The following is a 72,089-nucleotide window of genomic DNA, read 5'->3' as shown; positions in this document are numbered from 1 at the left end:
ATTACAGGATCTTCTAGCTTTCAGAGTCTGTGTTGAAAGATCAACTGTTATCCTGATTGGTTTACCCCTAAATGTAATCTGCTTCCTTTCTCTTGTAGCTTTTAAAATTCTCTCCTTATTCTGTATGTTGGGCATCTTCATTATAATGTGTCTAGGTGTGGATCTCTTATGATTTTGCATATTCAGCATCCTATAGGCATCTAGGATTTGGGATTCTCTCTCATTCTTCAAGTCTGGGAAGTTTTCTCGTATTATTTCATTGAACAGATTGCTCATTCCTTTGGTTTGGACCTCTATACCTTCCTGTATCCCAATGACTCTTAAGTTTGGTCTCTTGATGTTATCCCATATTTCTTGGATGTTCTGCTCATGGTTTCTTAACAGTCTTGCTGAGCTGTCTATGTTCTTTTCAAGTTGAAATACTTTATCTTCATTGTCTGATATTCTATCTTCTAAGTGTTCTACTGTGCTGGTAGTATTCTCCATTGAGTTTTTAAGTTGGTTTATTGCTTCCTGCATTTCTAGGATTTCTGTTTGTTTGTTTTTTATAACCTCTATCTCCCTGTATAGTTGATCTTTTGCTTCTTGGATTTGTTTATGTAATTCATTGTTGAAGTGATCTTTCATTGTCTGATTTTGCTGTCTGATGTCTTCCTTGAGACTCCAGATCATCTGAAGCACGTATATCCTCAATTCTTTATCTGAAATTCCATCTGCTGCAGCTATTACCTCTTCTAACGTTGAGTTGACCTGCATTGCTTGCGGTCCTTTCTTTCCTTGTCTCTTCATACTGTTCGCGTTTCTTTCTGCTTGGTGAAACTTTGTGCTATTGAATTTTCCCCCTATATATTTATATGGTCTTGTATAGTTGCAAAGTCTCCCTCGCAGGCGTGGGCAGCAGCTCTGCCCCCCCTCCAATTGGGGCAATGTGCCTACCACGCCGGCAGGCCACTGGGCCTGTTCTGCTGGTCAGTAGCAGGTCCGCCTACCTTGCAGGCGCGGGCGGCGGCTCTGTCCCTCTGGGGGCCGCTAGGCTTGTTCTGTTGGTGGTCACAGTTCTGCCTACTTTGCAGGCGCAGGCAGCGGCACTGCCCCTCTGCAGGCCTCTGGGGCTGTTCTGCCGGTGGGTCGCAGGCCCGCCTACCTTGCAGGAGTGGTTGGCAGCTCTGCCCCTGTGCGGGCCACTGGGCCTTTTCTGTCGGTGGTCACAGTTCTGCCTACCTGGCAGGCCTGTTCCGCTGGTTGGTCGCAGGTCTGCCTACCTTGCGGGCATGGGTGGCGGCTCTGCTCTGCCCCTACTCCAATTGGGGTGATGTGACTACCACACCGGAGGGCCGCTTGGCCTGTTCCGGGCGCGGGCGGTGGCTCTGCTCTGCCCCTCTGGCTTGATGACAAAGTGAGAGAGTCTCGGGTGTTTGTGACTCACTTTCTTTACCAGGAGACCCACTGTTTCTGTCACCACTGGTATTGATGAAGTTCTCTCCTCTGCCGCTTTCTGATGACATCAGATCTCTGCCATGTTGGTATCCCATGCGAATGGCAGCATTTCGTTCCCTTTGCCGGGTGACCAAAGCAACGGGTGAGTCCTGACCGGCCCTCACAAGCCCCGTCTCAATCCTGTTGCCACTGCTTATGAAGGCTCGGTTGGTATTTACCTCCACAGTATTCAGCAGGACCCGGACCGAGAAGCAGTTTCCTTGGGTTCTTTATCCCTGGGCCAGAGCAGTTCCAGGAGCCGGAATTTGGCCGCTCCGGGCTCGTTGTATGTTCTGATACGAGCAGGCTCCAAGAAGCAGTTTCTGCGGGTTCTTTAGCACTGAGCCTGAGTAATTTGTCTGCGAGACGCAGGCGAATGGCAGCCTGAAATTACCTGTTCTATGGCTGAATGAGCTGCGATCAGTCGAAAACAGGGATGGTGACGTCAGCTCTCCAAGATGGTGGCCGCTGGCTTCCTCTGTGGTCTGACCGGTGTGGAGAACTGAATTGGACCGCTTCCTTCCCCTATCTCAAACCCAGAATTCAGCTCTGAGCACGGTAATTGCAGAGCTGGCAGAAGCCCACAGAATCCGCAGCGCTGTATCTTTGCATTGCTATCTCGTCTTTTCCCAGCGCGCGCCGCAGACTCTAGCCACGGGGCGATTTACTGATTAAGCAGCGTGACCCTCCATGCAAACAAATCTCTTTTTTGAGCCCCCGTAGCTGATCCAAGTGCGATGGAAATACTTCCTCTAGGTTTTGGAGCACCCCAATTTTGCTGGAAATTCCTAACAAGATAGCTTTTAGCCATTCTAACTCGTCATTCTCCCGCACAGTGACGCGGTACACGGGGATGATGCACTCCCTTCGCCTCCATCTTCCCACCCCCTCCAGATATCTTTTTAAAAATTTATTCCTACCCCAACTGGTTCCATTTTCCATAGAAACAACCACAAATGCACAAAATATGACAATCCTTAAAAATCATTTCCTAATCAGTGCTGTGACTGTGGTGAGGACAGAAGCCAGAGATCATGAACTGAGGTGCAGGCTGCCCAGGCTCAGGTCTGAGCAGTGTGTTCTTGTCCTGTCTTCCATTCCATGTACAGTATCCTGCTCTGCTTATGCACACCCAATTTAGTGTATTTTACAGTAAACAACAACAACAACAACAACAACAACAAAACCCCCAAAACACCATTGTATTTATGCAATTCACTTATGTTAAATGGGATAAGAGAGCAGCCTGTTTGTGTTGGGCTGTGTGACCATGGACACAGGGCATCCCAGAAGGATCCTGGCAGGCTGTCACATGGGCAAGCCAATCAGCCATTTCACTCCCTGTCATTGCAGAAACAGAGCCTTGCCCACGGTGCTCTTCCTTGTGGGATTCCTGGGGATAAGGGCAGAAAAATAGGGGCACCTGTTACATGCACCATGGAAGAATAGTCACAAGTCACAGAAGACGTCACAGTAGGGGAGGCTCACAATCATGCAGCACAGGTCATACTTTGGGCCCCCTCCAGGACCTCCTTGGAGCTCACCACATGCTCCTCCATGCTTGAAAACAGCCCTCTCACTCTCAAAGCAAACCTAAGGTCAGGTGTTGTTTTCATTCCTACTCATGAAACTGGAAATATTTGAAAGATGTACCTGTATTAAGCCCTGTCGACCTGTGCTGAAAACTATCCAGTGGGAACAAATAAGCTACTTATTTCATATTATATTATTTTTGGAGAAAAAACAAATCCACAACAGAAGCAAATGAGAAGATCAAGAATGATGAGAAATCTTGCAGAAAATTGGAACATAATGCATTCTGGTTATGCTGCATTAACTTTAATTTAGTGGCCATTAAAAGCAGTCCTTACACAGTATTCAATATATTCTCAAAGGTTTTTGGCCAAACGCCTTAGAACAAAATGAGGTATATCAAACTTCTTCTTAATTTTCCTTATAGAACAGTCATTACTTATTATCTGATTTTTTTTCTTAAACAGTAAGCTAAATTTCATTGTGATCATGAACTTCTTCTCTCCTTTGCTCCTGGATTTCTAATATTGTACAGTTCAGTATCTCCAAGGTGAGTATAGAAAGAGGGTGAACAATGGAGGAATTAATGATAAAGGAGACTGGGTGAAGACTGGGTATTTCACTGCCAAACATTATTATTGAGGATGTATGGATCTAAAGTGTGAGAATCTTGCTGATTCCTATTTGAATTATATTGTTTATAGAGTGTGTGGTACCTGTTTTGTTTTTCTGTTTCAAAACTTCTTTGTTTGTTTCAAAAGGTGCCCAAGAAATATGCAAGCAAAATATCTAACATGTCTCTCTAAATTCTATCTCATGGGACTCTCAGAGGATCCAGATATGCAGCCAATCCTCTTTGGACTGTTCCTGTCCATGTACCTGGTCACAGTGCTTGGGAACCTGCTCATCATCGTGACCATCAGCTCTGACCCCCATCTCCACACCCCCATGTACTTCTTCCTCTACAACCTGTCCTTGGCTGACATTGGTTTCATCTCCACCATGGTCCCAAAGATGCTGGTGAACATCCAAACTCACAGCAGAGTCATCTTCTATGGGGCTGCCTGACACAGATGTCCCTTTTTCTCCTTCTTGGTAATATGGATTATATGCTTCTGACTGTGATGGCCTATGACCGGTTTGTGGCCATCTGCCACACACTGCATTATCAGGTCATTATGAGCCCTCACATCTGTGGCTTCTGAGTTTGGGGGTCCTTTTTTCTGTGTCTCTTGGACTCTCAGCTGCACAATTTGATGATCTTACAAATTACCAGTTTCAAGCATGTGGAAATTTCTAGTTTCTTCTGTGACTCTTCTCAACTCCTGAATCTATATCTATCTTGTTCTGACACCTTCTCTAATAACATTGCCAAGTATTTTCTTGTAGCCATCTATGGCCTGTTTCCTCTCTCAGGGATCTTTTTCTCTTACTATAAAATTACTTCCTCCATTCTGAGGATCCCTTCTTCAGGATGGAAGTACAAAGCCTTCTCCACCTGTGGCTCTCCCCTTGCAGTTGTTGGCTTATTTTTAGGAATAGCCTCTGGAGTGTACCTTGGATCAGCTGCATCACATATTCCCCAAAAAAGATGTGCTGGCCTCAGTGATGTTCACTGTGGTCACCCCCATGCTGAACCCTTTCATCTACAGCCTGAGGAGCAGGGACATTAAAAGTGCCCTGAGGAGGCTGCAGAGTAGGGCACTCTGACCTCAGGACCTGTGGTCTCGGGTGTCAATGCATGCTGCAAATGCAGCAAAAGTTATATCCGGACCTGTCATTATGCCCTGTATGCTATTTTCTCATCAATTTTTATAGTAGAATGGTTGGATCCCATGTTGGGAAGGGATATTTAGTTGTTTTCACACCGAGAACAAGGTTTTACTTGGGTAATATAAGAATGATGGAGATAAATAACAGTGATTGTTTTACAACTATGTCTATTTTTAATGCCACTAAGCTATACATTTAACAATGATAATAGTGACAAGTTTTTATAATTTAAATTTACCATAATGAAAGTGACCTAAGAAGCTCCTGTTAAAAAAGGAAACAATTGAAAGAAATCTATAGTATAGATGAACTTCTTTTTTACTAAGAATTGCTGAAAAACATTAGTTGATATTCATCTTTCTTTCATGACACTGTGGAGCTTGTGATATGCTCTTCAGATGGGAAGTGCAAAGACTTCTCCACCTGTGGCTCTAAGGAATTTTATGCTTTTAACCTCCAAGTAAGACATTTTGTGCTTTTGACCTCCAAGGTCATACCACAGTCAATGGGCAGCCTGTGCCTCCAGCATTTAAGCTTGATGTCTCCAGTCAGGTGGGCCCCATCCTGTGTTTCTTCTCACCCTGGTTGTGTCTTAGGAAGCTCCTACCTGAGCGTGCACAGATGTCAACCCTAAAGATGAGGTGGGAGGCCCCTGGGTACCAGCCATGTGGAATTCACTCTCCTAAGTCATGACCACCTGAGCCAGTGTAAATAGGTAACTGCTGAGGGAGGTGAGGATGGAGGAAGGACCAACATGCAGTGTGGCTGCCCAGAGGGGCGAGCACTGCACAGTGTCAGTCATGGGGACTGAGAGTTGAGGAATGTGTGTGACATCCATGGTGGTGTTGAGCATGGTGCCAGTCTCACTACAGTTTTCCTTTCCTCCCTCACTGATCCTTCTTACCACACACTGTCATCCACATGGAGGGAATGTGCTCCTTCACACTGACCTTAGCACCTTTATGAAGGTGATGAGGAGGAGGTGGATGAGTACCGCATACAAACATATGATCCTTCCATGAGAGATCCCTGAGTGCCAGGCGCTGAACTGTGTGCTATTTGTAGATTCTTAAATTCTTCTGCAAAATCTTCACCAAGTTATCAGTGCCAGGTTATTGTATTTGACAGAGTAGAGAGGATCAGATACTTTTGTAAATTGGGCTAGCAATTTAAGTCAAATAAATGAAACTATGTGTGAAATGCACTGTGGATTTGTGACACATAGCATCGTGGCAGAACAGAGCTGGCAGATTGTCCCTTTCACAAGCAACCCTGTTTCATTTTTTTGTCCCTTCAGAATGGGAGTCTATTTTTCTATACCCTTTACTTAGGATTTCCAGTAGATCCCAGGACTAACACTTGCACTGATTCTGGAAAAGTGACTTAAATGAGACAAAGTTCTAAGGTTAAGAGGGCACAAATCAACCAGCCCAGAGTTCCCTCTGTCCCCCTCTGCAGGACACCCTTGCAGCTGCCACATCCTCCTGAATTCTGGGAATCAGCCCTCTTCTTGGGAGGAAGCAAAGCACGTCATGATTTCATGACTACTCAGGGACTTGGAAGAGATTAAGACTGTATTTGGCAGGTGCTTGCAGCTAAGACCTCTGGATTCAGCTTAAAATATTGTGATGGATGGAAAACAGTGAAAAGATTAGCATCTCACACTGAGATTCATGATTTGATTTCATTTTCTGTTGTCTCAGCTGGTTCTTTGTTAAACTTGGGGCAGGTTGTTAGTGTCTCTGTTACTCAGCAATGTCATCCAAGGTGATTTCTAGTTGATACAATGTCACTGAATCCAGATTAATGAGCAAACTTGTGCTCCCTACATGATTAATATAGAAGAAGGTATAAAATATGGGCAAATATGACCTAGATAGTTATTAATAATATGGAAATGCTAATCTTCATACTGTTAAAATATCTTGTGACCTAAATGTACTGGTTTCACATTTCCAAAATACCCCTCTGTAGTTATATGATGTATATTTGTGATAGAATGACCAACTCTTTCACTTCTGATATCAAAGAGCCCATACCATATTTGGCACAAGGAGTTAAAAAAAATACAAAAAAAGTTTTTGTTTTTGTTTTTTCTTTTTCTTTTCTTTTTTTAATTTTTTTATTATTAGTTTTTCAAAACATTACAAACCTCTTGACATATCATATTTCATACATTTGATTCAAGCAGATTATGAACTCCCATTTTTACCCTGTATACATATTGCAGATTCACATCGGTTCCACAAACACTTTTTTACATACTGCCATACTAGTGTCTGTTGTATTCTGCTGCCTTTCCTATCCTCTACTATCCCCCCTACCCTCCCCTACCCTCTCCTCCCATCTTCTCTCTCTACCCCATCTACTGTAATTCATTTCTCTCTCTTGTTTTTTTTCCCCTTTCCACTCACTTCCTCTTATATGTAATTTTGTATAATTGAATAGACCCTGCTCTGTGCACAGGTCCTGGCCATACTCAGTGGGGTTTCAACACACTGGTGCTCTCTCTGTACATTCATCCTACTCAGGAATGTCCCTCAGAGGCAATGCCAAGATTGAGTACCTCTTGTTTGTGTCTGTGTCATGGACACATGAGCCCCATACTTCCCCTTCACAGCATATACATCATTCAGTTGCTCATGAACAATGGCAGAGATGTTCACAAGCCTATGACAAACAAACTAGGTACAAAGGGGAGTAACAGGAGACACTTAGAGCTTGGTCTTAGACACACTTTAGAGTTTCACCTAATTCCAATGCTGCAGTGTCCATTGACAATTGGATTCTTCAATAGATTCACTATTTTCCTGATGACTGAATGCTAAAATTAAAAAAAAAAAAAGAAAAGAAAAAAAAAAACAGGGCCTGGGGCTTTGGCTCAGCAGTAGAACACTTGCCTAGTATGAGTGTGGCACTGGGTTCAATTCTTAGCACTGCATTTAAATAATTAAAATAAAGGTGTATCAAAAATTTCCCCAAAACTTTAAAAACAAGCACACAAAAAACCCCGTAGTGACAAAGTAAATGCCACTGAAGGGTATACTTAGTTTGGTTCTCATGGCAATTTTTGCTATTTGTATTCTACCCTAATAAGAATGGGTCTTGTACTGTCATGGGTAACTAATTAAAACAAATAAAAAATAAAAATTAAAAAAAGAATGGGCCTTGAAAACAGATGTACCTTTAAAATTATAGAAATGAAAGTAGTAAATTGAACACACAGCTGAGCTCATCATTAGTTTTGAGGTTTAAAATTCATGTGGAAGTGGATTTTCTTTGTCTTCCCCATTAACGATGGGAAGTCCTTGGAGATTGAGATATCATGGACCAATTAGTCTAATTATAATCTCTGTATTGATCTTGCAAGGTCATATAATAGTCCTCATTCAGCCTGTGCTTGTAGTCCTTCAGTTGATGGCATTGTTCAGTGACCTGTGTAGCTGTCTCTCCTCCTGAGGTGTCTGCATCAGGAAGCTCCTGAACACATGATCTGTTCCTGTGGACAGAGTTGCTCCTTCCCTGGGCTCCACACTTGGTAGGGTCTCAGGATCTGCACTTCTTGGTCATGACCCTGCATGGAAGCAGCATGACCCAGTAAGTGCAGAGGGGGCCTTGGATGTGGGAAGGACTGGGGAAGTAGTGTTACCTCAGCATGAGGACACTCACCACTGAGTATCCAGAAGGGAGGACACCACATGCAGCTTCAACTTGTGGTTGTGGTGTTCAAACTTTTGTTTCAGAGGGGAGATGAGAAATCTTATTCAAAATGTGCTCTCCACCCACACTGGTTCTAATTCACACAGAAATCTCACCCACAACTACACAAAATGGGTCCTCAAAAGTGTTTCCTAAGCTCTATGAAGGGCTAGAGTGGTGATGATGAAGATGATGATGAGGAGGACAGAAGCCAGAGCACCATGAACTGAGGTGCAGGGCTTCCCAGGCTCAGGGCTGAGCAATGTGCTCTGTGTCAATTGTTTCATTTCATGTGCACCATCTCACTTTAGTTATATGTGTCCACATTATTATTATTATTGTATAGAAAATGAAGAAATGTGTTTTACTTATGTAACTTAAACTCCTTTGTTAGTATGAAAGAGCGCAGCCTTGTTTGTGTTGGGCTGTCTGACCATGGACACAGGGCACCACAGGAGGATCCTGGAAGGCTGTTACATTAGCAAGCCAAACAGCCATTCCTCTTCCCTGTCACTGCAGAAAGAGAGCTTTGTCCTCTGTGCTCTTCCTTGTGGGATTCCTGGGGATCACAGGGCAGAGCAATGGGGGGCACCTGTTGTATGAACTATGGAAGAACAGCCACAGGTCACTGGAGAGGTCACAGTAGGGAGGCTGATGATCATTCAGCACAGATCCACTCTTGGGCCCCCTCCAGAACCTCCATGAGCTCACCACATGCCCCTCCATGCTGGAAAACAGCCCGCTGAATCTCAAAGCAGACCTAAGTTCAGGTCTTGTTTTCATCCCTGCTCATGCAGCTGGAAACATTTTTGTAATAGAACCATGGTTAAGAACTGTAGACCTATGCTGAAAACTGTCTGCTGGGAATGAATAAAAATATTTAATGTGTTAGTGTCAGTGTAAAAAGAGGTCACTAGTGTTACTAGTGTCTCTCAATTCAGCCTTGTCCTCTTGAGATGATTTCTAGTTGATGCAACTGCAGTGAGTCAGAATTAAGTAGATACTGTTGCTCTTATGTGAAAAATATGGCATGTATAAATGAATTTTGGGAAGAATAAAACCTGGATATTATTATTGCTGTTAGTAATGACTAGGTTAACCTGCATGCCACTGAACTCATACATCCTGTGACCTGGAGTGACAGTATTCCTATTTCTGAATGGGACATTTATTTCTGACCCTTCTATTAGAATTGTCTGTGGGAGTAGAGACAAATTAAACTAGTGTCTTTCTATGTCCATGCTTTGGACATAGAGACCCTTTTTTTCTTATTTTTTAAAGATTTTAAAATTTGTTTTAATTAGTTACACATGACTGTAGAATGCATTTCTGCAGTTTGATATATCATACATAGATGGGATATAATTTCTGAATTTTCTGAGTGTACATGTTGCAGAATCACATTGGTCATGCAGTCACTATATACACTCAGTAATAATGTCTGCTTCATTCCACTGTCTTTCCTATCCCCATATCCCTTCCCTCTGCCTACTCTAAGGTAACACTATTCTTCCCTAGTGCCCCCTGCCTTATTGAATTAGCATCCACATATTGTTTTTATTTCATACTATCCACAGTAGACAAATTTTGAGACATCATGGTGGAGAGTTTCATGGGTTTGAAGAAAGGCAATGAGGCAGAGCTGAAGGGGCACTTAATGCTGGAGCCTTCCACTGAGGCACAGAGTTTCACCTCCTTCCAGCCTCCAGTGCCCTTGACCATGGCTTTTTTCTGTAAGAATGGAATCTTATATTAAATCACAATTTTTATTGAGTGACCCAATATTTATTGGGTTTCAAATTTCTCTTTGATGCTGCACATGTTGGTGTTATAATCTGTGTTTCCCTTAAGCCGTGAGCAGGGAGAGGAGGAGAGATTCGCACACTGTGCACTCACTGGCAGGTGGGATGTGGGTCTGAAATGCTGCCTTCCTGACTCCAGCCCAGGCACCAGCTCTTCTGCTGCAGCCAGAGAAAATAGTATTTCCTATACAAGATGAAATTTCTTCTGGAGTCTTGAAGGACAAAATATTACTAGTTAGTGTTTAGCCTCATATTCATCATACATATTAAGATTGAGAAGATGTAGGTGATATTGACTGTCCTCATAGTGACATAAATGTTGGTCATTAATAGTATATTTGTACATTGGAAACCATTCAACTATTCCTGGCCAACATATTACACAGGCACTCTTACTTGTGTGACCTGGTGAGAGGCAAAAGTATTTTGAAATGTTTGACATATTAATAAACTTTCCCATTAAATGGTGTCCTTTCTTCAGGTAACACTTTCCATGAGATAGACTTTGAAGAAGAGGAATGTACTTCATAGATGGAATTAATGTAACCTAGTACATTGCAGGGGCAATAAGTATGGTGTTGCAGACTACTTAGATGAGCTTTGGATACTTTTAAGGCAATTTTGTAAAGGAAACTCGATGATAGATAATACTGACATGGAAACACCAACAGAAATTATACCTTCCCACTTCATGACACAAGATGTGTTTGGAGACAGGTTTGCAAGAAAATGGAATCAGGCAGAGATACTAAGCTTCATGTTTTGTAGGTAATGATTCAGTCTCTATCCAGTGTTAGTCCTGAGTCAAGTATTATTGAATTTGTTGGCTTTAACAGAGGTCATGAGTATTATTGACTATTATAATTTCCAACATTCAAAGAGCATGTTCTAAAAGCCAGGAGGTTTTTATTCAGTGGATTCCAATTCTGGTGTGAGGACAACTGAAGACTTCACATGCAGATATGCTGATTAAATTGGTGTTGGTCTGACATTGTGGAATCTGGATTATCTAAAATATCCCAAAGTGCATATATTAACAAATGAGACATAAGCACTAGGTATGCAATTGGAAAGATTTAAAAATAAATTTTCAAACAAGTATACAAGGTAGGTAATTATTTACAATTTGGAAATTACCAGGAGTATTTACTATTTCCTTGACTGTTTATTATCATTTTTTCATTGTTTTCCAATTTAATTACATTGAGAGCTTACAATGAATGAACCAGTTTCCCTCATGTGGCTGAAATAAAGGAATTGCAAGCCACATATCAGGAATGAACAGACAGTCCATGAAGAGGAAATAAAGTGGTTGCATGAAAGGCTGAGCTTTGGGGCTTTCTTTGGGATTAAATCTTAAAACTATAAACTTGATGTTTTGAGATCACAAATCCATGAAGCAGTTTTAGCAGGCCAGATGGAGTAGAGAGTCAAAGAAAGAAAAAGAGTGAAGAGCCATTTTACACAGCAGATATTTTATTGATATTATATGGGTTGATTCAAATAAGCCTGCAGCAAATTTAACTCTTCAGAGGAGTTGATGTTACATCATGTGTCCTCCAAGAGCTCATGTGTAAGACAATGCAAGAGAATTTAGAGATGAAATGTTTGAGTTATATGAGGCTTCACCTAATCAGTATATTAATTCCCTGATAGGAATTAACTGGGTGGTGACTGAAGGCAGATAGAGTGTGGCTGGAGGAGGTGGGTCCCCGGGGGCATGCCTTTGGAGTTTCTATTTTGTTCTTGCTGAGAAAACACTCTCTACACTTTCTGGGTGACCTATTCCAGCTGTACACACTTCTGCCATGATGTTCTGCCTCACCTCAGGCAGAACTAGGGAATGGACTAGGCCATCGATGTACTAAGACCATGAGCCCCAAATAAACTTTTCCTCCTCTAAATTGTTCTTGTCAGGTCTTTTGGTCACAGAAATGAAAAACCTGACTAAACAACTTCTTACAACTTATGATAATTATGACTCGTACAGGGCACACTATTGCCACATTTGTGGTCAGTGCTACTATTGATATTGTGCACTGAATCATTCATATTTATTCAAATTTTAAGTTTACAATGACAAGGATGTTTAGTTTATATTCTATCATTTTTAAAGAAAAAAATACAAATCCACACATGAGGCGAATGAGAAGTTGAAAGAATGATGAGACTCCTTGCAGTAAAAGGGCACATGCTGCTCTCTGGTCAGGATCCCTCACCCTTGCTCTAGTATTCAGGAAAATCAGTCCTTGCACAATTGTAAAAATCTTGTCAAAGAGCTTTGTCCAGAGGCCTAAAAATAAAATAAGGTATCAAAATGCTTCTTAATTTCCCTTAAAGGAAGGTCATTCCTCATTAACTATTTTTTTTCCTTAAAAAATAAGACATATTTCATTGTGATCATGAATTTCTCTCCTTGGCTCCTGGATTTCAAACATTGCTCAGTTCAATATCTCTAAGGTGAGGATGGAAAGAGGGTTGGATGAGGGATAAAGGGAAATGAAAGAGTGTGCAGAGGCTGGGTGTTTAACTACTGAGCATTATTATTGAAGGTACACAGACCTAAGTGTGAGCACCTTCCTTGTGCCTGCCTGAATCACAAGTATACAGAGTGACGGGTGATTATTTTGTTATTTTCCTTTTCTCACCCTCATTGCTTTTTCAAAAGGTGTCCAAGAAAACTAGACACACAAAATCTAACAGGTGTCTCTGAATTCCAACTCCTGAGCCTGTCCGAGGATGCAGACCTGCAGCCCGTCCTCTTTGGACTGTTCCTGTCCATGTACCTAGTCACAGTGCTTGGGAATCTGCTCATCATCCTGGCCGTCAGCTCTGACCCCCACCTCCATACCCCCATGTATTTCTTCCTCTCCAACTTGTCCTTGGCTGACATTGGTTTCATCTCGACTACAGTCCCAAAGATGCTGGTGAACATCCAGACCCACAGCAGAGCCATCTCCTACATGGGCTGCCTGACACAGATGTCTCTTTTTGCCATTTTTGTCTGTATGGATGACATGCTTCTGACTGTGATGGCCTATGACCGGTTTGTGGCCATCTGTCACCCCCTGCGGTATTCAGTTATTATGAGCCCTCACCTCTGTGGCTTCTTAGTTTTGGTGTCTTTCTTGCTGAGTCTTTTGGACTCCCTGCTGCACAGTTTAATGATTTTAAAAATTACCAGCTTCAAGGATGTGGAAATTTCTAGTTTCTTCTGTGACCCTTCTCAACTTCTGAATCTTTCCTGCTTGAACACCTTCTCTGATAACATTGTGAAATATTTACTTGCTGCCATATATAGCCTTTTCCCCATCTCAGGGATCCTTTTCTCTTACTACAAAATTATTTCCTCCATTCTGAGTATCCCATCCTCAGGTGGGAAGTATAAAGCCTTCTCCACCTGTGGCTCTCACCTGGCAATTGTTTGCTTATTTTTTGGAACAGCCTCAGGAGTGTACCTTGGATCAGCTGTGTCACATTCTCCCAGAAATGGTGCAGTGGCCTCAATGATGTACACTGTGGTCACCCCCATGCTGAATCCTTTTATCTACAGCCTGAGGAACAGGGACATTAAAAGGGCCCTGAAGAGGCTGCAAGCAGGATGATCTAATCTCACACCTTGTGGTGTCTAGTTGCAATATGTGTTGGAAAATGCGGAAAAGCTAAATACATGGTTCTGTCAATATGCCCCTGGGTCTAATTTTCTCACCAAGTTTTATAGTAGAATGGTTGGAACTCATGTTGGGAAAGGATGTTTGGATGTTTTCACATTGGGAACAAATTTTTAGTTTGGTGAGATAAAAAATATTGGAGATAGTTGATAGTGACTATTTCACAACTCTGTCAATATTTAATGCCCCTGAGATATGCAATTGACAATGGTAATTAATGATTGCAAGTATTTGTAACTTAAAATTTCCATAATGAAAGTGGACTTTATAAACCACTATGTTTAAAAAACAATTAAAGAAATCAATAGTACAAATGGACTTCTTTTTCTATTTAAAAAATGCTTAAATGACATTAGCTGATGTTCATTTTTACCCTTCTTCCTACCAAATCATTATTAGGACATCTTGGAGTCTGTAATATGCTCACCTCTTGGCTACTCAGAAGTTGTATGCATTGAGCCTCCAAGGTCACACCATAGTCAATGGGCAGCCTGTGAATCCAGCATTTCAGATTGATGACTCCAGTCAGGTGGGCCCCATCCTGTGTTTCTTCTCACCCTGGTTGTGTCTATTAGGAAGCCCCTACCTGATGTGCACAGATGTCAACCCTAAAGATGAGTTGGGAGGCGCCTGTGTACCAGCCATGTGGAATCCACTCTCCTTAGTCACGACCTCCTGAGCCAGTGTAAATAGGTAACTGCTGAGGGAGGTGAGGATGGAGGAAGGACCAACATGCAGTGTGGCTGCCCAGAGGGGAGAGCACTGCACAGTGTCAGTTATGGGGACTGAGAGTTGAGGTATGTGTGTGACATCCACGGTGGTGGTGAGCATGGTGGCAATGTCACTACAGTTTTCCTTTCCTCCCACTCTGGTCCTTACCACACACTGTTGTCCACATGGAGGGAATGTGCTCCTTCATGCTGTCCTTATCACCTTTATGGAGGTGATGAAGAGGAGGTGGACCTGGATGAGGATAGCACACAAATATATATGATCCTTCCATGAGAGATCCCTGAGTGCCAGGCACTGAACTGTGAACTATTTGTAGATTATTTCATTCATCTGCAAAATCTTCACCAAGGTATAAGTGTCATGATATTTTATTTGATAGAATAGAGAGGATCAGAGTTTTTAGTAACTGTGCTAGGAGTTTTGCTCAAATAACAAGGCATGTGTGAAATGCACTGAGGGTTTGACTCACATGACATCTGAGCAGGAAAGTGCTGGCAGGTTGTCCCCTCTACAATCATCACTGGGCTTCAATTTTGTGTGTTTGCAGGATGGGACAATTTTCCTCTGCACTTCCCTTTCAGATTTCTGGTAGATCCTAGGACAAAGCAGTGAGTAGAATCAGTTGCACCAGTTCAGTAAGAATGACTGAGAGGGGACAAAAGTCTATGGTCAAGTGGCCAAGTAATCCACCATATACCTCCCTTTCCCCCCACTCCAGCAGACCCATGAAGCTGCCTCAAGCTCTTGCATTCTGGTAAATAGTCCTCTTATCTGAATAGGAGATAAGCAGGTCATTACTCTTTAGGAATCTTGAAAGAGCTAGGATAACCAGAGAGGTGCCTGTAGCTAAGACCCTGGATTCAGCTTAAAATATTCTGATGGTTGGAAAACAGTGAAAAAGATTAGTGCATCACATCCAGGAATTCACAGGGTAATTTTTACTGCTGTTGGGTGAACTCCTCTTTCTGCAACAAAGGCAGGTTGTTACTGTCCTTGAAACCACCCGAGCTGGTTTGTAATTGATACAGTATGATGTGTCAAATGCATTCTACTATCAGGTGTAACTAATCAGAACAACATCAAACTACAAAACAAACCATCAGTGTGATGAAGATGTGATGCAGGTATAAATTATAGACCAAATTCAGATGGTTATAATTAATATGGAAAGTCTAAACTTGCAAGTATTCAACTGAAATATTTTTGAACTCAAGTTACTGTTTTCATATTTCTATAATTTTGCATTTTTATATATCCTTATTTAAATATATGATGTATATATGAATGCAATGACCATCTCTCTTTCATTTCTGCTTCTCTAGAGCTTGTACCATGTTAGGCACAGAGGAAATAAAAAATAAAAATGTGTTGACCACTAGCTGTGTGCACAGGTCCTGGCCTTCCTTGCTCAGTGGGGTTTCAACCCCCTGGTGCTCTCCTGTCTGTACCTTCCTCCTGCTGAGGAATGTCCCTTAGAGCCAGAGAATAGACTGAGCATCTCTTGTTTGGGTCTGTGTCATGGACACCAGAACCCCATACTTCCCTTAGCAGCATCTACAACCTTCAAATATTCACAAACAATGGCAGGAAATTCCATGAACCTAGGAGAAGAAAGTAGAAACAGAGGTAAGTGACAGGAGAACCTTAGAGCTTTGCCTGAGACACATCGTACTTTCACATTATTCCAATATGACAGTAGAATCCTTTGATAATTATTCTGAGCAGTGCACCCACTATTTTTTTAATGAGAGACTGCTTAATTAAAAAAAATTTAAAGACCAAATAAATGTTATTAAAATGTATACTTCAGATGTTTCAAGTAGTAATGTCTTGGGATTTATACTTTAACCTAATAAGAATGGATCTTAAAAGCTGGTGTAGCTGTTAAAAACTCAGAAGTGAAAGAAGTAATTGAGTACACAAGGATCTTTCAGTTACGGCTAGGGCCCAAATCTTAAGTGATCTTCATTTTCTTTTCTTCATTTTCCTGCATTAATGTTGGGAAGTCCTTAGAGATGGCATAACATGGACCAATTAGTCTAATTGTGAGCTCTGTGTATTGAGCTTCCAAGGTCCTATATTAGTCCACAGTCAGCCCGTGCCTGCAGCCCTTCAGTGGATAGTTCCTATCCAGTGAGGTGCTTGGCTGTGTCTCCTGCTGTGGTTTTGCATCATCTGAAGCTCCTAGCTGACAGCATATTCCTGGGAATGCTGGGCACAGAGATTGAGTCTTTGTTGGGCACCAGGTATGTGTGGGTATTGGGATGTACACTTCTTTTTTTTTTAAAAAAAATATTTTTTAGTTGTAGATGGACACAATATCTTTATTTATTTATTTTTTATGTGGTGCTGAGAATCGAACCCAGTGCCTCACACATACGAGGCAGGCACTATACCACTGAGCTACAACCCCAGCCCGGCACGTGCACTTCTTTGTCATGAGCCAGCAGAGAACCAGCACAACCCAGTAAGTGCAGAGGGAGCCTTGGGATACAGGAAGAAACTATTGTTTCTGTATCACAAGGACAAACATCACTTTGAGTATCCAGATAGGCAAATTCCAGCATGTCAATTTTCATGTCTGTTGCTTGTGAAGCTTATGATTTTATGTTAGGTAAGATATGATTTGCATCCCCCTCCCACTGGTTCTACTTCCCATAAAAATCTCACCCACAACAGCACAAAATGGGTTCTTCAAAAGGGTTCCCAAAGGTCTACAAAAGAACTATGGTGGTGGTGATAGGATGATGAGGAGGACGAGAGAAGCTAGAGCATCTTGATCAGAGGTGCAGGGCTTCCCAGGCTCAGGTGCTGAGCAACATGGTCTATGCAATCTGTTTCATTTCATGTATATCACCCTGCTCCAGTTATGCATGCCCAATTTATTATTGCTTTACAGTAATCAATGAAGAACATTATATTTATGCAACTTCCTCTTGTTTGTCAAGTAGGAAAGAGCAAAGCCTTGTGTGCACTGGGCTGTCTGGCCATGGACACAGGGCATCACAGGAGAACCCTGACAGGCTGTCCCATCAACAAGCCAAACAGCCTTTCCTCTTCCCTGTCACTGGAGAAAGAGAACTTTGTCCTCTGTGCTCTTCTTTGTGGGATTCCTGGGGATCACAGGGGAGAACAGTGGGGGCGCCTGCTGCATGCACTATGGAGGAACAGCCACAGGTCACAGGAGAGGTCACAGTAGGGGAGGCTGATGATCATTCAGCACAGATTGTGCTTGGGTCCCTCCAGAACCTTCATGAGCTCACCACATGCCCCTCCATGCTGGAAAATCATCCTCTTAAGGGAAAACCTAATATTGAGTCTTGATATTATTCTCACAAACCTGGAATGTCTTTAAATGTATACCCAAGATGTAACTGTAGTTAAGACCTCACAACATAAGTAGAAACCTCTGTTGGATAGGAAAGAATAAAAACATGTTGTCGATGGGTCTCAGATTTTGTCAGTCCTCTGTGAAGTAGGGCAGGTCACTAGTGTCTGGATTCAGAATTGTCATCTGGATTGATTTCCCATTGATGAAACTGTGGTAAGGGTTAAATAGATTCTAGGTGGTCTTTGGGTCAGAAGTGTCTACATTATTTCCTGTACTGTTCTTTTTGCATTGTCTTTCCAATTCAATCACAGTGAGAACTGAAAAGTAATGAACCCACAATTGGCATAAGTGAGAAAATTGGAATCCACATTTCAGAAATGACCAGACTGATCATGAAGTGGAAATGAGGTGGTTGGAAATGAGACCTGAGCTTTGGGGCTGTCCTTGGTGAGATAGTTCTAAACTATGAAACTTCGCGTTGAAATCACAAAACCATGAAGCAGTTTTTGTAAGCCAGGTGGTATACAGAATCAAGAAAAAGAAAAAGAAAAAGATTGAGGAGCCATTTGATACAGCAAATATGTCAATGATATTATACAGCTTGATACAAATAAAACTGCATAAGATTAAAGTATTCAAAGTGTTTCTTATCACTTAATTTTTTCATTATCATCTAATTGTGCCACTGTCGTGGTCAGTTTCACTATTGATTATATGCATTTAACTCAACCATATTTATTGATATTTGCACTTTTCTAAAGACAAGGCTACTTATTTTATATTATCTAATATTTGAACTGTAAACTTAAATCCACAGATGAGGGAAATGATGAAATCAAAGAATGATGGAACTGTTTGATGGTCTTATAGCCATTCTTTCTGACTGTGATTCATCACCCTCAGTTTATTTATCAGATATTGGAGTTCAGATGGAGTCTTAGAAGGAATAAGTCAACAATATTAACTCAGTACTTAGAATTTTAAAAAAAGTTAAATTGGATTGGTTCTTAATTAATTTTTACAAAGATACTTTTTTTCTTAATAGGAAAGCCATTATTTATTCTCTGTTTTCTTCATACAGTAGACTATATTTTACTGTGATCACAAATATTTTCTTTCTAGACCTGAGTTTCTATCATTGCTCAGTTCAATATCTACAAATAGGTAGAAAAGAGGGGTGAAAAAAAATTTGTCACAACTTCTTAGAAGAAAGCAAGGTAAATTAAACTGGTTTTTCAGTAACTTTTATGAAGATTATTTATTCTTCATAGGAAAATTATTACTTCTCCCCCACTTTTTTCTTAAACAGTAGACTATATTTTATTGTGATCATAAACTTCTTGCCTTTTCTCCTGGCTTTTTAACTTTGTTCAGGTCAATGTTTCCAAACAGGGTATGGAAAGAGGAGTGAATTATGGAGAGAGCTACAGCGATAGTGTGCAAGACTGTGTGTTTTCTACTGAGAACTATGTTGAGGGCATGTGGATCTCCAGTGTGAGAAGCTTCCTAGTGAATACCTTAATTCAAATGGACAGAGTGAGGGGGGACTAATGATGTTTTTGTTGTTGTTGTTGTTGTTGTTGTTAATACTCTTTGCCTTTCCCAAAGGTGTCCAGAAACACAAAATGTAATGGGCATATCAGAATTCCATCTCCTGGGCCTCTCAGAGGACCCAGACCTGCAGCCCATCCTCTTTGGACTGTTCCTGTCCATGTACCTGGTCACAGTGCTTGGTAACCTGCTCATCATCCTGGCCGTCAGCTCTGACTCCCACCTCCACACCCCCATGTACTTCTTCCTCTCTAACCTGTCCTTGGCTGACATCGGTTTCTCCTCCACCACCGTCCCAAAGATGATCATGAACATCCAAACTCACAGCACAGCCATCTCCTATGTGGGCTGCCTCAGATGTCCTTTTTTATCTTTTTTGGATGTATGGATGATCTGCTTCTGACTGTGATGGCCTATGACAGGTTTGTGGCCATCTGTCATCATCTGCATTATCTGGTCATTATGAGCCCTCCCCATTGTGGCTTCTTAACTTTGGTGTCTTTCTTGCTGTGTCTTTCAGGGGCTGGGGATGAGGTTCAAGCGGTGCGTGTTCGCCTGGCATGCATGCGGCCAGGGTTCCATCCTCAGCACCACATACAAACAAAGATATTGTGTCAGCCAATAACTAAAAAATCAATATTAAAATTCTCTCTCTCTCTCTTTCTTTAAAAAAAAAAAAAGACCACCCAGCTTGGTGGCACACACCTGTAATCCCAGTGGATTCTTAGTCCAAGGTAAAAGGATCTCAAGTTCAAAGGCAGCCTGAGCAGCTTAGCAAGGCCCTAAGTAACTTAGCAGGACCCTGTCTAAAAATAAAAAGTAAAAAGAACTGGGGATGTGGCTCACTCGTTAAACACCCCTGGGTTCCATCTCTTATTTTTTTTAATAAAGTGACCATCAAGAACTTCCTAGGTATATAGTCTGATTGAATTTGTTTTGATTTGATGCCAGGGAATCTGAATATTTTAATATTTATATATTTGAATATATAAATATATCAGATTGAGAAACATTAAAGAAGAAATTTAAAAGTTAAAACATATTCTTATGACAAACTGGTCATTAGGTAATTATTATCATGATTTTCAGCTTGAGGAATCTCCTCCTGTGTGCCACAGTCTGGCTGGGCACAATTCACGAGCCACTTGTCAAGCAGAAATGAACTCTATTTTTAGAACACACATGCCACACCACACGAGCTCTTCAGGAATTCCCTCAGAGCCCAACTGCCACCACCCGATTCCGGCGATCCTCTCAAACCCCCACTCCTCCTGCTCTTGAGACTGATTGGCTGGGTCACATGGGTGGAGCCAAAAGAGTCCCCCAATGAGCAGTTCTGTGGTCTGAAAGGCCGGGGAAGCAGCCCAATTAGCATCACTGCAGAGGAGCCAATCAGCTGGCATCTGGAAGTTTGCTGGGGCCATGGTGAGCCAATCAGCTGGAAGTTTGCTGGGGCCCCTTTGGCTGTGGCTCTCAACATCTCCCCCTCTCTGTTTAAACAACAAGCATGTGGCTTAGGGACCATGCCTGCCTTAGGTTGTCCAATACTATATATGGTCCTTACCTGTCATCAGATGAGCTGACCTCAAGGCGTCAGCCTCCTGTCTTAGGTTGGTACCATTGCAATTGGATCTTACCCGTCATTGACTACTGGTCCAGCATACAGCCACACCTGTGGATAGGCCTTTGTACAAGTGTTGGCGGGGTGAGGTTCTTTGCCTCATCTCTGTTGGCCCCCAAATTTTAGCTGAATGACCATCACAAGCAGAACGGTGGAGGATATACCAAGCCAATTCATGGCTCCTTTTGGAAAAATTGTACCACCGATGACACCATCAGCAAAAATACCCCAACACGACCACAAGTCGCTGCACCAACAGATAGTTCACAATGCATACAAGTGATACATAGTCCAGGCAAGTTCTGCAAGCAGTTCAGTGATAGCTATTGCAGAAGCTGTAGACTGATTTTATCTTTGTATTCACCGGCAATGGGATGCAGATAGGAATTCTGGCAATAATGGCTAAAGAAAAAATTATGTAACATTCCAGCAGGCACTAAAAGAAAACAATTTTCTGAACAATTTACATTATCCTGAACAGAATTATTAAATATAATGAAAAGGAAAGGTGAAAGGAAACAAACAGATCTGTTAACCTCCTTTTTTGTTCACATATTAAAACAATCCTCAACAGCTGTTTACCCAATTTAAATTAAACCATTTTAATCATGTGAATAAGAAAAAATATATTTGGATCCATTTTTTCATGAGCACTCATCATATAAAATATATGGACATATGCACATACAAACATACAACACAAAACACAAGTGTGCACACATAATATAATACATACAACACATAACATAATAGTAAAGGCCTTATAACTTTTTATAGGTGAAATCTCCATTGCAATGTTTAAAAACTCAAAAAATAGAACTGATAAGCAAAACATTAACATAGGTATGTATGAACTCAAAAACAAAATAGAACTTCATGATGTGGGAAAGGGTAATAATAAAATAGATATTGAGAAAAGCATCCAGGTTTCATTGGCTCCAGGTGTGGGACAACCACTGTTGCAGATGTAAAGATAGCCAAACTGGAATTCTAGATATCAGCTGTTATGGATTTGAGCCAAATTATCTTCTTTTTGGTCTATAGAAATCACTTTAGTTAATCTCTGTGGGATCCAAATCGGCTGCTGTTCTCCCTGTGGAAACACACAAACAGACCCCCGACTCCAGAAAATTACTGGGTCAGGACCTTTTCATTGTCCTGTTAGAATATCCTTCCAAAGTACCTTGGGCTTATGTACATTTTTGGGACACATATGCCTTTCCGCAGCACTAAGCCCTGATGAATCCAAATTTTAAAAGTTTAGAGTAAAAAGGGTTATTTTAAGTTTACCTTTGGGGGATATATACCCCTTCCCAATTCCTTCTTTTTGCTTTAATAAGAACATTTTAATAGTTGATGAGCTCTTTCAACTATGTCTTGTACTTGTGGATTGTATGGGATTCCTGTTATATGAGTAATGCCAAATGATGAGCAAAATTGTTTAAAAGAGGTAGAAGTATAGCCAGAACCATTATCTGTTTTTAATTGTTTTGGAATGCCATAGTGGCAAAATTTTGTAAGCAATGAGCTATATTATCTTTAAATTTTTTCTCCGGTATGAAGAAAGTCCATCAAAAATCCGGAAGAAGTATCAACTGTAACATGCAAATATTTTAATTTTCCAAATTCTGGCAAGTGTGTGACATCCATCTGCCAAATATGGTTAGGTATCAGTCCTCTAGGATTGACTCCAAGATTAACTTGTGGTAAAAAGGTCACACAATTTTGACATTGTTTTATTATTTGTCTAGCTTGTTCCTTGGTTATTTTAAAACACTTTTGTAAAGTATTAGCATTGACATGGAACTTTTTATGAAAATTTGTAACTTCTTCTAGTGTAGAGAAAATATGTATGTCATGTGTAGTTTTATCTGCTAAATCATTGCCTGAACTAAGGGCTCCAGGCAGTCTTGTATGTGCAATGTTATGTACTATAAAGAATGGATCTTTTCTGTCCCAGATTAGACTTTGTATAGTGGAAAGCAAAGAGAAAACAGTAGAGGAAGGGAAAATCCTACCAGCATCTTCAAGGGATACTATAGCATTAACTATATACTGACTATCGGAAAATAAATATAGAATCTTTAAACATCACAAAAGTTTGTAATACTGCATTAAGCTCTACCTTTTGAGCTGATTATTTGGGTACTAAAAATGTAAAATTTTGATCAGGTGTAACTACTGCTGCTGTACCATTATTTGACCCATCAGTGAATATATTTGGAGCATTCATGATAGGTGTTTTTCTTGTCATTTTTGGAAAAACTACAGGATGCAAAGACCAAAAAGACAACAAAGGATTAGATGGTGATTATCAAATGAAACATTAGATTTACACATGATTATTGCCCAAGTGTTTAACTCATTAGCTAACTCATCAATTTGATCCATAGTATATGGAGTAATAATTTTATTGGGAGAAATTCCAAACACTCCCTTTGCTGTTTTTATTCCTTTGAATATTAATTGTCCTACAGCCTCAGGATACCTAGTAAGAGTAGTTTTAGGAGAATAAGATAAATTATCCATAATAATAGACCTTCTTGCCAAAATACTCCTGTAGGAATATTTTTGTTGGTAGTATAATAAATAATAAAGGCAAACGTATATCAATTTTATACAAATGCATATTTTCCATATATGTTTCAATGATTTTTAATGTCTTTCTTGCTTTCAGGCATTAACATTTGGGGTGAATTTGGATCTGATGGACCTTTTGGAATATCAAATAAAGGTCCCAACTCTGCTGTTGGTATGCCTAGATAAGGCCTTATCCAACTTATGTCTCCTAATAACTTTTGAAAGTCGTTAAGTGATTTGAGTTGATCTACTCATATTTGGATTTTTGGCGGACGGACCATGGTTGAGGATAATAGAACTCCTAAATAATTAATTGGAAAATTTAATTATATTTTCTCTATTGCTATCTCTAGATTGTAGTTTTTTAATAAGTTTGTAAGTGTGGCATAACATTCTAGCAATGTGTTTTTATCTTTGTGTGCTAACAATACATCATCCATATAGTGAAATATTTGTAGTTCAGGATTTTGATTTCTAAGTGGCTGAATTGCTTTGTTAACATAAATTTGACACATAGTTGGGCTGTTAGCCGTCCCTTGAGGGAGTACTTTCCATTCATATCGCTGATCAGGACCTTCATGATTCAGTGCAGGGATAGTAAATGCAAAACGTGGACTATCCTCAGGATGAATTGGAATTGAAAAAAAAAAACAATCTTTAATATCTATAACTAAAACATACCAGGTTTTTGGCAAAGCAGACAATTGAGGAATCCCCGATTGAGCAGGTCCCATAATAACCACCTCATTATTAATGGCTCTGAAATCTTGCAATAATCTCCATTTACCAGATTTTTTTTTAATGACAAAAATGGAAGTACTATGGGGAGATACAGAAAGTTGTATATGTCCTTCCTCTAATTGTTGTTTGACCAGGTCATGGGCTTCTTGTATCTTTTCTTTAGTCAGGGGCCACTGAGGAACCCATACTGGTCTTTCTGATTTCCAAGTAATTATTATTGTCTCAGTGACCCCTCTTGAAAATCCAATCCATGTCTGTCTGTTCCTTGATCTATTTGTATTGTGCTGCTATACCTTGTTCTTGTTCTCCTATCTTTTTCCTTTCCTAAAACCTTGTCTAGCCATAATAGTGGGTGAATTTGGATTGATGTTATTTGTTAATGTTAGTCCTAATTGATCTAGGACATCTCGTCCCCATAAATTTATGGGAAGATGATCCAATACATATGGCTGTATAGTTTCTTCACATCCTTCAGGTTCCTTCCAGTCTAATACAATTGCACTTCTATGGGGATTAGTCACCACTCCTAGGCCTCGAAGCATTTGAGTGGCTTGTTGTAACGGCCAATGTTTTGGCCATTCTTGACGAGAGATGATGCTAAGATCTGCACCTGTATCCAGTAGCCCATCAAATTCATGTCCTTGAATATTTAGTTTTAGCATGGGGCGAGAATCTAAATTTAAAGACAGCATTGCCCAATCTACACCTGTTGAGCCTAATACCCTGGAACCTCTTTCTACAGTACTACTGGAAAATTTATCATGTAGGCTGAGTATTATTAATAACTGTGCTATTATATCTCCTGATGAAATTACTGATATACCCCTTGGAGAACTGGCTATAATTTTTATTTCACCTTCATAATTGGGATCAATTACCCCAGGACTTATCATAAGTCCTTTTAGAGTAGAAGAACTGCGTCCCAATAATAAGCCTACTGTTCCTTGGGGAAGAAGCCCTTTTACCCCTGTGTGAATGATTTGAACTCCCATCTCTGGAGTTAGTACTGTTCTGGCAGAGGCACAGATGTCCAGTCCTGCACTTGCTCTGGTTTCTCTAGTGAGTGATCTAATGGATAATGTGTCCTGGGCACCACCCTGATGGGGTTGCTAGGTTCCTCCACTGCCCTGTATATTTGTGGTCGTGGGCCCTGGAGCATTGGGCCCCACTGTCCGTTTTTTGGAAATGGAGCCTGATACCTTTCTCCACAATATCGTGAATAGACACCTGGTCCTTGTTCATTTTTTGATAACGGAGTACCTTCTATGGTGGTTTGAGAATGGCATTCATTAGCCCAATGTCTCCCTCTGTGGCATCTTGGGCAAATACCCAGTATTCTACCCCTTTGATACCTAGTTTTGTTAAACCCTCCTTCTATGGGGCAATTCCTTTTAAAATGTCCTGTTTGTTCACAATTGTAGCATGTTTTTGGCTTGTCATCTAAATCCTGTTGTACTGCAGCTGCCAAGACTTGCCCTTTTTCATTAATGTCTCTACATAATTTAATATATGTGTTTAAATCTTCATGTTTCCATGGTCTAATGACTTCTCTACACCAACGATTCAATTGCTCATAAGCCAGTTGTTTTATTAATGGAATTGCTTGTTCTGTATCCCCAAAAACTCTGGTAGCTGTTTGAATAAGCCTATCAACAAATTCAGCATAAGGTTCATTAGATCCTTGTATTACCTTAGATAATTGACCTTGTAAACCTCTATGTCCTTGTAAAGTCTTCCATGCTCTAACCACATCTACAGCAATTTGTAAGCATATGGCAGGATCATATGCAATTTGTTGTTGCTGATCCTCATAAGGTCCCTTTCCTATCAACATATCTAGATTTCTCTGAGGATAACCAGCTACTGCATTTCGCCTAGCTGTCTCCTTGCAAAATTCCTCTTTGGCAACCTTCCATAACAGGTATTGTCCTCCATTTAGCACAGCTTTACACATACTAGTCCAATCTGCTGGCATCATGTTCAAGTTGGTAATGGATTCGACCATGCTTAGAGTGAAGGGTGCTTGAGTAACATAGGTTGTTACAGCCTCTTTTAGCTGCTTCACTGTTTTGAAATCTAAAGCATGGTGAATTTGCTGCCTTTCCTGCCTGCTCAAATACAGGGCATGCTAATATTTGAGGTCCTGTCTCAGGATCCCATCTATCAAGTACGGGGGTTGGGGGCCCCCCCAGCATATGGAGGTGGCACTCTTGGTTGGACACTTCCGCCCTCTGGTGATAGAAAGGTGTTAGTAGCAGTCTCCTGTTGTAACTTTTCCCCTGATGGCTTTTTCTGCTCTAAACTTTCTTCCTCTGTTTGATTAGCTTGAGAGACCTTCTCTTTTACTTGAATTTTTTCCTCTGTCTGACTAGCTCGAGAGACCTTCTCTTTTACTTGAATCAATATGTCTTCTCCTTTTTCTACCATTGTCTGAACTCAAGGCTTTGGACTAAGCAAACAAAATACCAATGCCCACAATAGCAATATATCAACTGGCAGAGTCCCTGGGCTTTTCTTTTGTATTCTTTTTAAATCTTCACCATGATGGTTCCATTGTGATATATTTATCAACTCCTTAAAAAGCCATGGACTACGTTTTTGTATTGTATCAACATATGCCCTGACTGCTCTTGATTTTACTGGGATGCCTCCTTTCTCTAACAATTTAATTAACACTCTTTCAGTTTGTGTTTTTACTAATTTCTGATCCCATGTTTCTACTATAACTATAATACAACCCAACAAGATAACAGCAAACAAAACCGAAACAGAAATAAACAGAAATGGAACAACAAAAAATCATTATATCAGCCTTTCTATCCTCCTGAAATGTCCATCCGTCCTTTCTCCCTATCTGTTCCTCAGATGCAAATAGTTTTTCCTCACATGTGAGTGGTTTTTCTTCCATCTCACCCATCTCCAGGGACAGGCAACTTAAAACAAAAGGGAAACAAAGCGAAAGAAGAATCTTAAAATGGCTATGCATCCTCTCGCCCTGCCCTCAGGGGTGAGCAGTTTACCTTATCACTTACCCTCAGTGGTTCCCATGTGGGCCACCAAATGCCACAGTCTGGCTGGGCACAATTCAGGAGCCACTTGTCAAGCAGAAATGAACTCTATTTTTAGAACACACATGCCACACCACACGAGCTCTTCAGGAATTCCCTCAGAGCCCAACTGCCACCACAGGCTTCTGGTGAGCCTCTCAACCCCCCACTCCTCCTGCTCTTGAGGCCAATTGGCTGTGTTGCATGGGCGGAGCCAAAAGAGTACCCAATGAGCAGCTCCATGATCTGAAAGGGTGGGGAAACAGCCCAATGAGCATCACCACAGAGGAGCCAATCAGCTGGCAGCTGAAAGTTTGCTGGGGCCCCTTTGGCTGTGGCTCTCAACACTTTGTTTCCAGTAGTTTCTGCACTGTTCTCTTTTGTATTTTATCCCTTCTGCAGCATTGTGAAACCTGACAGAGTAATGACCATGAGTTTTCTTCACATGACTATAGTCAGAGAGTTATAATCCCTTTATCAGTTTAGAAATTGATGTGAAAATTTTTGCAACACATGCAGGTGTCACAGACTTGGATCACCACCAATTTCCTCTGCATGGGGAATCAGATGGGCAACTGGGCTGTCCTTTTATTGTACTTGTCTGCAATTGCCTTGATCCTGGGATCCTCCAGGAGGGAAGGGTCCTCAGGCTTGGCCCAGGGCCTGTCGGGAGAGCCAAGGGGGCTGTAGGCAGTCACCACAATGCCTTTGGAATGGCAGTATTGGATCAACTTTTCCTGAGTTAGGTATGGATGGCACTCAATCTGGTTAACTGCTGGCTTATATTTCAAGCCAGGTTTGTTTAATATCCTCTCAACCTGAAGATGATTAAAGTTAAAGATGCCAATTGGTTTCAACAGCTCTCCATCTACCAGCTCTTCCATGGCCGTCCAGGTGTCCACAAAATCAGTGTCACTGGGAACCACGCTGCCTGCCGCATCCAACGGAAAATAGTCTTCACCATGCTTCAAGCCTGTTGGCCAGTGAATCAGGTAGAGGTCCAGGTAGTCCAGCTGCAGATTGTTAAGGGTTTTCTGGAAGACTCTTTTCACCAGGCTTTTGTCATGGAACGTGCACCACAGCTTGCTAACCATGAAGAGTTCATGGTGCTTCACCACCTGCTCCTTGAGCTTCTCCTGAAGGGCCACACTCACCTCCTTCTCATTCTGGTACACCTGAGCACAGTAGATATAGCAGTACCCAAGGTCAATCACTACCTTCACAGCCTCAGTCACCAGGCCTGGAGATGACTTCCAAGTGCCCAGTCCCAGGAGCAGCATCTATTGAGCTTGATGTGGCTGACCATTGCTGCAGCACGTTAGAGACCCCAGCCCTCAACCGTGCAGCAGTTGCTCCCGGGTGCATCTTTAAATGGGCCTTGTGTTCTGCCTAAATGTTTCTTTTTATGACCCTGATTCTAATCCCCATAGACATCTCATCCATGATCCCAGAAAATGGCTCCCTCTAAAAGGTTTTTTTAGCAGTTCTACAGGCTTGTGAAGGTGGTGAGAAGAAGGAGTTGGAGAAAGACAGCACCTTGATAACATCAGGCCACTTCAGGGCTCTCAAAATGCCAGGCCAGGAGCAATGTGTTGTATGCTTTTCTTTTGTGCCTTTTTCCCCCTCCAAATTAATCATAGTAAGACATGACAAAGTAATGAACTCAAGTTGGCATCAGACAGCTGAAGCAAGAGAATAGCAATCCATGTATCAGGAGGCAATGTTGTGAAAATGTATTATTAGAAATGAGAAAGCTGGGACTCAAACTGGGTTTGGGGGCTTCTCTGGTGCTAATATCCTCATCTAGTCCTTAATGAAGGACTTGAAATTATGTATAATGATGAGGGTCTCCTTCCATTTCCATGCAATTTCCCTTCTCTCTCCCTTTCCCTCCCACCTCTCATTCCTGCTTAATGTTAATCTTCTTCTCATGCTCTTCCTCCCTGCTTTGTTCTTAGTTGCTATCCTTATATCAAAGAAGACATTTGGTATTTGTTTTTTAGGGATTGGCTAGCTTCACTTAGCATAATCTGTTCTAGTGCCATCTATTTCCCTGCAAATGCCATGATTTTGTCATTTTTTTTAATGCAGAGTAATACTCCATTGTGTATAAATGCCACATTTTTTAATCCATTCATCTATTGAAGGCATCTAGTGAGGGGAAAGGGGGAAAAACAAGGGAGAGAAATGAATTAAAGTAGATGGGGTAGAGAGAGAAGATGGGAGGGGAGGGGATGGGAAGGGAAGGGGGATAATAGAGGATAGGAATGGCAGCAGAATACAAAGACACTAGTATGGCAGTATATAAAAACATGGATGTGTAACCTATGTGATTCTGCAATCTGTATACGGGGTGGGGAGGAAATGGGAGCTCATAACCCACTTGAATCAAATGTATGAAATATGATATGTCAAGAGCTATGTAATGTTTTGAACAACTAATAATAAAAAAAAAGAAGGACTTGAAATTAGAAAGACATGAAGCACCATGGCAGGTCATATAAAACCCAAAACAGACTTGAATAAACAAACAAAAATTTAAAAAAGAGAAGAAAACAAAGAACTATTGCCTTGCTAACCATACTCACCAGCTTTTTATGGGGTTGATACAAATAAAGTTGCATAAAGTTTAAAAGTAATTTCAGAAGTTTTTTTAAAAAAATATTATTTTTAATCATTGACAGGGACAGTGTACACTCATGCCACATTTTTATTTGGTGATATTATTTATGGACAGTTCACTAAACCACATTTATCATAATTTTAAGGCTACCTAGGCCAATGATATGAGTAAAAATGAAATGGTTTTTAAAAAGATAAACAATATTTGACATAGCACTTATATCCATGAAGGAGGAAAAACAGAAGATCTTAGATATATGGAATGCTTGGATGAACACTTACACAGAAGAATGAAACCTGGCATGTAAGAATGTGTTCTCATGATGCCATAGTTTCTTTATCCATTCACCTTTTGATGGATGCCTAGCCAAGTTCCATAACTTGGCTGTTGTGAATTGTGCTGCTATAAACAAGGGAATGCATACATCTCTAAAGAATACTGTCTCTAATTCTGGATAAATATGAAGGAATGGTAGAGTAGGATCATATGTCAGTTCAATTTTTAGTCTTTTGAGGAACCGCCATTCTGATTTTCTTAATATTAGTTTATATTCCCATCTATAATATAAAAGTTTTTCTTTTCCCAAAATTATTGCCAGAACTTATGGTTTATGAGCTATCAACTTTAATTAAGTCTTCAGATTTTGCAGTTCTAGGTCTTATGGGTATATGTATTATACATACATATTATAAATACATATCCATGTATGCATATATAGGCATGGAGGGATATGTATATATAATATTCCATATATTCCACATACGTGATATATGTACATATATATCAGTGATATATATATATATATATTATATATATATATGTATATATATATATCAGTGATATATATATATATATATAATTCATATATATGTGTGTGTGTATATATATATATATATATATATATATATATATATATATATATATATATATTCTATATCAAAGGAGTTTGTACCATTATCCTAGAATGTAATAAGGCATATTAAAAGCCTTCCTAATTTCCTTTTATCAGAATCAATGGATCTTTTTAAGGAACTACAGATATTTCTTCTCCTGTTTTTTTTTTTTCCCGTGAAAACAATAGGCTTTATTTTACTGTGATGATCAATTGGTTTTCTCTAATTTCCTTGTACTTCCAATATTCAGTTGAATGTCTCTTAAGTAGGGGTGTATAGGTGGAGATAATACAGAAAAAATAATTAAATAGTACTAAGAAGATACAGATTGTCACAACTGTGAAATATTAATGAAGGTATATGGAACAGAGGTGTGAATAAATTACCTTGAATATTAGAATTAACAACATAAAAAAGAATTATGCCTGCTTATTTGTTTCATTTCTTCCATCTTCTTTTTTCTATTTCAAAGATGTTCAAGCAATATAGAAGTACAAATTTTAACATGTGTCTCAGAATTCCATCTCATGGGACCCTCAGAAGATCCAGACCTGCAGCCCCTCCTCTTTGGGCTGTTCCTGTCCATGTACCTGGTCACAGTGCTTGGGAACCTGCTCATCATCCTGTCCATCTCCTCTGACTCCCACCTCCACACCCCTAAGTACTTCTTCCTCTCTACCCTGTCCTTTGCTGACATCTGTCTTTTCTAACCATGGTCCCAAGATGATTGTGGACATCCTAGCTCATAAGAGAGCTAACTCCATTGGGGGCTGCTTGACACAGATGTCTCTTTTTACCATTTTGAAGTATGGATTATGTGCTTCTCACTCTGATGGTTTATGATCTATTTGTGGCCATTTGTCACCCCTGAACTCTCATCTCTGTGGCCTGTTAGTTTTGGTATCATTTTATTTGGCTTTTTGCAATACCAGTGGCACAATATGGCTTTATTGCACTTTGCCTACTCCAAGGGTATAGAAATTGCTAATTTCTTCTGTAATCCTCTCAGCTTTCTATTCTTGCATATTCTTACATCTTATCTAATAATATTGCCAGATATTTTCTTGATATTACATATGGCCTTTTTCCCACCATAGACATCCTTTGCTCCTATTATAAAATAATTTCCTCTATTCTGAGGAGCTCATCATCAGGTAAGAAGCACAAAGAATTCTCCATTTATGGGTCTCACTGGGCAGTTGTTTGCTTATATTTATGAAGAGGCAGCGGAGTGTACCTTGGATCAGCTGTCTCACATTCTCCCAGGAAGGGTGCAGTGGCCCCAGTGATATACACTGTGATCACCCCCTGCTGAATCCTGTCATCTACAACCTGAGGAACAGGGACATTAAAGGTGCCCTGAGAAGGCTACATAGCAGGTTCATATAATCTCAGAAACTTTAGAGTCCAGTTTCAATGTATGATTCAAAATGCAGCAAAGCTAAACATCCAGTTCTCTTAATCTAACTTTCAGTATTAATGATCTATTTAATTCCTCACATGTCTTTAGTGCAATGCCTGTAGCCAGTGTTGGGAAGGAATGTTTGGCAATTCTTTATATTTTTAATAAAGTGTCACTTTAGAATAATGAAGGATTTTAGAGAATAAAGATGATGTATATTTCATAAAAATATTTATGTAATACATGCTGGTGATCAATATATTTGGGAATGGTAAAATGATAATTTTTGTAAATTAAATTTACCACAATAATAGTGGTAAATATTAACTTACAAAAATTATCATTTTTACCATTCCCAAATAATATAAAGCTAAAAGTTTTTTTTAAAAAATAAATTAAAAATTTATAGTAGAGAAGAGCCCCTTCATTAGTAGAGATGAACTGATTAAACACTTGGTGAGGCTCATTTTCTACTCTTGTTCTTTTTTTTTTAAAGAGAGAGTGTGAGAGAGGGAGAAGAGAGAGAGAGAGAATTTTTCAATATTTATTTTCTAGTTTTCAGCGGACACAACATCTTTGTTTGTATGTGGTGCTGAGGATCGAACCCGGGCTGCACGCATGCCAGGTGAGCACGCTACCAATTGAGCCACATCCCCAGCCCTACTCTTGTTCTTCATCCTTAATATTAGGAAGCTCTTAGAGTTGCTGACATGTTCAACTACTTGGTAAATAGGAGCCCTATGCACTGAGATGCTAAGATTGTACAATAGTCAAAAAACCAGCCTGTGCCTCCAGCCCTTCAGCTTGAGGACTCCAGTCCTGTGTATCTCCCTGCTGTGGATGTCTGTATCAGGAAGCTCCTAGCTGAGTCTGAGTGGATATCCTGAGGTTTATGTGGGGACCACTGGGCCCCAGGGATTTGGGGGCTTTGGAACTGCCCTCCTTAGTCCTAAATCAGCAGAGCCCCAGTGTTAATCAGTAACTGCTGTGGAAGGGAAGGAAGGGTGGAGGAAGGACATTGCCTAGCATTATTTCTTCACCATCAGGAGGAGCATGCAGTTTGTCTACTCAGATGGGAGAACAAGGTGAAGATTGTCAGTGATGATACTGTGAGTTCATATGCCTGGTTGTGGTGAGCCCAACAGAAGGCTCATGGAAAGTCCTGTTTTACTTCCACACTGACTCTTTTAGCTGTAGACTGTCATCCACAAGGGGAGAAAATGTGTGCTTAAAATTATGTCCTCAGCACTCCAAAATGCATATGAAAGTCATGAGGCTGAGGATCAAGATAAGGTTAGCATCTAAACATTATGATACTTTCTTGAGAGATCCCTGAGTGCCACATTATGAGTTTTGCCTTATTTGTAGATAGTTTGAATTGCTGTGCAAAGTATTTCCCAAGTAAAAGTGCCAGTCATTTCATTTTAGAGAATATAAAGGACCACAGGTGTTTATGTAACTTTTAATGTTGACTAACTGAAAACACATTTGAAATGCACTGTGGATTTGAGGCACGTGGCACCTGGGCAGGCCAGTGCTGGCAGGGTGTCCCTTCCTCAAGCACTCCTGTGTTGCACTTTCCTGTCATGCCAAGATGGGACCCTTTTCCTGGGCACTTCCCTTGGGATTTCTGGTAGATTCCAGGACACAGAAGTTGGTGGCATCAGGTGCATCGATTCAGGAAGAACATCTGAGATGAGACAAAGATCTTGGGTCAAGTGGGCTCAACCCTTCCAGCAGAGACCTCCGTGTTTTTCTACTCAGGACACCTTGCAGCTGCTGTGTCTTCCTGCATTCTGGTAACCAGCCCTCTCCATCTGATGAGGAGCAAAGCAGGCCTGGGTTTTATTACTACTCAGGGTCTTGGAAATAGTTTATAAATGGCTATAATCTGCTTCAGTTTAAAAATGTTCTGATGGATGGGAAACAGTGAAAAAGACCAGTGCATCAGACCCAGAGATTCACAATTAAATTTTGGCTGCTGTTAGCTGGACTCATTCCTTATTGAACAGAGGGCAGTTAGAGAAAGGCAGTTAGTCAGCTTCTCTGGATCTCAGTAATGTCATTCAAGATGATTTCCAGTTGATATAATGACATTGAATCCAGATTAAACAGAAAACCTGTGCTCCCAATGTGACTGAGATGTGATAAAGGTGTAAAATACAGGCACAAATGGTAGAGAGTTATTATTAATATGGAAAGGCTCACCTTCATACTCTTCAACTGAAATATCTTGTGAATGACGTTACTGTGTTCATATTTCTGTAACGTTACCTTTCCATACTCCCCTGATGTAAGCGTATGCTGTATATTTGGGTGGAATAACCATCCCCCTTTCATTTTTGATTCCATAGAGCCTATACCATGTTTGACACAGGAGATGAAAAAAAAAATGTGCTAAACAGTGAGTAGACCCTTGCTCTGTGCACAGGTCCTGGCCTTGCTCAGCGGGGTCTCACTGGTGCTCTCCTGTCTGTACCTTCCTCCTACTCAGGTATGTCCCATAGAGCCAGAGACAAGATGGAGCAGCTCTGGTTTGTGTCTATGTCATGGACACAGGAGCCCCATACTTTCCCTTAACAGCATCTACAACCTTCAATTACTCAAGAACAATGGCAGAGATGTCCGTGAGCCTAGGAAAAGCAAAATCGGAGTGAAGGGAAGTGACAGGAGACAGAGCATTTTAGAGTTTCACATCATTCCAATATTGCAAAGTAATCCCTTGAAAATCATATTGATCAGTAGGCCCACTATTATCTTGATGACTAAATGCTTAATTTCAAAAAGTGATTAAGTTAATGTCACAGAAGTATATACTTATTAAAGTTCCCACAGCACATTTTTGCTCTTTATACTTTAATAATAATACATCTTACAAGCAGATATATTTTTAAGTCTGAGAAGGGAAAGAAGTACATTGAATAAATACACAGCAGAGCTCCTCATTAGTGTTGGGGACCAAAACTATTTTCTTTGCCTTACCCATTGATGATAATGGAAAGTCCTTGGAGATGGGGATTTCATGGACCAATTAGTCTAATCTAATTATGAGCTCTGTGTATTGATCTTCCAAGGTCATATATAGTCCTCACTCAGAATGTGCTTGTAGTCCTTCAGTTGATGGTTCTTGTCCAGTGAGCTGCATGGCCGTGCCTCCTCCTGAGGTGTCTGCATCAGGAAACTCCGGAGCACATGATCTGTTCCTGTGGACACAGTTGCTCCTTCCCTGGGCTCCACACTTGGTAGGGTCTCAGGGTCAGCACTTTTAGGTCATGACCCTGCAGGGAAGCAGCGTGACCCAGTAAGTACAGAGGGGGCCTTGGATGTGGGAAGGAGTGGGGAAGTAGTGTTACCTCAGCACAGGGGCAAATACCACAGAGTAGCCACATGGGAGGACACCAGCGTGCAGCTTCAACCTTGGGGTTGTGGGGTTCAAGCTTTTGTCTCAGGTGGGGAGATCAAAATTCAAAATGCGCTCTCCACCCACACTGGTTCTAATGCACGCAGAAATCTCACCCACAACAGTACAAAATGAGTTCTTCAGAAGTGTTTCCTAAACTCTGAAAAAGGACTAGGGAGGTGATAAGGATGATGAGGAGGGTGACAGAAGCCAGACCACCATGAACTGAGGTGCAGGGCTTCCCAGGCTCAGGTGCTGAGGAACTTGTTCTATATCATTTCATGTAGCACCATCTCACTTTAGTTATATTTATACACTTCATTATTATTACATAGAAAAAGAAGAATTGTGTTTTACGTATGTAAATTTTACTCCTTTGCTAGATAGGAAAAGATGCAGCCTTATATGCACTGGGCTGTCTGGCCATGGACACAGGCCATCACAGGAGAACACTGGCAGGCAGTCCCATCAGCAAGCCCACCAGCCATTTCTCTTCCCTGTCAGTGCAGAAAGAGAGCCTTGCTCATGGTGCTTTTCCTGTGGGATTCCTGGGGATCACAGGGCAGAGCAGTGTGTGTGTGTGTGTGTGTGTGTGTGCGTGTGTGTGTGTGGCTGCTGCAGGCACTATGGAAGAACAGCCACAGGTCACAGGAGAGATCAGTAAGAGAGGCTCATGGTCATTCAGCATAGATCATGCTCCTGGCCTCCCTCCATAGCCTTCTTGAGCTCACCACATGCTCTTCAACAGATGAAAACAGCCCTCTGAATCTCAGAGGAAACCTAATATTAGGTCTTGATTTCATTCCCACTCAAAAAACTGGAAGGAGTTATAAAACGTACCTGAGATTTACTAGTGTTTAAGATCTGTGGACTTAGGCTGAAAACTGTTAAGTGGGAAAGTAAAAAAAAAAAAAAATTAACTGATCCATTTTAGAGTCTGTCAGTCCCAATCTCTATGTCTGTAAGGCAGTCCCTAGTTTCATGGGGGTCTAGAGTCAGCCTTGCCATCTGAGTTGATTTCCCACTGATGCAACTACAATGAGTAAAGATAAAAGATACTTGGTGCTATTCTCTGTATAATATAAGATATGTGAATAAAATCTGGGCCAAAATTTCTGGACATTATTGTTACTGTTAGCATGACTAAGTTGATCTTAATGCCACTCAACAGATGCATTCAGTGGTCTGAAGTGACTGGTCCTATTTCTGGATGGGACACTTTATTTTTGGACTTACAGATGCATGTGCTGTACATTTTAGTACAGTTTCCTTTTTCCTATTTCTTACACTCCAGGATCCATGCTCTGCTCAGCACAGTGAGGTGTCTAGAGCATGTGTGTTGGACATTAAACCCACCCATCCTTTCCATCCTAAATTGGCCAAATGAATTTGGATGATCAGACTTGTGGCCTCCTGTCTGAATATTCATTCTTTTTTGCAGTGCCCACAGAAGTTAAAATAGTGTCTTTCTGTGTCCATGTTTTGGACATAGGGACTATTTAGTTTTATTTAATGTCATCCACAGTAAAAAAAAGTTTCAGAAATCATGATGGAAATCTTCTTGGATTTGAAGAGTGGCAATGAGGCAGAAGCTGAATGGCACTTAACACTGCAGCCTTCCATGAGGCACAGGTCAGAGTTTCACCTCATTCCAGCCTCCAGTGCCCTTGACCATGGCTTTCCTCCATAATGCTGATAGTTACCTAATCATGGAATTTGTTTATTGAAACATAGTGACCAAATATTTATTGAATTCCACATTTCCCTTTGATGCTCCACATGTTGTGCAGATGGTGTTATAATCTGTGTTTTCCTCAAGCAGTGAGCAGGGAGAGGAGGAGAGATTCACACACTGTGCACACACTTGCAGGTGGAATGTGGGTCTGAAATGCTGCCTTCCTGACTCCAGCCCAGGGCACCAGCTCTTCTGCTGCAGCCAGAGGGAAACAGTATTCCCTGCAGAAGATGAAATTTCTTCAGGACTCTTCAAGGACAGCACATTACTACTTGGGCTGATGCTTCATTTTCCTGAAACATATTAGGATTGAGAAGATGTAGGTGATATTGTCTGCTCTTATAGGGACATAAATGTAGGTCATTAATAGCAAATTTCAACATGCATTTTTTTCCATTGGAAATCAGTCTCCTATCCCCAACCAAGATGTTATGGAAAATTATTTTTTTTAATATGGAACACTTCATGAATTTGCATGTCATCCTTGCACAAGGGCCATGCTAATCTTCTCTGTATCATTCCAATTTAATATATGTGTTGACAAAGCAAGCATATTCTTATTTCAGTGACAAGTCAATTGGCAGAAAATTTTGAAATCATTGCCATATTAATAAACAATCCTACTAAATGGCAGGGTCTTTTCTTCAGGTAGCTCTTTGCATCAGATAAAAACTGAAGAAGAGGAATGTACTTCACAGAGGAATTATCACCTGAGGTTAATGTAACCTGGTATATTTTTGGGCAATAGGCATTGATCTGCAGAATACTTAGGTGAGTATTTTTAGGTACTTTTAAAGCAATTTTGTAAAGGAAAATGTATGGTAGATAACACTGAAATGAAAATACCAACAGAATATCACACCTCCCATTTAATGACAGTAGATGTGCTGGGAGACAGGTGTGCAGGAGAATGGAATCAGGTAGAGATACTAAGACTCAAATTTCTTACATAATGATTCAGATCTCTTGCTACTGTTAGTCCTGGCACAAATATTATTGGATTAACAAATTTTAATATAGGTAATGGGTATTATGGGCAATAATAGTAGATAATATTCATGGAGCATGTTCTATGTCAGGATGTTGTTAGACAATGGATATCAGATCTGGTATAAGAAAGGACTGTGGAGATCTTTACATGTGGACATGCAGATATAATTGGTGTTGGTCTGACATTACTGTGTATAGATATTCAAAGGTATACACAGGGACACTTAATAGTGGGAGAGAATTACAAGTTATGCAGCTTGAATGATTTGTCAAAATAATTTCCTGATGACAACCATACAAGGTTGGGAACTATTACCCCATTTTACAGGTGAGGAAGTTTTGAAGAAGTTGTTTTATTATTTCTTATTATACTCTGTTTTGTGCTGTATCCAGTTCAATCATTGTGAAAAATAAAAATGAACCCAAGTGTACTTCATGCAGCCTAAATAAAAGAATTGAAATGAAGGTGTCAGGAATGACTGACCAGAAAATCCATAAAGAAATAAGAAGATTGGAAATAAAACTTGAGTTTAAGGGCTTTCCTTTTTCTTAGACCATAAAAAAATATACTTGATGGATTGAGATCATAAAACCATGAAGCAGTTTTGGCAGGCTAGAGGAAGTACAGGATCAAGAAAAAGAAAAAGTTAAGTGCCATTTTATAGAACAGATACATTGCTGATATTGTATTGGTTGACACAATAAACCTGCATGAAATAAAACTATTCAAAGGAGATTTTACAGTCTAGGATTTAAATATAATTGACAGGTACACTGCACACCAGTGCCACATTTGTGGTTAATGCTATTATTGATTACGTGCAATGACTCAATCTTGTTTATCAAAATCTGAAGTTTATCATAGGCAAGGTTTCTTATTTCTTGTTATATAATTTTTAAAGTGAAGACTTAAATGCACAAAGGAGGCAAATGAGAAGATCAAAGATTGATGAGACCCCTTTCAGAAAATAGAGCATACTTCTTTCTGATTATGATGCATCCCCTTTGATTTAGTTGTCAGGAAAAGTCATTACATAGTCACAAATATCTTGTCAAAGGAATTTGTTCCAAGGCCTTAGAACCAAATGAGGTATATCAATTTCTTCCTAATTTCTCTTACAGGAAGTCATTACTTATTTCCTTTTTTTCTTAAACAGCAAGCTATACTCTATTGTGATCATGAACTTCTTCTCTACTCTGCTCCTGGATTTCTAATTTTGCTTATGAAAATGCTGCAAATGTAACTATGGAAAGAGGGTGAATTATGGAGAATGAATGAAAGAGTATGTAGAGACTGGGAGTCTCACTACTGACAAATTTTTTTGAAGGTGTAGTGACCTAAAGTGTGAGCAGCTTCCTTGTACATACTTAATTTCAAATGCTTACAGAATAAGGGGTGCCTGTTTATGTATTTTTTTGTAACACCTGCTTTGTTTTTTCAAAAGGTGTCCAAGCAGTATACTAGCACAAAACACAACCAGCGTCTCTGAATTCCAACTCCTGAGCCTTTCAGAGGACCTAGACCTGCAGCCCATCCTCTTTGGACTGTTCCTGTCCATGTACCTGGTCACAGTGCTTGGGAACCTGCTCATCATCCTGGATATCAGCTCTGACCCCCACCTCCACACCCCCATGTACTTCTTCCTCTCCAACCTCTCCTTGGCTGACATTGGTGTCATCTCCACCACGGTCACAAACATGATTGTAAATATTCAAACTCACAATGAACTTATCTCCTATGAAGGATGCTTGACAAAGATGTCTAGTTTTGCCATTTTTATTTGTATGGATTATATGCTTCTGACTGTGATGGCCTATGACAGGTTTGTGGCCATCTGTCACCCCCTGCATTATCTAGTCATTATGAACCCTCACCTCTGTGGCTTCTCAGTTTTTGTGTCATTTTTGTTGAGTGTCTTGGACTCTCAGCTGCACAATTTGCTGATCTTACAAATTACCAACTTCAAGAATGTTGAAATTTCCAGTTTCTTCTGTGACTCTTCTCTACTTCTGAATCTTTCGTGCACTGACACCTACTCTAATAACATTGACAAGTATTTTCTTGCTGCTGTATATGGTCTTTTTCCCATCTCAGGAATCCTTTTCTCTTACTATAAAATTATGTCCTCTCTTCTGAGAATCCCCTCTTTAAGTGGGAAGTTCAAAGCCTTCTCCACCTGTGGCTCTCACCTGGCAGGTGTTTGCTTATTTTTAGGAACAGGTACTGCAGTATACCTTGGTTCAGCTGCATCACATTCTCCCAGAAAGGACGTGGTGGATTCTGTGATGTACACTGTGGTCACCCCCATGCTGAACCCTTTCATCTACAGCCTGAGAAACAGGGACATTAAAAGGGCCTTGAGGAGGCTGCAGAGGTGGACAGTCTGATCTTTGTCCCTGTGGGGTCTGGTTGCAATATGTGTTGGAAAATGTAGTAAAGCTAAATACCTGATCCTGTCAATATGCACCTTATGTGTTAATTTCCCATCAAGTTCCATAGTAGAATGGTGCAGACCATGTTGGTTGGCAAATTTGGGAAGTGTTCCTACTGGGAACAAGGATTCATATTGGTACTATGAAGAATGTTGGAGATGGATGATGGTTATTGTATCACAACAAAGTCTATATTTAATGCTATTGATGATGACATTTATGACAAATATTTATAATTTTAAAATGCCATAATGAAAATTTTCTTCAGAAGCTACTATGTTTAAAAAACCCAATAGTGTAAATGGACTTGTTTCACAGAAAATTACTGTAAAACATCACTTTATGTTCATTTTCTACCCTTATTCTTCCACCATTGCTGTTAGGAAATCCTTAGTTTGTGATATGCTCACCTAGTGGCCAGTCAGGAGTTCTATGCTTTGAGCCTCCAAGTTCACACCATAGTCAATGGGCAGCCTGTGCCTCCAAGCTTTCAGCTTCATGGCTCCAGACAGGTGGGCCCCACACTGTGTGTCTTCTCACCCCGGAAATGTCTTAGGAGGTCCCCACCTCAGTGTGCACAGATGTCAGCCCTAAAGATGAGGTGGGAGGCCCCTGGGTACCAGATATTTGGAATCCACTCTCCTTAGTCACTACCACCTGAGCCAGTGTAAATAGGTAACTGATGAGGGAGGTGAGGATGGAGGAAGGACCAACATGCAGTGTGGCTTCCCAGAGGTAGAGCACTGAACAGTTTCAGTCATGGTGACTGAGAGTCGAGGCATGTGTGTGACATCCACGGTGGTGGTGAGCATGGCGGCAATGTCACTACAGTTTTCCTTTCCTCCCTCACTGATCCTTCTTGCCACAAACTGTCATCCACATGGAGGGAATGTGCTCTTCACACTGTCCTCAGCACTGAGAGATGTCCATATAGGTGATGAGGAGGAGGTGGACCTGGATGAGGACAGCACACAAACATATGATCCTTCAATGAGAGATCCCTGAGTGCCTGAAGTGTGAGCTCTTTGTAGATTGTTTAATTTAAAATTTAAAATTTTAAATTTGTCTGAAAAATTTCACCAAGGTATAAGTGCCATGAAATTTTATTTCACAGAATCAAGCGGATCAGAATTTTTAGTAACTTGTGCTAGCTGTTTAGATTAACTAACTGAGACTATGTTTGAAATGCACTGTGGGTTTGAGGCACATGGCATCTTGGCAGGACAGTGCTGGCAGTTTGTCCCCTCCACAATCCTCCTGTGTTTTACATTCTTGTCAGTCCAGGAGAGGACCCTGTTTTTCTATGCACTTCCCTGTGGGAATTCTGGAAGATCCCAGGCCAGAGCACCCAGTGGCATCAGTTCCACCAGCTATGGAAGAATGGCTGATATAAGACAAAGATCTAAAGTCAAGTGGGCACAGATAATGCAACACAGACCTCCTTGTGTCCGTCTCTCTGGGACATCCTTGCATCTGCCACATCCTCATGCGTGCTGATAATCAGCTCACTCAATTTAAAGAGGAAACCAAAAGCAGGTCAGGATTTAATTACCAGTTGCAAAGAAATAAGTCTGTATTTGATACGTGCCTGCAGCTAAGACCTCTGGATTCTGTTGACAGCGCTCTGATTTTTGGAAAACAGTGAAGAGATTAGTACATCTGATCCAGAGACTTAAAATTTAATTTGGGCTTCTGTTGTCCCAGCTGGTTCTTTCTTGAATACCTGGCAGGTTGTTAGTGTCTATGATACTCAGCAATGTCATCCAAAGTGGTTTATAGCTGATACGATGTCATTGAATCCACATTAAACTGAAAATGTGTATTTCCTATGTGACTGATGTTTGATGAAAGTGCAAAATATGGACAAAATGTTAGATAGTTCTTATTCATATGGAAAGGCTAAACTTCCTACTATTCAATTGAAATGTTTTTTGAAATGAATTTATTATTTTGTTATTTCTATAATGTTATATTTTCATACTCCCCTTATGTAAGTTCATGCTGTATATCTGGGGTGGAATGACCAACTGTCTTTCTTTTCTGATACCCACAAACTTACACCATTTTAGGCACAGAAGAGATATATATATATATTTTTTTCTATTATATATTATAATTCTATTATATATTGATGTTAAATATTGAATAGGCCATTGCTCTACAAACAGGTTGGCTTTGCTCAGTGGTCTTCAACACATGGGTGCTCTCCTGTATGTACCTTCATTCTACTCAGGAATGTCCCAGAGTCAGAGGCAAGACTGAGCAGCTCCTGTTTCTGTTACCCTTACACAGGGCCCATACCTCCCTTTGTGAACATATACAACCTTCAACAATGGCAGAGGTTTCCATGAGCATAGGAAAACCAAAGTAACAACAAAGGGAAGTGATGGGAGACTCTTAGAACTTGTTCTGAGATACTCTTGAGAATTTCACATTGTTCTAATACTACAATGTCCTTTGATAGTTTTATTGGTCATCAGACCCACTATATAACTGAAAACTGAATGTTTAATTTAAAAAAACCCAAAACATAAAAACCATAATGAATAAGTAAATGCCATTTAAGGGTAGACTTATTCAGGTTCCCAGAGCAAATTTTTATTATTTATATATTATCCTAATAAGAATGGATGTTTAATATGTATCTTTAAAAATGTAGAAGTTAAAGAAGTAAATTGAACATACAGCTTAGCTCCTCATTAGTGTTAGGATCCAAAAAATCATGTGGACATACATTTTCCTTGTATTCCCCATTAGTGATGGGAACTCCTTGGAGATTGGGATTTCTTGGACCAATTATTCTAATTATAAGCTCTGTATATAGATCTTCCAAGGTCATATCATATGTATCATAGTTGATAATCAGCCTGTGCCTGCAGCCCTTCCATTGATGGTTCATGTCCAGTGAGCTGCATGGCTGTGCCTCCTCCTGGGATGTCTGCATCAGGAAGCTACTGAACACATGATCTAGTCCTCTGGACACAGTTGCTCCTTCCTGGGCTCCACACTTGGTAGGGTCTCAGGATAAGCACTTCTTGGTCATGACCCTGCATGGTGGTAGTGTTACCCAGTAAGTGCAGATGGGGCCTTGGATGTAGGAAGGACTGTGGGAAGTAGTGTTACCTCAACTACTCACCACAGAGAAGCCAGGTGGGAGGACACCAGCGTGCAGCTTCAACCCCAAGGTTGTGCAAGCTTTTGTTTTGGGGTGGAGATGAGAAATATTACTCAAACTGTGCTCTCCACCCACACTGGTTGGGGTTCTCACAGAAATTTCACCCACAGCAGCACGAAATGAGTCCTTCAGAAGTGTTTCCTAAGCTCTAGGAAAGGACTATGCAGTGATGATAAGGATGATGAAGGGGATGACAGGAGACTAGATCATGAATTGATGTGCGGGGTTTCCCAGGCTCAGGTGCTGAGGAACCTGTTCATTCTTATTTCATGTGCACCATCTTATTTTGTTATATGTGTCCACAGTATTATTATTACATAGAAAAAGGAAAAAATGTGTTTTACTTCTGTAACTCGTACTCTATTGTTGGGTGAGAAAGAGTGCACCCTGTTTGCACTGGGCTGTCTGACCATGGATACAGGACTTCACAGGAGAACCCTGGCAGCTTGTCCCATCAGCAGGCCAACCTGCCATTTATCTTCCCTGTCACTGCAGAAAGAGTGTTTTTCTTCCACTGGGCAATCCTGGGGATCACAAGGCAGAGCAGTGGGGGCACCTACTGCATGCGTTATGTAAGAACAGTCACAGGTCACAGGATATGTCACAGTAGGGGAGGTTGATAATAATTCAGCACTGATCAGACTCTTTGGCCTCCTCCAGAACCTTATTGAAGCTCACCACATGCTCCTCCATGCTTGTAAAAAGTTCTTTCATACTCAAAGCAAACCTATGGTCAGGGTTTTTATTTCATTCCTATTAATGAAACTGGAAAGGTTTAAAAAATGTACCTGAGGTTTGCCAGTGGTTAAGACCTCTGGACCTATGCTGAAAACTTCCTGTTAGGTGGCAAAGAATGGAAACATGTAGTGGATGGATCTCAGAGTCTGCCAGTCCCACTTACTGTCTCTGTGAAGTCAGGCAGGTCACTGTTTTCATCTGAGTTGATTTCTAGTTGACATCACTGCAGTGAGTAAGGATTAAATAGACCCTGGAGATGCATGTGTGCTGTACTGGAAGAAAACATCTCCTTCCTTCTATTCTGACTCCTGTGCCCCTGCTTTGCTTGGCACTGGGAGGCATCTAGAGCAAGTCTGTGGAGCATTGAAACCCAACCCTCTCCCATTTCCTTACCTTAATTGGCCAAAATCAATTTGGATTAATGGGGTTATTGATTCCTGTCTGTATGTTCATACTTTAAGCCATGCCTTGTGGAAACAATGACAACTTTAAGGTGTCTTTCTGTGTCTCTATCACAGTTATAGATCCTCCTTATTATTTTATATTATCATTTACAATTGTCAACTTGGATGGGATCATGACAGATCTTCATGAGTTTAAAAAGGAAATGAAGTAGAAACAGAAGGGGCACCTACAGCTTGAGCCTTCAACTGAAGCACAGATCAGAATTCCACATCCTTCAAGGTTCCAGGATCACCTGAAAATAGCATTCCTTCCTAACTTTGGTATTTCCCTAATCATTGAATTCTTAAAATTAAAATCACAATGACCAAATTTACTATCTTCTTGCCTTGTCTTTGTTGCTCCATGTTTAGGAGATGGGTGTGATTTTCCCTATTTTCATTAAGCAGTGAGCGAGGGAGATGGAGAGATTCATACACTGTGCACACATTGGCGGGTCAGTGTGATAGGACTGAGCTGTAGCCTTTCTGACCCAGCCCAGGGCACCATCTCCTCTACTGGAGCCAAGTGTAAATATTATCCTTTATCCAAGACAAAATTTTTCAGGTGTTATCATGTAGAGAATATGCCATTCTTCAGGTGATACTTTGCATCCAATAGAGACTTTGAAGTCTATGAATATACTTCACAAATGGAATTAAGACTTCAGGTTAATTTATACTAGTAGATTTGGTGGGCAATGGGTATTGTGTTGCAGACTACATTTTCTATAGGTGGATTTTAATGAAAAAAATTGATGGATGTGTAAATGAACGCTGACATAGAAAACACTGGCAGAAAATTACACCTTCCCAATTCATAATAATAAGTATGTTTGGGAGACATGTTTGCAGGAGAATGGAATCAGGAAGAAATACTAAGGCTCAAGTATCTTAGATAATTGTACAATTTCTATTCAAGGATAGTCCTGAGACAAGTATTATCAAATTCTTATGCTTTAATATAGGTAGAGGGTATTGACAATAAGAATAGGTAATATTCAGGGAACCTGTTCTATGTGCCAGGATGTTGTTCGACATTGGTTTCCAACTCTAGTGTAAGAAAGTTCCCCTGAACTTCACATGCAGATATGTTGATTAAATTGGTATAGATCTGATGCCACATTATATGGATATACTAAAATATCCGCAAGTGGATGTGGTAATAAATGAGACACAACCACTAGATATGCAATTGGAAAGGTAAAACATAATTTCTTATGAGAACCAAGATAGATAATTATTTTCCTATATTAAAATTTGAAAATTGCCCAGAAGTGTTTACTTATTTCCTGTACTACCTTTTATGAATTGTTTTCTAATTCAATCACAGTGAGAACTGTCATAACAAAACAGCTTTGTCATCATGTAGCTTAAGACAGAGAACTGAAATCCACATATAAGGAATGACCAGATGTCCATAAAGTGGAAATAAGATGGTTGGAAATAAGAGAGAGATTTAGGGCTTCCCATGGTGCAAAAATCTTATATTTTGAACTTGATGAGCTGAGATCACAAAACCCTGAAGCAGTTTTAACAGGTCAGAGGGAGAAAAAGCACAATGTGTTGTTTTATTTACCAGATATTTTCCTGATATTGTATGAATAGAAAAAAAGCCTGTATAAAATTAAACTATTCAAAAGTATTTCCTATCATTTGTAATTGTAATATTGTCTACTTTTGCCACATTAGTAGTATTACTATTGATGATGTGCATTTAATTCATATTTATTGACATTTGAATTATTCCAAAGACAAGGATACTTGTTTCATATTACATAATTTTTGAACAGCAAGCTTAAACTCACAGGGGAGGGAAGTGAAAAATCAACGAATGATGAAACCCTTTCAAGATAACTGGTTCATAACCTTCTCTCTGTCTATGGCTCATCACTCTCAATTAAGTTGTCAGAGAATGGAGCCCCAATGGTGTCTTAAATAGAATAAGTCAAAGAAGTTTGTTTTGGTACAAAGACCAAAATGAGGTAAAATGTCCTGGTTCTTAATTAACTTTTATGAAGATTGCTTTTTCTTAATTGAAAGGTCATTACTTATTCTCTGTTTTTTCTTTAAACCATAGGCTAGATTTTATTATGTTATTGAACTTCTCTCTTCTGCTCCTGTGCTTTTAACTTTGCTCAGTTCAATGTCTTCAAATCAGGAATGGAAAGAGGGGTGAATTATGGAGAGAGCTATAGTGAAAGAATGTGCAAGACTGGGTTTTGCACTATTGAGAATTATGTTGAGGGTATGTGAATGTCTAGTGTGAGCAGCTTTGCTGTGCATACTTGAACTCAAATGCACACAGAATCAGGGAGGCCTGCTGATGTATTCTTTTTCTCATTCTCATTGCTTTCTGAAAAGATGTCTGAGACTTATAGAAGTACAAAATCTAACATGCATCCCAGAATTCCACCCCATAGATCGCTCAGTTGACCTAGACCTACAACCCATCTTCTTTGGGCTGTTCCTGTCCATGTACCTGGTCACAGTGCTGGGGAACTTGCTCATCATCTTGGCTGTCAGCTCTGACTCCCACCTCCACACCAGCATGAACTTCTTCCTCTCCAACCTGTCCCTCACTGACATCTGCTTCATCTCCACCACGATCCCAAAGTTGCTGGTGAACATTCAAACTCATAAGGAAGTTGTCTCTGATGTGGGCTGACTGACACAGATGTCTCTTTTTGCCATTTTTGGATGTATGAATTATATGCTTCTAACTCTTATGGCCTATGACAGTTTGTGGCCATTTGTCACTCTCTGCATTACCCGGTTATAATAAACTCTCACCTCTGTGGCTTCACAATTTTGAAGTCTTTTTTGCTGAGTCTTTTGGACTCCCAGATACACAATTTGATGATCTTACAAATTACCAGTTTCAAGGATGTGGAAATTTCTAGTTTCTTCTGTGATCCTTCTTAACTTTGAATCTTTCCTGTTCTGACACTTCCCTGATAACATATTCAAGTATTTTTTTTGTTACAACATATGGCCTTTCCTCCATCTCCAGGATCCTTTTCTTTTACTATAATATTATGCCCTCCATTCTGAGGATCCCATCCTTAGGAGGGAAGTACTAAGACTTCTCCATCTCTGGCTCTCACCTGGAAGTGTTTGTTTATTTTATGGAACAGGCATTGACAAATACATTGGTTCAGCTGTGTCACATTCTCCCAAAAAGTGTGCAGTGGCCTCAGTGATGTACACTGTGGTCACCTTCATGCTGAACTCCTTCATCTACAGCCTTAGGAACAGGGACATTAATGGAGCACTGAGGGGTCTGTACAGCAGATATGATAGGGCAGAAAGGTGGGAGGGAAAGGGAGGGGTCAGGGGATTAGCAAGGATGGTGGAATGTGATGGACATCATTATCCAAAGTACATGTATGAATACATGAATTTGTGCTGACATACTTTATATACAACCAGAGATATGAAAAATTGTGTTATATATGTGTAATAAGAATTGTAATGCATTCCACTATCATTTATTTTTTAAAAAACAATAAAAATAAAATAATAATAATAAAATAATAAAAAAGAGATTGTGTGCACCCAAAATAAAAAAAAAAATAAATATTCAAAAAAATGAAAATTTGAGATCACTGTTCTATGTTAAATAATTTCGTCTATAGTAGGTTAACAATACAATTAACCAAGGCAATGAAACTATGTTACAAATGTGACTGTTTCAAGATAAAAAAAGAATCCGTCTGGTCCTTGGCTTCTCTTGGTTGGTAGGCTCTTGAAGACATTTTCAATTTCATTACTTGAACTTGATCTCTTTAAATCATGTATGACATCCTCATCAGTTTGAGTAGTTCATATGCCTAGAAATGTTTTAATGTCTTTGATATTTTCTATTTTCTTGGAATATAAATTTTCAAAATAGTTTCTAATTATCTTCTGTATTTCAAACTTGTCAGTTTTGATATTTTCTTCTTCATTTTGTATTTTAGTAATTTGAGTTTTCTCACACTTTCTTTTTGTTAGAATGACCAGGGGTTTGTGTATTTTATTTATTTTTTTCCAAGAACCAACTTTTTTATCACTTTTTTTCAATTGTTTTGATTTCATTGATTTCAGCTCTGATTTTAATTATTTCTGTATTCTACTCATGTTGGTGTTGATTTCTTCTTCTTCTTCTTCTTCTTCTTCTTCTTCTTCTTCTTCTTCTTCTTCTTCTTCTTCCTCTTCTTCTTCTTCTTTTTTCCTAGGGCTTTGAGATGTAGTTTTATTCATTTATTTGTTAACTTCTTATTCTTTTAATGAATACACTCAATGCAATAAACTGTCCTCTCACTATTGCCTTCATGATGTTCCAAAGATTGTGATATATTATGTCAGTGTTCTCAAAATTACTTGTAAGAATTTTATTTAAACCTTGATTTCTTCTACTATTCATTTGTCATTCAATAGTTTATTATTTAGTCTCCATTTGTTACAGTAGCTTGTATTTTTTTATTTTATCATTGATTGCTAATTTCATTCCATTGTGGTCTGATAGAATGTAGTGTATTCTCTCTCTCTCTCTCTCTCTCTCTCTCTCTCTCTCTCTCTCTACTAAGAGTTGCTTTGTAGCATAAGATATCGTCTATTTTAGAGAAAGAGTCATGCTTCTGAGAAGAAAGCATATACATTTGTTGATGGATTCTGTATGTAAATCTGAATTATTGATTGTATTATTTAGTTATATAGTTTCCTTATGTAGTTTTTGTTTGGAAGATCTGTCCAGTAATGAGAGATGTGTGTTAAATTCACCCAGTATTGTTGTGCTGTAGTCTATTTGACTCTTGAAATTGAGAAGGGTTTGTTTGATGTATATAGATGTTCCATTGTTTGGAATATAACTATTTATAATTTTTATGTCCTACTTATATATACATCCCTTAAGAAGTATGAAATGTCCTTCTTTGTTTCTTCTGATAACTTTGGTTTGAATTCCACTTTATCTGAGATGAAAATGGAAACCCCTGCTTGTATATGCAATCCATAGGAATGATAAGTTTTTCCCCCATACTTTCATCTTCAGCCTGCAAATGTCTTTGCCCATGAGCATATTGTTGGGTCTTGCTTTTTAATCCAATCTGCCAATCTATGTCTTTTGATTGATGACTTTAGGCCATTGACATTCAAGTTTATTATTGTGATATGTTTTGTATTCCCTGTCATTTTGATGTATTTCTGGTTTTTAAATTGATTTAGTTTCTCATTTGGTTGAATGTCCCTTTAGTGTAGATCCTCCCTTTGCTGGTTTTCGCTGACTGAACAGGTCTTGTTTGTGTCTGGTCACTGAAACACAAGCCCTACACTTCTCCTTAACAGCGCCTACAAACTTCAGTTACTCAAGAACAATGACAGACATGTCCATGAGTCTAGGAAACGTAAAGTAGGAACAGAGGAGAGTGAGAAGAGACCCTAGAGCTTGTTCTGAGACACACTTTAGAGTTTCTCATCATTCCAATGCTGCAGAGTCCTTTGACAATTGTCCTGAGCAGGAGACCAACATTTTTTAAATGACTGAATGCTTCATTTAAAAAAAAATAATGACCAAATAAATGTAACTAAAGCATATGCTCATTAGGTTCCAATAGCAATGTTTTGTTATTTACATTTATATTGCATATTTATAATAAGAGTAGACATTAAATGCTGATTATCTTTAAAACACAGAAGGGAGAACATTAAATTGAATACACAAAGTCCGTCCCAATTATAGCTAGGGTTCAAATCTTAAGTGGACCTTCATTTTCTTTTCTTCATCTTCCTGCATTAATGTTGAGAATTCCTTAGAGATGTCATTGCATGGACCAATTAGTCCAATAATGAGCTCTGTGCATTGAGCTTCCAAGGTCACATTTTAGGGCCCAGTCAGCTTGTGCCTGCAGCCCTTCAGTGCATGGTTCCTATCCAGTGAGCTGCATGGCTGTGTGTCTTGCTGTGGTTCTGCATCAGGAAGCTCACAGCTGACAGCATATTCATGGGAATGCTAGAAACAGAGTCTGAGCCTTTGTTGGGCACCAGGTATGGGTGGGTCTTGGCATATGCACTTCTTTATCATGGGCCAGCAGAGAAGTAGTATAACCCAGTAGGTGCAGATGGAGCCTTGGGACCCTGGAAGAAATATGGAATGTATTGTTCCTCTATCAGAAGGACAAACATCACAGTTTGAGTATCCAGATGGGAGTTTTCAGTATGTCAATTTTCATGCATCTCGTTTGAAAAGTTTATGTTTTTATTTTTTGCTTGGGTATTAGATATCTTATTTAAAATGTGCTCTCCATTCACACTGCTTCTGTTTTCCATAGAGTACAAAATGTGTCCTCAGAAGTGTTCACTAGCCTGGTGCAGTGGTGTGTATATGTAATCCTGGAGGGTTGGGAGGATGAGGCAGAGGATTGTAAGTTTAAGGCCAGCCTCAGCAACTTAGCAAGGCCCTAATTAATATAGGGAGGTCCTATCTCAAAAATTGAAAAGAGCTAAGGATATGGTCCTGTGGCTAGACACCCCTGAGTTCAATTTCTGGTACCAAAAAAGAAAAAAAAAAAAAAACAGAAAGAATGAATAGAAAAAAGATTTCCAAACACCATGAAAAGTCTCTGGTGGTGATAAGGATGAGGAGGAGGATGCCAGAAACCAGAGCACCATGGACTGACGCTCAGAGCTTCCCAGGCTCAGAGGGTGAGCAATGTGTTCTCTATCATCAGTTTCATTTTGTGTGCATTGTCCCACTCTGAAAATGCATGCCCCATATATCATTAATTTACAATAAAAAGAACTTTGTAATTATGCAACTTGCTCTTGTTTGTTAGGTAGGAAAGACTGCACCCTGGTAGCACTGGGCTGTCTGACCATGGACACTGGGAATCACAGGAGAATCCTGACAGGCTGTTCCATCAATAAGCCAAGAGCCATTACTCTTCCCTGTCACTGCAGAAGAGAGCTTGCCCATGGTGCAGTTCCTTGTTGGATTCCTGGTGATCAAGGGCAGAGCAGGGCGGGTGCCTGCTGTATGCACTATGGAAGAACAACCACAGATCACAAGAGAGGTCACACTAGGGGAGGCTGATGATCATTCAGCAGAGATCACGCTATTGGGCCCCTTCCAGGACCTGCTTGGACCTCACCACATGCCCCTCCATGGTTGAAAACAGCACTCTAATCTTAAAACAAACTTAACATTATGTCTTTATATATTTTGTTCTTACATCACTTGAATGTATACCTTATATTTAAAAACTTAGGACATAGGTAGAGAACTTTATGTTGGGTAGAAGAAAACAAAAACACACAGCGGATGGGTCTTAGTGTCTTTCAGTCCCACTTACTGTGTCTGTGAAGTAGCAAGTCACTAGTGTCTGGATTCAGCATTGATATCTGAGTTGGTTTTTGTTTGATACAACTGCATTGACTAAGAATGAAATAGATACATCACGCTCTTACAGGAATAATGCGGAAATTCTGGACAGAGGCATGGACAGAGGTTTATTCATGAAGGCAGGTACATATGAAAGGGAGAATGTGGGCTGTCTTGAGGCTGAGATGAAGCCCTGTTTGGGGCTGGGTGTCGAATGTTTATAGAAGGGCTGTATCAGGTCCTGGACAGGAGGTGGAGCCAGGGTGAAGCTGCACAATTTTGTACCACTTTTTTATGCACTTGTTTATTTCCCCCATATCACAGGGGCATGACACAAGGGTATGGACCAAGGGCATGTTGTTCAAGATTTATAATTGTGCTTTATACATCTCAAAGACTTGTGGATGTTTCCTTTAAGATTCAGTATTTCCCCTCTCTTTATCCTAAATCCCGAGCTCACTAAAAACTCAAATTTCTCAGGAAATTGTTCAAATCCCTCTATACAGTGTTAGTCCTGAGACAAGTATTGTCAAATACATATATTTTAACATAGGTAGTGGGTGTTATTGAAATATGAGAAGGTAATATTTATGGAGCTTTTTCTAAGTGACAGGATGTTGTCAGACAATGGTTTCCAAATATGGTGTAAGAAGAAAACCACCTAGGATTTCACATGCAGATATCCTGATTAAACTGGTGTTGGTCTGATTTCACAGTATGTGGATAATCTAAAATATCCAAAGATGAATATAACATTAAGTGAGACAAAACCACTAGTTAGGTAATTGGAAAGATTTTTAAAACCCAAGTAGGTAATTATTACCCCAAATTTAAACAAATTAAATCACAGCAAGAAGAGACTAATAATGACCCCAAGTTACACTCACATAGCTTAAGTGAGAGAATTACAATATGCATAACAGGAACCAGAGAATCCACAAAGGGAAAATAATGTGGTTACAAATAAAAGCTTAGCTTTGGGCCTTTTTTTGGTGATGAGATCTTAAACTGCAAACTTGATGGACTGAGATCACAAAACCATAGACCAGTTTTAACAGGTCAGCTGGAGGACAGAATAAAGGAAAGAAAAACAGTGAAGAGCTCTTCTATAAGCCAGCTATTCTGCTGATATTGTATGGGTTCATACAAATAAACCAGTATAAAATCAAACTTTTCAAAGTGTTTTTTATCATTTATGTTTTTAATACCATCTCTTTCAGCCACATTTGTGATCAGGGTTACTATTGATTTTGTGCATTTTGCTCAATAATATTTATTGAAATTAGAAATGTTCCAAAGAAGAGGAAATTTACATTATATTACATGCCTTTAAAGAGCAAGCTTTAATCTACAGAAGAGGGCAATGAGAAAATAAAAAAAAAATGATGAGTCACATTGAAGATAAATGGCTCAAGACCATGCTTTCTGACTGAGACTCATTACCCTCAACTTGTTAGAATAAAACAAAGTAAATTGAGCTGGTTCTTAATAAACTTCCATGAACATTATTTTTTTTTTTATAAAAAACATTACTTTTCCTTAATTTCCCGTCAATGGTAGGCTATAATTTCCTGCAATCATGAACTTCTTCTTTCTGCTCCTGGGCTTTTAACATTTATCAATTAAATGTCTGAAATAGAGTGTGGAGAGAGGGGTGAATGATGTAGATAGCAACAGTGAAAGAGTGTGCAAGTCTGGGTGTCACAGGACTGAGTCCTGTGTTGAAGGCATGTGGATCTCTATTGTGAGCAGCTTTGTAGTGAATACCTGAATCCAAATGCATGCAGAGCGAGTGAAGCTTGCTGATGATTTTCTTTTTTTTTTCTTACACTCTTTGCTTTTCAAAAGGTGTCCCAGCAACTCAAAAGCACAAAATTTAACTCAAATATCAGAATTCTATCTAATGGAACTCTCAGAGGATCCAGACCTGCATCCCATCCTCTTTGGACTGTTCCTGTCCATGTACCTGGTCACAGTGCTTGGGAACCTGCTCATCATCCTGGCTGTCAGCTCTGACTCCCACCTCCACACCCCCATGTACTTCTTCCTCTCCAACCTGTCCTTGGCTGACATTGGTTTCATCTCCACCACGGTCCCCAAGATGCTGGTGAACATCCAAACTCACAGCAGAGACATCTCCTATGTGGGCTGCCTGACACAGATGTCTATTTTTACCATTTTTGGATGTATGGATTATATGCTTCTGAGTGTCATGGCCTATGATCGGTTTGTAGCCATCTGTCACCCCCTGCACTATTTGGTCATGATGAACCCTCGTCTCTGTGGCTTCTTAATTTTGGTGTCCTTTCTATTAAGCCTTTTAGAATCACTGTTACACAATTCGATGATCTTAAAAATTACAAACTTCAGGAGTGTGAAAATTTCCAGTTCCTTTTGTGACCCTTCTGAACTTCTGAATCTCTCCTGTTCTGACACCTTTTCTAATAACATTGTCAAATATTTTCTGGGAGCCTTCTATGGCCTTTTCCCCATCTCAGGGATCTGTTTCTCTTACTATAAAATTGTTTCCTCCATTCTGAGGATCCCATCCTCAAGGGGGAAGTACAAAGCCTTCTCCACCTGTGGCTCTCACCTGGCAGTTGTTGGCTTATTTATAGGGACAGGCTTTGGAGTGTACCTTGGTTCATCTGCATCACATTCTCCAAGGAATGGTACATTGGCCTCTGTGATGTACACTGTGGTCACCCCCATGCTGAACCCCTTCATCTACAGCCTGAGGAACAGGGACATTAAAGGTGCCCTGAGGAGGCTGCCCAGCAGGATGGCCTAAATCTCAGACCCTGTGGTTTCCAGTTGCAATGTGTGTTGGAAAATCCATTATAACTAATTATCAAGTTGGGTAAATCTGCCTCTTGAGGAACATTGAGGAGTTTCATACCACACATGATGTAAGTGCAATGCCTGCAGCCAGTGATGGAAAGGAATGCTTGGAGTTCTTCATGTTTGGAACAGAGAATCACTTTGAAATAATGAAAGATTTTTGAGAGGGTGATGATGAATATTTTTAAAAAATCTATGTGATCAATGATGGTTATCATAATACTTGAGAATGGTTAAAAGGAAAAAATAACTTTAATTTACTGCAACAATAGAAATATAAAGCTAATTTTTTTTAAAGAGATGAAAAATTTATAGCAGAGAAGAGCCTCTTCCTTAGTAGAGATAAACTGATAAACATTGGTACATGTTCATTTTCTGCTCCTCTTCTCCATCATTAATATTAGTAAGCTTTTAAGAGTTTCTGATATGCTTCAGCTACTTGGTAAACTAGGAGCTTTATGCACTAAGCCACCAAAGTCACACAGTAGTCAACAACTAGCCAGTGCCTACAGCCCCTCAGCTTGAGGACCCCAGTGAAGTGGGCACCATTATGCATCTCTTCCTGCTGTGGATGTCGGCATCAGGAAGCACCTAACTGAGTCTGTGTTGATACCCGGAGGCTGATGTCAGGGCCACTGGGCACCAGGAAGTGGGGGCTTTGGACCTGCCCTCCTTAGTTCTAAGTCAGCAGAACCCCATGTGAATCAGTAGCTGCTGTGGAATGGAAGAGTAGAGGTAGGACATTGCATAGCATTATTTCTTCACCATCAGGAGAAGCATTCACTTTGTCTACCCAGATGGGAGAATTAAGTGCAGATTATCAGGGATGGTACTATGAGTTCATATGCTTTGTTGTGTTGAGCACAACAGAAGGCTCATGTAAAGTCCTCTTTAACTGCCATATGACTCTTCCTGCCACACACTGTTATCCACAAGGGGAGAAAAGGCATCCCTTTAAACTGTGTCCTCAACACTCCATATGGTCTGTGAAGGTGATGATGAGGATGTGAATGAAGAAGAGGATGATCTTTTGATGGGGATTCTGAATGCCAGGTGCTAAGCTATGTACTATTTGTAGGTTGTTTGAATTCACGTGCAAAGTCTTCCCACAGCATAAGTATCACACAATTTTATTTTAGAGAACAGAAATGAGCACAGGTGTTCATGTAACTTAGGCTAACTATTCAGATTTAATAACTGCAGCCATATTTGAAACGCTGTGTGGGAGGAACATGGCATTTGGGCAAGCCATTGCTGACAGGTTGTTCCCTCCACAAAACAATCATGTGTTTCAGTTTCCTTCACCCCAGGATGGAACCAATTTTCTTGTGCAATGCCTTTGTGATTTGTGGTAGATTCCAGAACAAAGCAGTCAGGGGCATCAGTTGCATCATTTCTGCAAGAATTGCTGAGACAAGACAAAGGTCCAGTGGGCACAAGTAATCCAGAACATCCCCCTGTGTCCCCAACTCCAGGACACACCTGCAGCTGCCACATCTGCCTGTATATTTATAATTAACCCTCTCCCTCAAATAGGAGCAAAGTAGGTCTGAATTTCATTACTACTCAGGGACTTTAAAGGGTTAAGAATGTACCAGAGATGTTTCTCTAGCTAAGACCACTTTATTCTGTTGAAAACTTTCTGATTGTTGGAAAACACTGAAAAAGATGACTGCATCAGACCCAGAGATTCGCAATTTAACTTTGGCTGCTGTTGGCTGGACTCATCTTTACTTGAACAAAATGCAGGTGCTAGTGTCTATGATACTCAGTAATGTCCTCCAAGATGATATCTAGTTGATACAACGTCATTGAGCCCAGATTAAACAGAAATTGTTTCTTCCTGTGTGATTGATATCTAATGAATTAATAACATATGGGGAAAAGAAAATTATTTATTATAAATATGGAAATGACAATCTGTATTATTCAAATGAATTATCCTGTGACCTGTTACAATGTTCATATTTCTCTAATGGTACAGCCTCTTATTCCCCTTTCATGTATATATGCTGAATGTTGGGTGAAAAATGATCTCTCTCTCATTTCTGATTTCTCAGAGCCTCTACCATGTTAGGCACAGAGAGATAAAAATTAAAAGTATGTTGTGAAACATTGAATAGAACTTTGCTTCATTCACAGGTTCTGTCCATGCTCAAGCAGGGTCTCAGCACAGTGATGTTCTCCTGTCTGTACCTTAAATCTACTAAAAAAAATGTCCCTAAGAGCAGGAGACGATATTGAGCAGCTCTTGTTTGTGTCTACGGCATGGACACAGAAGCTCCATACTTTCTCTCAACAGCATCTTCTGTTGAAAGGAAGTAACAGGAGGAGGAGAATGTGAGGGTGGGAAGGATGGAGGAATGAGATGGACATTATTACCCTATGTACATGTATGATTGCATGAGTTGTGTGATTCTGCATCATGTACAGCCAGAGAAATGAGAAGTTGTGCTCCATTTGTGTACAATGAATTACTCAACATCAATGGCAGAGATGTTCATGAACCTAGTAAACGTGAAACAGGAACAGAGGGAAGTGAGAGGAGACCCTTAGACTTGGTCTGAGACACACTTCAGATTTTCACATTATTCCAATGCTGCAGTAGATCAATTGTGGTTTTTTTTGTTTGTTTTGTTTTGTTTAAGAACTGAATGTGTAATTAAAAAAAAAAACCTTAATGACCAAATAAATGTCACTTAAGTGTATACTTATTATGGTGCAATAGTAATTTTTATTATTTATAATTTATCCTAATAAAAATGGAACTTAAAAAAAAAAAAACAGAGAAGTGGTTCCATTCCAAGTTTTCTAAGAAATATCCATACTGTTTTCCAGAGTGGTGCCACCATTTGCAGTCCCATCAGCAATGTATGAATGAGCCTTTTTCCCCCACATCTTCTATTTGTAGATTGTTTGAATTCACATGCAAAGTCTTCCCATGGCATACGTATCACACAATTTTATTTTAGAGAACAGAAATGAGAAAGTTCATGTAACTTGGGCTAGGTATTCAGATTGAATAACTGAAGCCATATTTGAAATGCTGTGTGGATTTGAGGAACATGGATCTTGATAATTGCCATTCTGACCAGAGTGAGATGAAATCTTAGAGTACTTTTGATTTGCATTTCCCTAATTGCTAAAAATGTTGAACATTTTTTCATATATTTGTTGATCAATTGTATATCTTCTTCTGTGAATTGTCTGTTCAGTTTCTCAGTCCATTTATTGATTGAGTTATTTGTTTTTTGGTGTTAAGTTATTGATGTGGAACCACCATTTGACCCAGCTATCCCACACCTTGGTCTATACCCAAAGGACCTGAAGTCAGCATTCTACAGAGACACAGCCACATCAATGTTTAAGGTAGCTCAATTCACAATAACTAAACTATGGAACCAACCTAGATGCCCTTCAATAGATGAATGGATAAAGAAAACGTGATATATACACAATGAAATTCAGCCTAACAGGGAAGTAGAGTATATCACATGAAGTGAAATAAGCCAATCTCAAAAAAACAAAGTCCAAATTTTTTCTCTGATATGCAGAAGCTAATCCATAGTGGGTGGTGAGTAGGGGAGAATGGAGGAACTTTGGACTGGGCATAAGAGTAACGGGAGGAGGGGAGTGTGAGGATGGGAAAAATGGTGGAATGAGATGGACATTATTACCCTATGTACATGTATGATTGCAAGAGTTGTGTGATTCTGTGTCATGAACATCCAGTGAAATGAGAAGTTGTGCTCAGTTTGTGTACAATTAATTAATTGAAATGCATTCTGCTTTCATGTATAACCAGTTAGAACAAATTTAAAATAAAGAAAAAAAATAGAAGTGTTTAAAAAACATAAAATGAAAGAAGTAATTGATTATGCAAGGTTCTTACTAATTAAAGATAGGGTCCAAATCTTAAGTGGATCTTTATTTTCTCTTCTTCATCTTTCTGCATTAATGTTGGGAAGTCCTTAGAGATGGGCATTGCATGGACCAATTAGTCTAATTTTGAGCTCTGTGGATTGAGCTTCCAAGGTCCTATATTAATCCACATTCAGTCTGTGCCTGCAGCCCTTCCACTGAGAGTTCTTGTCCAGTGAGCTGTGTGGCTGTGTCCCCTGCTGTGGTTCAGCATCAGGAAGCTCCCAGCTAACAGCATATTCCTGGGAATGCTGGGCACAGAGTCTGATCCTTTGTTGGGCACCAGGTATGGGTGGGTCTTGGTATGTGCAATCCTTATCATTACCCAGCAGAGAAGCAGCATAACCCTGTAAGTGCACTGGGAGCCTTGGAATTGCAAGTGTTGCTTCTTTATCAGAATCAAAAAACATCAAAGTTGGAGTTCCCAGATGGGGGGATATCAGGAAGTCAAGTTTCATGTATGGTATTTGTGAATTTTTAAAAATATTTTTGCTGGGATGTTATATAACTTATTTAAAATGTGCTCTCCACTGATGCAGTTTTTATTTCCTATAAAAATTGGTCCTTCAACTATGTTTCCTAAGCTCTAGGAAAGTCCTGTGGTGGTCTTGATAAGGATGATGAGGGGATGACAGAAGCCAGAGCATCATGAACTGTCACTCAGGGCTTCCCAGGCTCAGGGGCTGAGGAACAGATTCTGTGTTATCTGACTCACTTCTTGTGTGTCCTACTCTGATAATGCATGCCTCATTTGTTATTCTTTTACAATAAAAAAAGAACTTTATAATTATGCAACTTCTTCTTGTTTCCTAGGTGTCAGCAGCCTGGTTGCATTGGGCTGTCTGACCATGGACACAGGGCATCACAGGAGAATCCTTGCAGTCTTTCCCATCTGCAAGATGGGACAGCCTGTCCTGAAGAAAAAGAGCCTTGCCCATGGTACACTTCCTGTAGGATTCCTGGGGAGTCACAGGGCAGAGCAGTGGGGGCACTTGGTTCATATACTATGGAGGAACAGCCACAGGTCCCTTGAGAGATTATAGTAAGAGAGGCTCATGATCATTCAGCATAAATCATGCTCCTGGCCTCCCTCCATAACCTCCTTGAGCTCACCACATGATCTTCCATGAAACCTAACATTAGGTTTCCTCTGAGATTGAGAGGGCATGAAAACAGCCTTCTTAATCTCAGAGGAAAACTAATTTTAGGTCTTGATTTCAATCCCACTGAAAAAAATTGGAAAGTGTTACAAAATGTACCTGAGATTTACCAGTGGTTAAGATCTATGGACTAAGGCTGAAAACTGTTAAGTGGGAAAGTAAAAAAAAAAAAATCTTTGATTGATCCATTTTAGAGTCTGTCAGTTCCAATCTCTATGTCTGTACGGTAGTCCCTAGTTTCATGGGGGTCTAGAGTCAGCCTTGCCATCTGAGTTGATTTCCCACTGATGCAACTGCAATGAGTAAAGATAAATAGATACTTGGTGCTATTCTCTGTATAATATGAGATGTGTCAATAAAATCTGGGCAAAAATATTCTAGAGATTATTGTTACTGTTAGCATGACTAGGTTGATCTTCATGCCACTCATGCAACTAATGTATTCAGTGTTCTGAAGTGACCGGTCCTATTTCTGGATGGGACACTTTATTTTTTCCCTTACAGATACATGTGCTTTGCATTTTAGAACAGTTTCCTTTTTCCTATTTCTTACACCTCAGGATCCATGCTCTGCTTGGCACAGGAGATGTCTAGAGCAGGTCTGTTGGACATTAAACCCACCCATCCTTTCTGTCCTAAATTGGCCAAATGAATATGGATGATCAAACTTGTGGCCTTCTGTCTGAACATTCATTCCTTTTAGCAGTGCCCATGGAAGTTAAAATAGTGTCTTTCTGGGTCCATGTTTTGGACATAGGGACTATTTAGTTTTATTTAGTGTCATCCACAGTAGAAAGTTTCAGAAATCATGATGGAAATCTTCGTGGATTTGAATAATGGCAATGAGGCAGAATCTGAAGGGCACTTAACACTGCCGCCTTTCATGAGGCACAGGTCAGAGTTACACCTCATTCCAGCCTCCAGTGCCCTTGACCATGGCTTTCCTCTGTAATGCTGATAGTTACCTAATCATGGAATATTTTTATTGAAATAATAGTGACCAAATATTTCTTGAGTTCCACGTTTTCCTTTTATGCAGCACATGTTGTGGAGATGGTGTTATAATCTGTGTTTCCCTTAAGCAGTGAGCAGGGAGAGGAGGAGAGATTCACACACTGTGCACACACTGGCAGGTGGGATGTGGGTCTGAAATGCTGCCTTCCTGACTCAAGCCCAGGGCACCAGCTCTTCCGCTGCAGCCAGAGTGAAACAGTGTTCCCTGCACAAGTTGAAATTTCTTCAGGAATCTTCAAGGACAGCATATTACTACTCGGGCTGAGGCTTCATTTTCCTGATAAATATTAGGATTGAGACGATGCAGGTGATATTGTCTGCTCTTATACGGACACAAATGTAGGTCATTAATAGCAAATTTCAACATGCATTTTTTTCATTGGAAATCAGTCTTATATCCCCAACCAAGATGTTATGGAACATTCTTTTTTTTTTTTTAATATGGAACACTTCATGAATTTGCATGTCATCCTTGAGCAGGGGCCATGCTAATCTTGTCTGTATCATTACAATTTAATATATGTGTTGCCAAAGCAAGCATATTTTTATCTGAGTGACAAATCAATTGGCAGAAGGGTTTTGAAATCATTGCCATATTAATAAATTCTCCAACTAAATGACAGTGTCCTTTCTTCAGGTAGCATTTAGCATTAGATTAAAACTGAAGAAGAAGAATGTACTTCACAGAGGAATTATCACCTCAGGTTAATGTAAACTTGTATATTTTCATGGGCAATAGGCATTGTTTTGCGGAATACTTAGATGAGTATTTTTAGGTACTTTTAAAGCAATTTTGTAAAGGAAAATGTATGATAGATAACACTGAAATGAAAATACCAACAGAAAATTACACCTCCCCTTTCATGACAATAGATGTATCTGGGAGACAGGTTTGCAAGAGACTGGAATCAGGCAGAGATACAAGGACTCAAATCTCTTATATAATGATTCAGATCCTTTGCCAATGTTAGTCCTGGCACAAGTATTATTGGATTAATGTATTTTAATATAGGTAATGGGTATTATGGAAAATAAGAGTAGATAATATTCATGGAGCATGTTCTATGTCAGGATGTTGTTAGACAATGGATATCAGATTTGGTATAAGAAAGGACCATGGAGAACTTCACATGTGGACAATTGGTGTTGGTCTGACATCACTGTGTATAGATATTCTAAAATATACACAGGGACACTTAATAGTGGGAGAGAATTACAAGTTATGCAGTTGTAAAGATTTGTTAAAATAATTTCCTGATGAGAACCATACAAGGTTGGGAATTATTACCCCACTTTACAGATGAGGAAGTTTTGAAGAAGTTGTTTTATTATTTCTTATTATACTCTGTTTTGTGCTGTATCCAGTTCAATCATGGTGAAAAATAAAAATGAACCCAAGTGTACTTCATGTAGCCTAAATAAGAGAATTGAAATGAAGGTGTCAGGAATGACTGACCAGAAAATCCATGAAAAAATAAGAAGATTGGAAATAAAACTTGAGTTTAAGGGCTTTCCTTTTTCTTAGATCATAAAAAAATATACTTCAATGATTGATCATAAAACCATGAAGCAGTTTTGGCAGGCTAGAGGAAGTACAGGATCAAGAAAAAAAAGTTAAGGGTCATTTTATAGAACAGATACTTTGCTGATATTGTATTCGTTGACACAATAAACCTGCATGAAATAAAACTATTCAAAGGAGATTTTACAGTCTAGGATTTAAATATAATTGACAGGTACACTGCACACCAGTGCCACATTTGTGGTTAATGCTATTATTGATTACGTGCACTGACTCAATCTTGTTTATCAAAATCTGAAGTTTATCATAGGCAAGGTTTCTTATTTCTTGTTATATAATTTTTAAAGTGAAGACTTAAATGCACAAAGGAGGCAAATGAGAAGATCAAAGAATGATGAGACCCTTGCCGAAAATAGAGCATACTTCTTTCTGGTTATGATGCATCCCCCTTGATTTAGTTGTCAGGAAAAGCAGTCATTACATAGTCACAAATGTCTGGTCAAAGGAATTTGTTCCAAGGCCTTAGAACTAAATGAGTTATATTAACTGCTTCCTAATTTCTCTTACAGGAAGTCATTACCTATTTCCTTTTTTTATTAAAGAGTAAGCTATACTCCATTGTGATCATGAACTTCTTCTCTCCTCTGCTCCTGGATTTCTAAATTTTCTTATGAAAATGCTGCAAATGTAAGTATGGAAAGAGAGTGAATTATGGAGAAAGAATGAAAGAGTATGTAGAGTCTGGGAGTCTCACTACTGACAACTGTTGTTGAAGGTGTATGGACCTAAAGTGTGAGCAGCTTCCTTGTACATACTTAATTTCAAATGCTTACAGAATAAGGGGTGCCTGTTTATGTATTTTTTTTTGTAACACCTGCTTTGTTTTTTTTAAAGGTGTCCATAGAGTATACTAGCACAAAACGTAAACTGTAACCCGTGTCTCTGAATTCCAACTCCTGAGCCTCTCAGAGGACCCAGACCTGCAGCCCGTGCTTTTTGGACTTTTCCGGTCCATGTACCTGGTCGTATTGCTTGGGAACCTACTCATCATCCTGGCCATCACCTCTGACCCCCACCTCCACACCCCCATGTACTTCTTCCTCTCCAACCTGTCCTTGGCTGACATTGGTGTCATCTCCACCATGGTCACAAACATGATTGTAAACATTCAAACTCATAATGAACTTATCTCCTATGAAGGATGCTTGACACAGATGTCTCTTTTTCTCATTTTTATTTGTATGGATTATATGCTTCTGACTGTGATGGCCTATGACAGGTTTGTGGCCATCTGTCACCCCCTGCATTATCCAGTAATTATGAACCCTCATCTCTGTGGCTTCTCAATTTTGGTGTTATTTTTGCTGAGTCTCTTGGACTCTCAGCTGCATAATTTGATGATCTTACAAATTACCAACTTCAAGAATGTTGAAATTTCTACTTTCCTCTGTGACCCTTCTCTACTTCTGAATCTTTCGTGCACTGACACCTACTCTAATAACATTGACAAGTATTTTCTTGTTGCTGTATATGGTCTTTTTCCCATCTCAGGAATCCTTTTCTCTTACTATAAAAATATGTCCTCTCTTGTGAGAATCCCCTCTTTAGGTGGGAAGTACAAAGCCTTCTCCACCTGTGGCTCTCACCTGGCAGGTGTTTGCTTATTTTTAGGAACAGGTACTGCAGTGTACCTTGGTTCAGCTGTATCACATTCTCCCAGAAAGCATGCGGTGGATTCTGTGATGTACACTGTGGTCACCCCCATGCTGAACCCCTTCATCTACAGCCTGGGGAACAGGGATATTAAAAGGGCCTTGAGGAGGCTGCAGAGGTTGACAGTCTGATCTTTGTCCATGTGGGGTCTGGTTGCAATGTGTGTGGGAAAATGCAGTAAAGCTAAATACCTGGCCCTGTCAATATGCCCCTTATGTGTTATTGTCCCATGGAGTTCCATAGTAGAATGGTGCAGACTATGTTGGGTGGCAAATTTGGGAAGTGTTCCTACTGGGAACAAGGATTCATATTTGTACTATGAAGAATGTTGGAGATGGATGGTGGTTATTGTATCACAACAAAGTTTATATTTAATGCCATTAAACTATGCTATTGATGATGGCGATAATGGCAAATATTTATAATTTTACAGTGCCATAATGAAAATGTTCTTGGGAAGCTACTATGTTTAAAAAATAAAGAATCCAATAGTGAAAATGGACTTTTTTTCACAAAGAATTACTGAAACACATCAGTTGATGTTCATTTTCTACCCTTATTCTTCCACCATTGCTGTTAGGTAGTCCTTAGTTTATGATATGCTCATCTATTGGCCAGTCAGGAGTTCCATGCTTTGAGCCTCCAAGGTCACACAATAGTCAATGGGCAGCCTGTGCCTCCAGCATTTCAGCTTGATGGTTCCCATCAGGTGGGCCCCACACTGTGTTTCTGCTCACCCTGGTTGTGTCTAGGAAGTCCATACCTGAGTGTGCACACATGTCAGCCCTAAAGATGAGGTGGGAGGTGACTGGGTATCCACTCTCCTTAGTCAGGTGGAATCCACTCTCCTTAGTCACGACCACCTGAGCCAGTGTAAATAGGTAACTGCTGAGGGAGGTGAGGATGGAGGAAGGACCAACATGCAGTGTGGCTGCCCAGAGGGGAGAGCACTACACAGTGTCAGTCATGGGGACTGAGAGTCAAGGCACGTGTGTGACATCCACAGTGGTGGTGAGCATGGCGGCAATGTCACTACAGTTTTCCTTTCCTCCCACACTGGTCCTTCTTAGCACACACTGTCATCCACATGGAGGGAATGTGTTCTTCACACTGTCCTCAGCACTGAGAGATGTCTATGTAGGTGAGGAGGAGGAGGTGGACCTGGATGAGGACAGCACACAAACATATGTTCCTTCAATGAGAGATCCCTGAGTGCCTGAAGTGTGAGCTATTTGTAGATTGTTTAAATTTGTCTGAAAATCTTCCCCAAGGTGTAAGTGCCATGATATTTTATTTCACAGAATCGAGAGGATTAGAGTTTTTAGTAATTTGTGCTAGGTGTTTAGATCAACTAACTGAGGCTATGTTTGAAATGTACTGTGGGTTTGAGGCACGTGGCATCTTGGCAGGATAGTGCTGGCAGGTTATTCCCTCCATAATACACTTGTGTTTTACATAATTATCAGTCTAGGAGATGGCCCTGTTTTTCTGTGTATTCTCTGTGGATGCCAGTCAGAGCAGCCAGTGGCATCAATTGCACCAGCTATGGAAGAATGGCTGATATAAGACAAAGATCTAAAGTCAAGTGGGCACAGATACTGCAACACTGACCTCCTTGTGTCCCCCTGTCTGGGATACCCTTGCAGCTTCCACATCCTCCTGCATGCTGATAATCAGCTCACTCAATTTAAAGAGGAGACCAAAAGCAGATCAGGATTTCATTACTCCTCATGGACTTGTAAAGGATTAAGACTGTATTCAATTTTAAAATGCAACATCCCTTCCCTATAGCCCTCAATAAATACCAGTTCTCCTGACCTGTCTCTTTCCTTTTCTTTTTTTAATTCTTTGAATTTACAAGAAGGAATAGGTAGGTCTAAGTCATCATCTGAGATAGGTGGACTATATGGTAGATGCTTGGAATTTGAATTGCACTCTTTTCTTTTTTTTTCCACCTTTCTTTCCTCCTTTCTTTTTTGTGTTGTTTAAAGTACAGCCAGATCATTTTGGCCCAAAATTAGAATACTAAATTCAGCCTTTGTGATGCAGACAGAAAAATCATAGGTTTGGTATAGTTTCATGGTAGTGAAAATCAAGCCCCAGAAGCTAAAATGATTCAAAGCAAAATTCTTCCCGACAACTTTTGTCATGTCTGTGTGTGTGGGGGAAGGGGGGTGAAAAGCAGTTAAACAAATACTGTAGACTACATAATTATTTTACCATGTAAATATGATAGAATTGCAAGCTTTTGGGGGGTGGGGTTTAAAATTACAAGTTTACTGTAATTATAGTCTTGCTAAGTTTGATTTTATAGACCAGCAAAACTCAAGTTTGATTTAAACCACACAGAGAGACATGAAGCATATTGGAAATGTTCTTTTTCTTTCTGACTCAAATGGCTGATCTTATTTCTTTCTAGTGATCACCCTAGAAGTGAACCTTTTATTATGGTTATTGCTAAAGTTTTGTGTCTTGGTAATTAAGTTTCCCATCCTAGAAGGCTTGCTACCAAAGCAGTTTGAGATTATCTTTTTTCCCCAAAGGCATAGACAGAGATTTATTTAGGAATTGGATGCACATTCAAGGGAGAATGTGGGCTATCTTGAGAATGAGAAACCTTTGGAATAAAGCAAGGGATACACATTTAAGGGACAATGAGTGCGAGAGAGAGAGAGAGAGAGAGAGAGAGAGAGAGAGAGAGAGAGAGAGAGAGAATATTATTATCTTTTTATTTCCCCTTAAATACCTTCAAACTTCTAAATTCCTTCAAACTTCTCTTGGAGACAAGAGAGTGCATCACAGTCTTCACTGGATCAGGTTGGTAAATTCTGCTAAATATCTGGTCAGTTAAACCCAGGGTGGAATGGGGTCAAATTAGATGCCTGATATGAAGATAAGGGAATTGGTTTATCATACGTTTACATTTAAACCTTTAATGTGGATATCCACAAATCACAGAATTTGTTGGAATATGCCACAGGATAAAAGACTCCGGGATGTCTGAGGTCCAGAAAAGCTGGAAGGAGGGTCCCAGGTGTATGGGGTGATTAGCTTGAGAGAAGGGTGATGCATTTTGCAGTCAGTTCCAGCTATATAGGGTTGCCTGCATCTAAGACCTATGGATTCTGCTGAAAACACTCTGATTTTTGAAAAACAGTGGAGAGATTAGTGCATCAGATCCAGAGACTTAAAATTTAATTTTAGCTTCTGCTGTCTCAGCTGGTTCTTTTTTGAATACCTGACAGGTTGTTAGTGTCTATGATTCTCAGCAAAGTCATCCAAGGTGGTTTATAGCTGATATAATGCCACTGAATCCACATTAAACCGAAAATGTGTATTTCCTATGTGAATGATATTTGATGAAGGTGCAAAATATGGACAAAATGTTAGATAGTTATTATTCATATGAAAAGGCTAAACTTCCTACTATTCAAGTGAAATGTTTTTTGACATGAAATTATTATTTTGATATTTCTATAATGTTATATTTTCATACTCCCCTTAGTTAAGTACATGCTGTATATCTGGGGTGGAATGATCAACTGTCTTTCTTTTCTGTACCCAAGAACCTACACTATTTTAGGCACAGAGGATATATATATATTATATATATATATATATATATATATATATATATATATATATATTCTGTTATATATATTCTATTATATATTATATTTATGTTATATATTATATTTATGTTATATATTATATTTATGTTATATATTATATAATATATATATATATATATATATATATATATATCATCAAAACGTGTTAAGTATTGAATAGGCCATTGCTCTACAAACAGGTTGGCTTTGCTCAGTGGTCTTCAACACATGGGTGCTCTCCTGTATGTTCCTTCATTCTACTCAGGAATGTCCCCCAGAGTCAGAGGCAAGATTGAGCAGCTCCTGTTTGTGTTTCCCTTACACAGGGCCCATACCTCCCTTTGTGAACATCTACAACCTTCAACAATGGTAGAGGTGTCCATGAGCCTTAGGAAAACCAAAGTAACAACAAAGGGAAGTGACAGGAGACTCTTAAAACTTGGTCTGAGATACTCTTGAGAGTTTCACATTGTTCTAACTACAATGTCCTTTGACAGTTTTGTTTATCATTAGACCCACTACATAACTGAAGACTGAATGTTTAATAAAAAAAAAACAAACATAAAAACCATAATGACCAAGTAAATACCACTTAAGTGTAGACTTATTCATGTTCCCAGAGCAAATTTTTGTTATTTATATATTATCCTAATAAGAATGGATGTTTAATATGTATCTTTAAAAATGTAGAAGTGAACAAAGTAAATTGGACATACAGCTTAGCTCCTCATTAGTGTTAGGGTACAAAACTCATGTGGACATACATTTTCTTTGTATTCCCCATTAGTGATGGGAACCCCTTGGAGATGGGTATTTCATGGACCAATTAGTTTAATTATGAGCTCTGTTAATTGATCTTCCAAGGTCATATCACAGTTCATAATCAACCTGTGCCTGCTGCCCTTCCATTGATGGTTCTTGTCCAGTGAGCTGCATGGCTGTGCCTCCTCCTGGATGTCTGCATCAGGAAGCTACTGAACACACGATCTGTTCCTCTGGTCACAGTTGATCCTTCCCTGGGCTCCATGCTTGGTAGGGTCTCAGGATCAGCACTTCTTGGTCATGACCCTGCAGGGAGGTAGTGTGACCCAGTAAGTGCAGAGTGGGCCATGGAAGTGGGAAGGACTGGGGAAGTAGTGTTACCTCAGCATAAGGACAAACACCACAGAGTTGTCAGATGGGAGGACCCCAGCATGCAGCTTCAACCTTGGGGTTGTGGGGTTCAACCTTTTTTTCAGGGGGGGAGATGAGAAATCTTATTCAAACTGAGCTCTCCACCCACAGTGGTTCTAATTCACACAGAAATCTCACCCACAACTGCACAAAATAAGTCCTTCAGAAGTGTCTCCTAAGCTCTAGGAAAGGACTATGTAGTGATTGATGATAAGGATGATTAAGGGGATGACAGGAGACAATATCATGAACTGATGTGCCGGGTTTCCCTGGCGCCTACTGCATACACCATGTAAGAACAGTCATAGGTCACAGGAGAGGTCAGAGTCAGCACAGATCAGGCTCTTGGGCCTCCTCCAGAACCTCCTTGGAGCTCACCACATGCTCCTCCATGATTGCAAAAATTTCTTTCACATTCAAAGCAAACCTATGGTCAGGATTTTATTTCATTCCTATTCATGAAACTGGAAAGGTTTTAAAAATGTACCTGAGTTTTGCCAGCAGTTAAGATCTCTGGACCTATGCTGACAACTTCCTGTTGGGTGGGGAAGAATGAGAACATGTAGGGAATGGGTCTCAGAGTCATCCAGCCCCACTTACTGTCTCTGTGAAGTCAGGGATGTCACTGTTGTCATCTGAGTTGATTTCTAGTTGACACTGCTGTGAATAAGGATTAGATAGACCCTGGAGATGCATGTGCGCTGTACTGGGAAGAACATCTCCTTCCTTCTATTTTGACTCCTGTACCCCTGCTTTGCTTGCCACAGGGAGGCAGCTAGAGCAAGTCTGTGGAGCACTGAAACCCGCCCCTCCCCCATTTTCCTACCTTAATTGGCCAAAATCAATTTGGATGAATGGGGTTATTGATTCCTGTCTGTATGTTCATTCTTTAAGCCATGCCCTGTGGAAACAATGAAAACGTTAAAGTGTCTTTCTGTGTCCCTATCACAGCTACAGATCCTCCTTATTATTTTGTAATATCATTTACAATAGTCAACTTGGATGGCATCATGACACAGATCTTCATGGGTTTAAAAAGGAAATGAATCAGAAACATAAGGGACACCTACAGCTTGAGCCTTCAACTGAGGCACAGATCAGAATTCCACAACCTTCAAGGTTACAGTATCAGTTGAACATAGCTTTCCTCCTCAACTTTGATATTTCCCTAATCATGGAATTCTTAAAATTAAAATTACAATGACCAAAGTTATTACCTTCTTGCCTTGTCTTTGGTGCCCCATGTTTTGGAGAAGAGTGTGATTTTCCCTATTTTCATTAAGCAGCGAGTGAGGGAGGTGGATAGATTCACACACTGTGCACACATTGGTGGGTCAGTGTGTGGGACTGAGATGTGGCCTTTCTGACCCAGCCGAGGGCAACATCTCCTCTACTGGAGCCAAGTGGAAATATTATCCTTTATACAAGACAAAATTTTTCAGGTGTTATCATGTAGAGAATATGCCTGGGTGCAGCAGTGTTTCAATGTTTTGATGATACATATTAAGACCAAGGTATACACGATGAGAGTTATTTTTAATAGTGACATAAATGTAGGTCATTAATAGTATATATGGATATGCAATTTTTCCCATTGAAAATCAAACACCTGTCCTGTGTCAATATCTTACACAGATGTTCTTATTTGAGTTACATGGAGAGAGGCAGAAGTGTTTTGAAATTGTTGCCATACTAATAAACTGTCCAGTTAAGCAATGTCCATTCTTCAGGTGACACTTTGCATCCAATAGAGACTTTGAAGTCTACAAATGTACCTCACAGATGGAATTACGACTTCATGTTAATTTATACTCATAGATCTGGGGGGCAATGGGTATTGTGTTGCAGACTACAGGTTCTTTAGATGGATTTTAATGAAAAACTAGATGGATGTGCAAATGAATACTGACATAGAAAACATTGGCAGAAAATTATCCTTCTCAATTCATAATGATAATTATGTTTGGAAGACAGGTTTGCAGGAGAATGGAATCAGAAAGAAATACTAAGACTCAAGTTTCTTAGATAATTGTACAATTTGTATCGGAGGTTGGTACTCCAACAAGTATTATCAAATTCTTATGCTTTAATACAGGTAGACAGTATTATTGACAATAAGAATAGGTAATATTCAGGGAGCCTGTTCTATGTGCCAGGATGTCGTTAGACATTGGTTTCCAACTCTATTTGTAAGAAAGGACCCCTGAACTTCACATGCAGATATGTTGATTAAATTGGTGTTGATCTGATGTCACATTATATGGATATACTAAAATATCCATAAGTGGATATGTAATAAATGAGACACAACCACTAGATATGCAATTGGAAAGGTAAAACATAATTTCTTATGAGAACCAAAATAGATATTTATTTTCCTATATTGAA

General features: G+C 39.8%; 5 protein-coding genes, 2 non-coding genes and 1 pseudogene across 7 annotated transcripts; 5 read left to right on the top strand and 3 right to left on the bottom strand.

The window, feature by feature from the left end:
• Positions 1–3,882: 3,882 nt before the first annotated feature.
• Positions 3,883–4,719, top strand: LOC124092251 (olfactory receptor 7E24-like; annotated as a pseudogene).
• Positions 4,720–12,920: 8,201 nt separating this feature from the next.
• LOC124092250 (olfactory receptor 7E24-like) lies at positions 12,921–13,888 on the top strand. The gene has a single exon (XM_046443719.1). The coding sequence runs from the start codon at positions 13,064–13,066 to the stop codon at positions 13,886–13,888; it is 825 nt and encodes a 274-aa protein (XP_046299675.1). The 5' UTR covers positions 12,921–13,063.
• A 14,207-nt stretch (positions 13,889–28,095) lies between these two features.
• On the bottom strand, positions 28,096–28,837 carry LOC124092249 (aldo-keto reductase family 1 member B1-like). The gene has a single exon (XM_058579296.1). The coding sequence runs from the start codon at positions 28,835–28,837 to the stop codon at positions 28,121–28,123; it is 717 nt and encodes a 238-aa protein (XP_058435279.1). The 3' UTR covers positions 28,096–28,120.
• Positions 28,838–38,057: 9,220 nt separating this feature from the next.
• Positions 38,058–38,161, bottom strand: LOC124092636 (U6 spliceosomal RNA). Its single transcript, XR_006851678.1, has one exon. It is a non-coding gene; the product is annotated as a U6 spliceosomal RNA (small nuclear RNA).
• A 2,248-nt stretch (positions 38,162–40,409) lies between these two features.
• On the top strand, positions 40,410–48,054 carry LOC124092247 (olfactory receptor 7E178-like). The gene is made up of 2 exons (XM_046443718.1): positions 40,410–40,975; positions 47,751–48,054. The coding sequence occupies exons 1-2, from the start codon at positions 40,410–40,412 to the stop codon at positions 48,052–48,054; spliced, it is 870 nt and encodes a 289-aa protein (XP_046299674.1).
• A 6,538-nt stretch (positions 48,055–54,592) lies between these two features.
• Positions 54,593–55,537, top strand: LOC124092246 (olfactory receptor 7E24-like; the record flags this gene model as incomplete). Its single annotated transcript, XM_046443717.1, has 1 exon — positions 54,593–55,537. A coding segment is annotated over one exon (945 nt), but the record flags the coding sequence as incomplete, so codon positions are not given.
• Positions 55,538–62,117: 6,580 nt separating this feature from the next.
• LOC124092637 (U6 spliceosomal RNA) lies at positions 62,118–62,221 on the bottom strand. The gene has a single exon (XR_006851679.1). It is a non-coding gene; the product is annotated as a U6 spliceosomal RNA (small nuclear RNA).
• Positions 62,222–64,289: 2,068 nt separating this feature from the next.
• Positions 64,290–65,048, top strand: LOC124092245 (putative gustatory receptor clone PTE01; the record flags this gene model as incomplete). Its single annotated transcript, XM_046443716.1, has 1 exon — positions 64,290–65,048. A coding segment is annotated over one exon (759 nt), but the record flags the coding sequence as incomplete, so codon positions are not given.
• Positions 65,049–72,089: the final 7,041 nt, after the last annotated feature.

The sequence above is a fragment of the Marmota monax genome, unplaced genomic scaffold, assembly GCF_021218885.2.
Source record: "Marmota monax isolate L192 unplaced genomic scaffold, Marmota_monax_Labrador192_F-V1.1 WCK01_AAM20220418_F8-fsc00102, whole genome shotgun sequence".
NCBI lineage: Eukaryota > Metazoa > Chordata > Mammalia > Rodentia > Sciuridae > Marmota > Marmota monax.
Note: the sequence above shows the minus strand (reverse complement) of the source record. Positions and strands in the feature narration are given on the sequence as shown.

What these genes read in the sequence shown, in the direction of transcription:
- LOC124092250 (XM_046443719.1), top strand. Translation starts at nt 13,064, where the DNA reads ATGTACCTAGTCACAGTGCTTGGGAATCTGCTCATCATCCTGGCCGTC.
- LOC124092247 (XM_046443718.1), top strand. Translation starts at nt 40,410, where the DNA reads ATGGCCTATGACAGGTTTGTGGCCATCTGTCACCCCCTGCATTATCTA. An exon ending in GCCTTGAGGAGGCTGCAGAG is followed by an intron (nt 40,976 to 47,750) that starts GTGGACAGTCTG and finishes CTTTCTGAAAAG; the next exon opens with ATGTCTGAGACTTATAGAAG.
- LOC124092249 (XM_058579296.1), bottom strand. Translation starts at nt 28,837, where the DNA reads ATGCTGCTCCTGGGACTGGGCACTTGGAAGTCATCTCCAGGCCTGGTG.